This window comes from Cynocephalus volans, chromosome 10, assembly GCF_027409185.1.
Source record: "Cynocephalus volans isolate mCynVol1 chromosome 10, mCynVol1.pri, whole genome shotgun sequence".
In the NCBI taxonomy this organism is placed as follows: domain Eukaryota; kingdom Metazoa; phylum Chordata; class Mammalia; order Dermoptera; family Cynocephalidae; genus Cynocephalus; species Cynocephalus volans.
Genome location: NC_084469.1, coordinates 6334683 through 6404506, shown reverse-complemented (window position 1 = coordinate 6404506; position 69824 = coordinate 6334683). Strand labels below are relative to the sequence as shown.

At 49.3% G+C, this 69824-nt stretch overlaps 2 protein-coding genes and 1 pseudogene across 7 annotated transcripts; 1 reads left to right on the top strand and 2 right to left on the bottom strand.

The window, feature by feature from the left end:
- Window positions 1-19180: 19180 nt before the first annotated feature.
- TBKBP1 (TBK1 binding protein 1) lies at window positions 19181-35699 on the bottom strand. 6 transcript variants are annotated; one of them, XR_010024621.1, is made up of 13 exons: window positions 35623-35643; window positions 35133-35169; window positions 34133-34357; window positions 33462-33721; window positions 33045-33167; window positions 32705-32809; window positions 31478-31658; window positions 30740-30915; window positions 30532-30593; window positions 21872-21990; window positions 20949-21667; window positions 19605-19930; window positions 19181-19380 (listed from the first exon to the last, which is right to left on the bottom strand). XR_010024621.1 is itself a non-coding variant. In XM_063111073.1 (12 exons), exons 4-12 carry the CDS (start codon window positions 33684-33686, stop codon window positions 19802-19804), a joined length of 1839 nt encoding a protein of 612 aa, XP_062967143.1. In that variant the 5' UTR covers window positions 33687-33721; window positions 34133-34357; window positions 35133-35169; window positions 35623-35643; the 3' UTR covers window positions 19181-19801. The 6 variants fall into 6 exon arrangements, 5 of the variants coding, with proteins under 5 accessions (XP_062967143.1, XP_062967147.1, XP_062967144.1 ...); XM_063111073.1 differs by having other exon boundaries at window positions 19181-19930; XM_063111077.1 differs by having other exon boundaries at window positions 19181-19930; window positions 30740-30912.
- Window positions 35700-42402: 6703 nt separating this feature from the next.
- KPNB1 (karyopherin subunit beta 1) lies at window positions 42403-68935 on the bottom strand. Its single transcript, XM_063111723.1, has 22 exons — window positions 68548-68935; window positions 68386-68444; window positions 66082-66264; window positions 62732-62932; window positions 61533-61685; window positions 60031-60090; window positions 59394-59483; window positions 58922-59032; window positions 57762-57863; window positions 56016-56240; window positions 54979-55170; window positions 54074-54204; window positions 52943-53090; window positions 52007-52078; window positions 50646-50790; window positions 49524-49606; window positions 48891-48998; window positions 48372-48515; window positions 48161-48266; window positions 47376-47490; window positions 46680-46841; window positions 42403-45458 (listed from the first exon to the last, which is right to left on the bottom strand). Coding segments are annotated over exons 1-22 (2631 nt in total). The 5' UTR covers window positions 68588-68935; the 3' UTR covers window positions 42403-45457.
- Window positions 45857-46174, top strand: LOC134389441 (large ribosomal subunit protein eL42-like; annotated as a pseudogene).
- Window positions 68936-69824: the final 889 nt, after the last annotated feature.

Sequence of the window (69824 nt, the reverse complement as noted above, 5' to 3'; positions counted from 1 at the left end):
AGTCCCAGGACTGGCTCTGTCACTCAGGTGTATGTGACCTGGGCAAGTCACTTCCCTTGCCTGAAAAGTCAGCCTCACGTGCCTCATCCGTAGACTGGGAGAAATAAACAGATCTGCTTTTCAGGGGCACTGCGATCCCTACATGAGACGGTGTGTGTGCGCAGCACTTTCCAATCTATTATTATACCTGGATGGAAAAGCTGCTTTAAACAGATTCGGAGCCGGCTGACAGGAAGGAAACCCAGCACATGCTCTGACGGGCTGCCTCGGGTGATGGGAGTACTGAGGCTTTTTTTCCTCTATTTTCCTTTTTTTGTTAACTAATGTAGTTACACTCCTTTTATGATAAAAAACTATCCTTTTTTCCCCCAATTGAAAATAGCATCATTGGGAGTTTTCCTGTGTATAAAGATGAACATACTTACATAGAAAATTTAAGCACAATAGAAAAGTGAAAACAAGACTGTATTAATCCCCCCAAATCCCACTCCCCAAAAGCAAACAGGATTAACATTTCAGTGAACACCCTCCCAAACATCACTCCTGTATACTCTCTCTCCGCTCTGTGTTTTGCACATGGGCACAAATATATAATTTTATATAAACACCCCACATGCTGCTTTGTAATGTGCTGGTTTTTCTTCACTCAACAAGGTGTCATGGAATTTTTTGCATGTCAATATATAGATAAAGATTTACATTTTCAAGAACGTTTTGAAAAATACTTTAACATTTTCATCGAATTAAAGGTTAACCTCTCCTCTCCCCTCAACCACAGCCCTCCCTAGGTCTCCCCTGGGGGCTGGCCCCATCTCTACATTTCTGTCCCAGCCCAACATGGCTTCACCCTTAGGGGCCCATGGGGACTCTCTGCTCCCAACTAGAGCTGAACCAAGAGGCGGGTTGTCAGGCGAAGGCAAAGCTGGGGACCCCAGGAGGCGGGCATGACCCAGGGAGGGTGGGGGAAGAGAGAATCCGTGCCTCCTTTGAGGATAGAGACCGCATATGTGACAGTACCAGAAACCTGGGACCGGCCTCCTCCCCAACTCTTTACCCACCATTTCCCCACACCCTGAGGAAGGAGGAAGTTTCTGCCTGCTGTTCGAAGTGGGGCAGCATTGCTTGAAGGAGAAGGTGACCTTGAGACCCTTGGCTACTTTTTGGCAAACATGAGAGATTTCACTAAGACTCTCTTGAATGACTGATTTCCCCAGGAGACATGAGATTACTGAATGCTGACACCACTTTGGGGGACATTTTCGCTAAGTGCTTAGCTGTGGAAGTCAAATGGAATCTGTTTCTCCCTCTCTTGCCCCCTCCTCTTTTCCACGCTAATTCTCAAGTCAAGTGATCCATCCCCCTGCCTCTGAACACAGGATGTCCTCTACTCCCACCCAGCTTTCCAGGGCAGGAGAGATTATGAATCTCAGAATTCATAAATTCATGAAGTTGGACCTGGGGACATATCTCTGAAGGAAGAGGGAGGCTGGGGTGGTCTTTCTATAACCTGATGGGCTGTTACAGGGTTTTACAGCCTGGCTCAACAACTCCAGATTCCTCACCCCCTCCCTCCAACTTTTTCTACCTAGAAAAGAAAGTGCTTGTGAAAAGCGGGGGCTGAGTGGCCCTGGTGTCACCATCGCCAGTCCCGCCCCTCTGCCAGCTTGGGTGAGAAGAAGAACCCTGGCAGTGACACCTCCTCCTACTGCTGCCACCTCACCCCTTTCCCAGGCCCCAGGGCTGGAAAGGTGGAAAGAGAGGAGCTGGAGATGAGGCCTCCTGGGGTCTCCTCACTTCCCTGTGGCTGCCCCTCCCAGCCCCTCTCTCATCCCATCAATATGCTGAACATCCACAAGGCTGGCCCTGGTGCAGCAGGAGTGAATAAACAGGGTGGGTGTCCAGGGAGACACGGTCTCCAACCAACATCAAATTTTATGAGACAGTCTGGATGTTCAATATGGGAAATGGAATAACTAATAATGGCAGAGCTAGGGCTGGTCTCTAGACTCTTGGACCAGTGCTCTTCCCACAGGAGCGAGGGAGAATCATAACAATGAATGAAAAGTCATATGATAGCATTAGAAAATGTTTGGGAAACAGAAAAGAAAATCACCCTAACCCACCAGCCTAGACCCTGGGTCTCTTCACCTATGTCCTCTGCAAGTATCCAAGGCTTCCTTTTAAGTCATCTCCCATCAAGACTCAAAGTGAGAGAGGCTTCCCTGAGGTCACACAGCACCTGCTACACCTGCAGGCACAGACTGTACCTGAAAACTATTACGATCTGGATTTCTGGGACTTGCCTCTAGAGATTCTGATTCCCAGGCCTGTGGTGGCCCTCCAGAATTGTAAGTTTAAGAACTCCAGGTGATGCTGGACTTCTGGGAGTCCATACATCCCTCTCGAAGGCTCCCTCCCACTTTGCTTTCCCACCTCCAAGTCGTGTCCCATCCTGAGAGTCAGTGGGCCCTGAGCTGGCTGGGCGTGCACTCCGGGGTGTGTGGGAGGAGCTTCCATGCCGAAGGAGGGCGGCTGCAAGTGCTGGGGTTGCCTTATCCGAGCTCTAGGACCAGATGATGCCTCACCCCTGACTCTGACAGCACCTGGATCCTCTCCTGAAAATGTGTGGAGTGCTAAGCCCCCCAGGGACTGTGACGGCTCTTGGGTGGGCTCATGCTGGATGGCTCAGGGAGGGCATGAATATGGGAGAGCAGGGAAGGGGGCAGCTATTGGTGGGAGCTCAGAGCACAGTGACACCAGGACCCAGATTCCTGCCCTCCACTCTGCTGGGCACAGCCTCAGAGGCTGTAAGAGGGTTGACTGAAAGAGAGAGGCCAGTGAAGCGGGGATAAGGCATGAAAGGGAAGACAGGGCAAAGTGAGAGGCTGGGGGTGCATTTCTGAAAAGGACATTTAGAGATGGAGAGGGCCAGGGACCACAAAGTCAGAGACCCAGCACATGACTCCGTCAGAAAGTCTCAGGCTGGGCAAGAGGAGATGGCAAGAGAGGAGAAGAGAGGGAGACAGGCCAGTGAGAGTGAAGTCTACAAAGGGGAGAGGCCTGTGGGGTGCTGGAGGCTGGGGCAGAGGGAAACAGGGTGGACTTAGTTGGGTGGTTGGGTTGGAACCCCAACTTCAACCTTCACTGGCTATGTGACCTTTTCTAGCATCTTAACCTCTCTGGTTTCTTTGTCAGTAAATAGAGCTAACTGACTTCTGCTAGGACTAACTTGGTCTGTAGCATAAAGGCTGAGGGGTTCTGTCCTAAGGTAGGAAGAGAACAGAGGCATAGGCTGAGCTAAACTGTCCCTCTTTCCTCTATTCTCAGCTACCTCCTTCTTCTTTTCCTCCCTCTGGTTTAGTGGCTCATCCACAAAGTGTCCTTCACACCCATCCCCAAGCCCCCACTAAGGGCCTTGAGCCAAAAAAGAACCCCTCTGTCTGTAAGACTCCATCTCAAAAAGGGCCAGTCTTTCCCTCCTGATGCCTGTACACCATTCTCTGGAGATTCAGGTAGTGAAGGCTGACATAAGCCAGACACTGGGGACTGTGGATTCACAAAGATAAATTAGGGTCAGACCCTGTCCGTAAAGATCTCCTAGCAAGGTGACACCAGGGACCAGAGTTCTTGGGCCCCTCAGCCCACTTGCCCCTCTGATGTGCTCGCAACCCAGCAGCCTGAGCACACACACTGTCACTCACACGTGTGCACACACACCACACACAGCTATGCTAGAGGAATCCTTGGGATCCAGTCCCTGCAGCCCCACCCCCTGCTCTAGTCTCATATCCAGCCTCCCAGAGCTCCTTGAGCATCTGACTCTGCCCATCCCCACCCACCCCATACCCCCTCCCCCTCCCAGCCCAGACTGCCAGTCCTTCAGAGAGCATGGCCGGAACCATCGGATTAACAGCCAGGGACGGGGGCAAGGGCAGTGACAAGCACCTGTAGAATCCACCCCCCACCCCCCGCTGCATGACAGCTGCAGGAGTTCCGAGGCCCCAGCACCCAGCACCAGGTGGTCAGTATGAACACCGAATGGAAGGCTTATCCCAAGGTCAAGGGCTCCAGACTGGGTCACCTTTCCCCACTCTGCACACCCTCAAGGCTGGGCGGCCCTTACCCTCTGGCTCTAGGCCACGCCTGGGTCCTGCATTTCTGTCCTCCTTCTCCGTGGGCATCCTGCCTCTCATCATCTATGCTCTCTAGATCTCTAACGTCTCACCCCTGCCCCAGCTCTTCACACAGGACCCACCCACACATACACACCCAGCACCCCAGCCCCACTGTGCTCCCAAGCTAGGGTTCCTGCACCCTTCCAAAGGGACATTAAAACGTTGGGCACTTGAGCAACTCTGTAATCATGGGGCTAGGCCAGGTATGGATGGGCAAGCCCTAGATCCAGGGAGGCCCTGGGGAGAGGTTGTGCTCACCCCGCTTCCTGGGGAATCTCAGCAGACCGGCCCTTAATCTCAGGCAGGAAGCAGGGTCTGGTTACCAGGAGTGGGGGTGGAAGGGAATACCCAGGGCTTTGGGTAAAGGGAGCTGGGGGAGGAGGGAAGAAAAAGAGCCAAGAGAAAGGGAACTGGAGGGAGGATACAGGCTGAGGGGTTAACCCCTGTGCAGCCAGGCTCCTCTCTGCTCCCCATCCTGCGATTGACTGCCTGCGATCTCAGGCGCGACTTCCTGGCACGTCAGGCGCTGCCAGGCCAGGCCTCCCATACAAGACACCCCCCAGACCTCTGTCCACATGACAGCAAAACCACCCCACTCAGCACCCTTCTCTCTCTCCTAAGCCCTCTCTGGCTTCCTGTGAGCTGTACGTAGCCCTGTTTGCCCCGTGTCTCTCTTCATCTCTTGGGAATCCTCAGTTTCTGTGTCAGTTTCTGTGCTGTGTTTGTGTAATTCTGTGTCTCTCTGCGCTGCTGTGCTTTTGCCTGTGTCTTGGTGTGTCTTCTTTACAGCCATGTGTGTCTCTGGGATCTGTAAAAGCTCTGTTTGTTTGTCCTGAGTGTAGGTTCTGTGCTTATCTCTCTGTCTCTGTGTGTGTCTGTTATCTCTGGGTCTCTGAATCTGCTTAGGTCTCTGTTGTGTGCTTGTGTCTGTCTGGACCTCCATGTCTCTATCAGTGTCTCGAAGTCAGTCTAGCTCTCAGTGTGTCTATTGCATGTCTGTCTGTCTGTCTGGGACTGGGCCTTCATCTGTGAGTCTGCTCTGGCCTGCCTGTCTCTGGCCTAGAGCACTGTGGCTTGTCTGTCTGGTTAACAGTGCAAGGTGGAGCGAGATGGAGCAGACTTACGGACTTGACCGCGGATGGATGAAGAGGGAGGGACAAAGGGAGAAGGGCGGTAGTGGGGGAAAGAGATGAAGGCACTAAATCCCATGCCCAAATGGTGCTTAAAGCAAGCTGGCCAGCCGTGAAACACCAGGATGAAGCTCTGCCAGCCCAGTAGGAGGAAAAGGGGGGCACAGCAGGGAACTTGCCTGGTCAGGGGTGGGAGCAGAATTACACAGAAACTGAAACAGACACAGAATAGGGAAGACCCAGAAGCAGGTGGAAAGACGGATAGGGAGCTCTGGGTTCTGGTCCTGCCTCTACCACTAGCCCCAGATGCCCCTGGACTAGGCCCCTGCCCTCTCTGTGCCTTGGTTTTCTGCTCTGTAAAATGAGACTGTTGGCAGAGACCAATCCCGAGGGCCAGGGTGACAGAAAACACCCCTAAACCCAGGGCAGGACACTGGTTGCCCCTTTCTGTCCCTCAAGGAGGTGTCCCACAGTCCCTCCTAGTACCAACAGCCTCTGTGTCTGCAATTCAGCACCACTAGGGGCAGGACAGAGGGAAGAACGGAGGTTAGGTAGCAGGAAGGACTTCCTGCCAAGCAGTAGGAGGGTGAGGAGGCCGCAGCTTCTCCTCCCAGCAGTCCTCCAGGGCCCCTCCATTGGGGCTGGGGGTGGAGGGGCACGGGTGGGGGGCGCGCAGCAGCTGGGTAATTAGCTGTCGCTCTCAGGCCCTGCGGGGAGGGGCTGGCTGGACTGAGAAACCAACGCAAAGTGACAGGGGTGGTTTTGACACACGGTGGAGCTGACGGGCCCAGGGGGCTGGGGCTTTGGTTTAGGGGGGAAAAATCCCATCAAATGATTAAAAAATAGGTCAGAGGGAAGAAGCCACAGCCGGCACTGGGTCCGTGGTGAGAACGCCATGTAGCTTCCCCAGGGCTGTGGGCCAAAATGGGGTGGGGGAGCTGAGGAGTGTTTGCAGGAGGCGGGTGAGCTTGCAGTGGGGACAAGAAGGCTGCAGGCCCAGCAGCTGGCCCTCTGCCTGGCTCAGCCCTGTCTCATGGGGACATTTGGGAATTCCACCTGCAGTCCACCTTTGGCCTTCTTGTGGTACCACGTTCCTCTTCAAAGGTAGGCTGCTACAGCTCTTCCTCTGGCCATCCTACTCCACCCACCACATTTTTACAAATTTTGTTCTATAAACACTGAGATTATTGCCCCATCTGGAAGCCCTTCTCACCTTCCAGCCTTGGGTTCTCCTACTGCAAAGGCAGTTTGCTGACTTCTACATTTCTCACCCATCCGGACAAATTCACCTGCCTCTTCATCTCCTTTGTCATTTTGCAAACTCTGCATCCTGCTTGGGGTCCACTTTGGCCCTCCAGCTTATTCTCAGAGCTTCCGTTTTGCTCCTTCCTTCCTTTCCTGCTTTCTTACCTCCTACCATGAATCATAACAACAGCGGCCCAAGAAAGGCAGAGAGGAGGAGGAGGGAGGTAGGAGACCTAAGAGCCTGGGAAAGGTTGATGATCTCCAAGAACTTAGTAGATGGAGAAATCTGAGGTGCCTGGTAGTGTCCCCCAGTTCAGGCAGTTTAGAGGCACCTCCCTTCTCATCTATTTCCTTTTCCGAGAACACCGAAAATCACGGAGAGATTAGGACCTAAAATTTGGGAGTGGAACAGCCTGCTACCTACAAGCCACACCTCCATTCCTCATAAATCCCAGGCACAGGCAGAAATCAGTCAGGCAACAGTGTCCAGAGCAGAGGGACAGACCAAGCATTAAGCTCCCAGCAGCATCGTCTCCCATTGAGTGGGCACCTGGGTCCCAGCCCCTGCAATGGAGGCACCTAAGGCCATGTTGGTGGGGAAATGGATTGGCTAGGTCTGACCTTGAGTTTAACCCCACTTACCACCCCAGACACAGATCCACTGTGACATGCAAGTCTGAGATTTCCCCGGGAGCCTGTTGTCTGCTGCTCGCCCCCCCCTCCTCTGTCACCCAGGAAGTGTCACAAGGAGTCGTGCCAACCAGGGCCATGGGCAGCTGGCGCTCTGTGCAGGGCCCTGAGAAGGCCCTGAACCCACGTCTCTGGCTACAGGGGGCATAAAGCTGGTGTGGATGCCCATCACTGCCCCCTCCCCATGCCTGCCTCCATTTCTTTCCAATTGCTGGCACCAGAACCTGACATCCTGTGAGTTGGGGAGGGATGACTGTGTCCTTAGCAACTGGTCCAATAGGTGGGAATTGAGATACTGGCTCTCACCTTGCATTTCACACACACACACATGCACCACCCGGGGTCACCACCCAAGGCTCAGGACCCCACAAATGGGCTGTGTCCTAGGCTTCGAGGTTCCAACTACCCAGGACATGTTGCCAAATCTAGCTTGTACTATGCCTCAACCCTTGACTACCAGTGAGTCTGAAAACTGGAAAAACCCACGTTTTTCCTGACTGCCCCACTCCTCCCACAGCTGCTGCTCGGGGTGGGGAGTGAGAATGAGACAATAGAACATCCCCAGGCAATTTATACTCTTGATGTCATTAGACTTCACAATGGTGTGAAGTTGACTGTGCAGAGATCATTGTCCCCATTTTACAGACAAGGAAACTTAAGTACAGAGAAGTTAATACTTTGTCAAGTTCACACAGCTGGTGACCCTGTGATAAGCCCTTGTGCTTGAACTATGCACCCTCTTCATTCAAGCCCCCTTCATCTGTGTGCAGAGGATACTATTGTTATTCCCATTTTACAGATGAGAAACTGCTCAGAAGGGTGACACGGTTTCCCCAGCTCTCAGTTATTTGTATTCCCTACCCCTCTCTTCTTATAAGGTATCTTATCCAACCCAACCCAGAGTCCTTCCCTTCCCTCCCTTCAGAGAAAGGCAAGACCCCAAGGCCTACCCCTGTCACCTAGGGAGCATTCCCCTATGCTTTAGGAAGTCGTTCCTGGTGTTCAAACTTAACTCGGGCCTCCTCTTCTTACTTTTCCTGGTGTCCTTTTCTGTCTAATGACCCTGCAGAATTGGACCCCATTTACTCAGCAAATCCATCCCACTTATGGGGCAGGAGGGGTGGAAAGCAGGGCTGAGAGACTGAAAGGGGCAGGGACTGGCTCAGTCACACAGCCAAAGCCAACCTAGACATGGCAGCAGTGGAGGAAGATGGGTCCAGAAAGGAGTGACACAGGAGTCCTAGTTTCCAGGTACAGGGGTGGGAGGCACGGGCATTCCTCACTTCTCCAAACTCCTGGCCCCTGGCAACTGAGCCCACTGCCTGACATCTAAGCTGGAAGGTGTTTCTGCCTGAGTAGGGAGGGGTCTTGAGCAGCTCTTAGAAAGCTCTTAGAAAAGAGCTCCTGTTCTGGGCTGGAAGTGAGGAGGGGGCTTTCCTTGACAACATACAGGGAGATCAAGGGGTCACCTTCTGGCCCCAGACTCTTCTCAAGATCTAAAACCCCTTGAACATGCCCATTCTCCTTGAACAAACCCTTCCAAAAAGATCATCTGAGGCAGAGTCCCCTCCTTGCCCCGGGCTGTAAGTTCTTCCTCGAGTCTAACCTTGATCCCTTGCAGAGGGGTGGAAGAGGGCAGAGATGAAAGGCAGTTTCTTATAAACCTGGTGGCTTCTTGTTCCCCGACGACAATACAGCGGACGAGCCCTGTGGTTCTGGCTCTGAGTCAGGCCCCATCGCCCAGGCGTCCCCAGTGCCATCTCCCTCCGCCCCGCCGCGGACTGGAAAATCAGGCTCATGCCTCTGCCCGAGAGTCAGTGCTTCCCCTGCTTCCCCCATCATCTCGCTTTCCCCTAAAGGGAGGTGTTTCCTCGAAGCAGGGAAAAGTCAAGGGGGCAGAGACCTCACCAGCCACGGGGAGGCGGTACTAGGTGGCACAGGCACGGAGTGGGGGCGGGGCTACCCGGCCTTCCTGTCCCTTCCCCCTCCCTCTCTGCAGCCTGGCTCCCCAGTCCTGCTCTTCTAGCCCGTCGGATGTGTGCCCCTGTGTGAGCCTAACACACGTGGGTACGTGGGAGTGGGCCCTCAGCTCCCCAAGATTTAGGGTGGGGTGGAGGACGGGAGGTGTCATGCCTCTGGTGTGCCTATGAGTGACACAAACTTTTTCCACACTTACGTTCTTCACACTACTGTGTCCATACATGCTCTCCATCCGTTTCAGAGTCACAAGTGTGGCCAGTATCCACCCCACCACCGCCATCACCTCCCGCATCCCCAGTGCGACTTTTCACCTGTTCATAGGGCTCAAGGAGACACGAACCCCTGTCATCAGAACCCCACCCCCGACCCTGGATGACGGCAGGAGAGTTTGAGGAGAGTGTCACACTTGGGGACATTGGGTGGGGGAAGGATGGTTGGAAAGGCCTGAGTCAGCAGTCTATAAGAACTCAGTTGTGCCCCCTTCACCCAGCCTGGGGGAGGGGTGGGGAGCATAAGAGAGCTGAAACAGAGAGATGGAGAGAGAGAGAAAGGGAGGGAGAGAGATAAACTGATACAATGGACCAGTCAGATAAAGAGCAAGAGGCAGCACTGGGGCGGGTGAGCCTTGGGGACCAGAGGGAAACACAGTGGTGGGGGGGGTGCAGAGAGGCAGGGGCCAGGGAATGGTTGCCTTTTCCCTTCTTCGCTAGCACCACCAATGCACAAAAGATCAGCGCTGAAAGAATCCTACTCTTTGATCTCAAGAAGGGGAAACTGAGGCTTAGTGAGAGCAAGACCTGCTCAGAGTCACCAAAAGGGAACACTGAGCTGGGGCAGAGCCCACCCTCCTGTTTCTCAGACGGAGCATTTTCTAACCCCAGGGAAAATAAGGACGACCCAGCAGCTGGGGATGCTCCGCACAGCATGGCTCGGCAGGGGCAGTTCCAGCATTCTCTGTGGGCTCAAGCACCAGCTGCACTGCCTGGCTGGTACCCAGGCCCTGCCATTGGGACCCACAGTGCCCAGATCCACTCTTGGCAGCAGTTTGGCTCTCTTGAGAACTGGAGCTAGAAATGGTAGATTGAAAGATCTTTTGCAGACCCAGGTGTCCTCTTCCCCAGCCCCTCCCTGCTCCAAGCTGTTGGGTGAGGAAGTCCAGGGACGATGCTACCTCCACTTAGGTGACCTCAATCTCTGAGCCTGCAGACATACCAGGACAGGGTGCCTGCAGGCCCTGACGTCTGAGAGCTCAGAAACTAGCAAGAGCCTCCAAAGAAAACCACTTCCCATCTTGGCCTCTGATTCCTCCGAAAATTTGGGGGGCTAATGGGAGGAGCTTCCAACCCCCTTAGTCATCCTAGGAAGCCAAGCTGAATAGCAGTGACTGATAATCACCCAACCACAAGCCAATTTTGTGGTTTCAGTTGTTTTCAGGAGCAGCCCAGCAGCGGCAGGAGAACCTGGGCAGAGGAGTGGGCTATCTCCTGCCTCGGCACTGATGGGGCAGGGTAGGGGGCTCCAACCCTGCCCTGGCATGACTCAGCCCAAGGCTCAGGAAGACCCGGAATTGCCCCCATCTCACAGATGCACATGGACAGGGTTTGTAACAACTAGAAACACTTCTCTCCCCCAGCCCCTCCATGTACCACTGGCAACTTCACTGATCAGGCTGGCCACTTTCTGGATCCAGGATGAGCCCTTTTTTGTTTCTTTTCTCTTTTTTTCTTTTCTTTTCCTTTCTTTCATGTCATTTCATTTTTCCCTTGCTTTCTCTTTCTGTCCGTCACTTTCTTTTTCATTCCCTTCCCTCCTTCCTTCTCCCCTCCCTCCTCTCTCTCTCTCTCTCTCTCTTCCTTACCTTTTCTCTCTTTCCTATTATATGTGTGTGTGGTGGGAATAATCTAGAAGCCACAGCGAAGAGAACAGAGACTGCTGGAGGTCCCCCAAGTGTACTCCCCAAAACATATCTGTTCACTTCCCTCATGAGCTACAGGGAAAAAGACCATGATTAGCTCTAAGGGAAGCTTCCCACTGAGTAGAGCTTAGAAGAATCTCAGAAATATAGAATACCAAAATGTCAGAGCTGACCTAGTCCAGTCCTATCATTTTTTCACACTGAGGAGCAGCAGCTCTGAGAAGTGACACAGTGCTCCAGAGCACAGCTAGAACCAGAGGCGTGCACTCTCAGACAGCCTCTGCCCACTTCCCCTCGTCGCCCACAAGTCACAACTCCCCCCCACCCTTCCCACAGTGTTCAGTGTGGACCAGATCCTTGCCTCATGACCAGGGAGAAGAAGAAAGTAACCAGGGGTGAGCTAGGCTCGAGGAGGCAGACACAGGTAGCAGCAGCCCAGCAAGAGAAGTTCAGCGTTTTTCTAACACCTGGCATCTCCTTGTCCTCTTCCTCCTGGAAGCCTGCCTGAATTAGGTATGGGCCTGTCACCCTCCACACCCGGTGACCTTGGCCAGGGAAGAGATAGAAAGCAGGGAGCAAGGGTGAAAGAGACATGCCTGAGAACCAGCCACAGCTCACAGCCCTGAGCGACAGAGGAGGAAAAACGAGAGGGGCAGGAAGTGGGGTCTGGCAGGAGTGGGGGGTGAGTGGGGCTAGGGAAGGGGAAGCTCCCCCATGGGAAAAAAAAGCTGCCCTGATGAGTCAATGCTGCCCAGGTGCAGCCCTCCTAGGGGCTGCCCAGCACATTTAAGGTTTATCACGTGATTTCTACAAAGGATAACGGAGTGGCGGAGTGACGGGCTGGAGCTGGCTCGTACCAGCTCGCAGGAGCTGATTGTATGTGTCTATTCCCCGTGCTCACTGCCATGGTAGCTTAAATTGAAGAGCCAGTTGTTAAACGTTTGCCAGCACACCACTGGATAATGGGGTCAGTTTCAAAGCCAGGAGCACATGCCTGTGTGTGCATGTGGCGCTCCATGCTTGTGTCAGCACACACTATTCCTAGGGCCCCTGTGGAAACTGGGACACACCCGTGTGGCACTCTGTTCCTGGTTGTGTGAGACTGTGTGTGTGTACCTCACATATGTTGTGAGGAATGTGTCTCTGCAAGTGGGTGTCCCTGGGGAAGGGTGTGTGTGTGTGTGTGTGTGTGTTTAACTGGGTCTGTCCATGTGCTTGGTGCATCAAAGCGAAGTGTTACAGGGTGAGTTTGGAGGACAGTGTGGTGACAGTACATCCATTTGACCATCTGTGGGGAGGAGACCCACCTGGGCCCACTGTGCCTGAGACCAGAGGTCTCAGAGCTCAGAGGATTCCAGGAGTGCTGAGACCCCCTGTGCCAAGTCCCACCTCGGTTCTTCCTCTGTCCTCAGGCACAACCATCTGCCCATCTGGGAGGAGTGGGATTCCAAGGCAGGTGAGGGGCTCTCTGATCCTGTATGTGGGTTCTCAGCGTGTGCTGGAAACACTGCAAAGGCCAGCACCACGGGGCACTGTCCTCTTCCTTGCCCCTCACCCGTGCTCTGGGTGAACTATCTCCTTCACACCATCTCCTGATCCTCCCCCTCACCTCCCATCCACAGCTCACTTTTGCTCTCTGGCGGGGGTGGGGGGCAGAGTTCAGCTCCTGAAATATCCACAAGGCCAAGGGCCCCAGGGGGAGGGGCACAATCATCGTTCAATTGGCCCATCCACCTCTTCACCTCTGGACCGAGAGCCTGGACTGGGCATCCCTCCAGAGCAGAGCACTGGCCACAAGGACACAGCTGCCCCCCAGCTCCTCTGCACTAGGGAATTTGACTCCACTGCCCCTTTCCCTGTTAAGGGCCCTGAGTTAAGTCTAATCTCAGTCTCCCTGCCAAGCCTCTTGCTCCAGGCAGGGACAGAAGGAGAAAAGGCCAGGAAAAGAAAAGAATGAAGACAGGATAGAGAGAGGGACTGTGATGAAAGACAGTCTTTCTCACCTGTGGCCTTCTAACTCCAACCGCTTACCCCCATGGTCTGGCTTGGGGACATATGCGTTCTGACCCACCCTCATCCCTCCTGCCTAGGGCCTTCAGATCCCCACTGCCTGCAGTGGGTCACTCTGTTCATCTCCCTGCCTCTTTCCTACACTGCCCCAATGCCAGCCAAACTCCCCAACCTCAGAGGGAAGGAGAGACCAACTGTGGAAAACATCCGGGGGGCCAGGTCCCTTGGCTCATCTTTGGAAATACGCCACCGTGTCTTCACAGGAAGTCCTTCCTAAAGTCTAACCTGGGCTCCTTCTACTGCAGCTGTGGCCAGCACCTCACGGGCTCGGAGTCGGGACTTCTCCTGCTCCAGCCAACCTTTTCCTTCAGGCAAAGCTGGACTCTCAGGCAGAGAAGCAGCCACCTCCAAAAACAAAAACAAAACTCTCCACTCATGCCCTGCCTGCCCCTTGCCCCCAGCCACAGAAACCCACACGGCATTGGAGCCTTCATCCCAAAATGAGTCAGGGCCCTTCAGAGGGTTGAGCTGGGGTGCAAGGACTTCCCCTTCACGCCAAGCACAGGCTCTACTTGAAGGCTGTTTCCCTACAGCTTCCTTGGGCCCAGGGAGCAAGGTCAGCCTCCCCATCCAGGAGGAGGAGGGGACCAACTAGGAAGTGCCATCCACCCTGGCCTCCTTTAACACCTGCACTTGATGCTGATGGCGGAACCCAGGCAGAGGGCCTAAGTATGGAGTTGGGGGCAAGAGGTTCCCGGACCCCACACTAGCCCTCCAGTTTCATTTGAATAAAAGGATGGAAAAGAAACTTCTCCATGGGTCTGAGGCCCCAGGGACCCTCAAGGGGGTATCCAGAGGTCAGCTCCAAATCTCCTAGCTCCTTCTTTCTACAAGACTTTCCCGGTGGGGAGAAAAGTGCTGGGGGTCCCAGAGCCAATAAAGATGGCAAGCAGAGAGAGGCAGCCCATGGCCCGGTTGACCCCTGTGGAAGCTGGCATGCTCCCCCCACCCTGCCCCCGCACTGCATATTTTCTCTCCCCCCAAAATAGCATCTCTGAAGGGGGGGATGGGGGAAGTTCTCAGTTCATCGTTCACTCCTTCCCACGGTGTGTTCACAGCTCTCTCGGCTGTCTCTCGCGACCTGATTTCCCTGCCAGGCCCTTCTGCTCTGCCTCCACCCTCGCCACCTCACCCTGCCAGATCCAGGACCCTTCGGCCTGTCATGTCCGCAATCTCCTGCCTCCAAGCTGTGACTCTCACGATAGTCCCTACCCTCTTTGGGACAGAAGGAAATTCATTGCTCATAAATTAAGCATCATGATCCCCATACTGGCCAGCCACTAAAAAAATAAATAAATAAAAGAGAGAGAGAGAAAGAAAAAGAAAAGTAATAAACTGAGCATCAGATGTGTTTGTGAGGGTCTGTGCAGTAGTCCCTGGAGCAGGGGACAAAAATGTCAAACTGGAACAGTCCCGGTCTTTTTCTCCAAGGATCTCATGGGAGGAGGCCTGACACTTGGAAACTTCCTCCAAGTAAAAGACCAGAGGCCTCCCACATAGCTGAGTGTCCCTAGGGTGGGTGGGAGGAAGGTCCCTCTTTGCCCCTACCACATAGCCCTAGGAACAGGGTCCTACACTAGAACCTGATTTACCTCATGCTATTTCCTGCTATTTTTTGGACTATTTCCTATGTAGAATGGTTCCTTCAGCTGCTCCTAGATTGGTAGGAAAGGTTCAGGCCCTGGCCCTGGGAAATGCCCAATCTGACAGGGGAGGCAAAGCAGACCAGAGAACATTGGTAGAGACAGCTCCCCACTAAGCAGAGCTGGGGTCATCACACCTACAAGAGAGGCCCCAGGGAGAGGGTTCTCAGAGGAGGGAAGGGTGGAACAGGCTCCGAAGGAGGAAAAGGGCAGGGCTGGGTGTTTGGGGCTGAGGGAAATGAGAGGCTAGGATGGGTGTCTGCCCAATCTGAGGAAGCATGGGCAATGGGGTGCATTTCTCCTGCCCAGGGCCAGCTGGGGGTCTGACCTCCTGTCCCCAGCAGCATGGGAGTGTTGGAGGCAAGGAAAGAGAGCCTCAAGTCCCCCACAAAGGGAATGACCTCCCCCCCTTGTTATTTCTGGCTCCATTTTCTTGGTCAAGAAGGGTGTCAGTGGTGATGCAAATTAGGAGGTGTTGGCCGACACCCATCCTGTACCCCCAGCCCCTCCTCTCCCTCCCCCATACCCACACACACAGCCGACTGGAACATCTGTGAGATGCGCCTGGTGACCCTGCCCTTGGGTGAATCAGCATGCAGCACGAGTGAATCGGCATGCAGCGCGGGTGAAGCTATGGGTTGGGGCTGGGTTCTCAGGGGCATCTGCCTCTGCCACAAGGACAGGGCAGGCACCGAGAGGGTTTCCAGCCAACACCCACATCGTCCCTTGCCCCAGTCCCTTCATACCCTCAGCCCCACCAGGTATCCCTGGGTCATTAACACAGGGCTGCTTGGCATCTGTATAGACAGTGAATGCCACAAACCAGTAAGTGCCCGAAACCAGAGCCCTCTTTCTCTCACAGGCTGCTGATGGGAAGGGCACGGACCAGAGTCTTCCAGCCCTCTGCAGATGTAGGTTCAATCTCAAAAGGTACTTAGGCAACCAGCAGAAGAAGCCCCAAGCACCAAGAATTTCTCTGGAGTCAAAACAGAGTACTTGGAGGAAGGGCAGGGATAGGGCAAGGTGCTAGAGGGCTTCACTCTCTTCTCCACGTTATCTCACCTCTGCCCCAGATGACTTGTTCCCCCCTCTCCAGTTAGGAACCCCCTTGCCATTGAGGTTTCATCCTTGTGTCTGACCTCAGTTCCTTCTGTTGTTGCCAAATTTGCTCTGTTCTTGTCCCTGCTGAGGGAGAGATGGGACTGGGGAAACTGTCCTGCTCCCCCTACCCTGTAAAGATGTCAAGGAGTGAATCCCCCACCTCTGTTCTTCATTAGTACTGATCAGCTGGGTGAGGTGTCTCTCATTAACAAGGCTGACTCACCCACACACCCCTCCCCTTTGTTAGCGATCTGCTTCTCCCCCGACATACACTCTCTCGTGCACACACACCATGCACACACGCCACAGCTTCTGAAAGGAGCTGTCACTCTCCTCAGCTGATAGCCTGACAGCCTGCACAGGGCCCCAGGACAGGGGCAGGGGTCTCTGTGGCCTGGGAGCTCTGGCTGGGGAAACCCTAGGGGAGAGGGACCAGAACTGGAGAGAATGTTGGATATTGGCCTTTAAATCTGCATGTGCAGATATGCTCATGGATGGCGTGGTCTCTGCCATGTCTGGCTTTGGGTCTGCACTGGGGAGAGGGATGGGTCTCCCAGGTGTGTTTTTTCCAGCCTTGACAGAGGTCTTCCCTCCACCTTGTTCTTGTGAAAGTTGTCCCACCCTCGTCCCCTTTCCAGGAGCCTAGAGATGTGGACCCTTGTGTCCCCTCATTCTCTCAGCCCCTACCATCCCTCACCTTCTCCATACAGTAACAAGGAGCAAATGTCCTTACGTCTAATCATGATCCTGCTTCAGAGGGGAGGAGAGAGATGAGCACCGCAGGGCTCCCTAGCCCCTCCCTAGCTCCCCCACCCCCATGTCCTCTCCTTTCATGGGGGGCATTAGATGAAAGGCTGCGGCTCTGGGGGACCTGGGCTGGGGGCACGCTAGCTTTTTCTCCCTTCCCTACCTTCCCTCCCAGCCCCCAGCAACTTTCTGCCCTGCACCTGAGCCCTTTCCCAGGTCCCTAGAAATCAAGGAGACAAGCTGCCAGAATCTGCACCCTATGTCCCCATGCTCCCCTCACCCTGGTGACAGGGTGAATGTCCAGGTTGCAGGATACCTGGATGCCCTCCCACTTTCAGACATGCTGAAGGACCAGAACTGGTTACCTGGGTCATCCCCCTGTCTCTGTACTAGCTCATTCCCAAGTCAGCCCTTTTCTCAAGCACCAGGATTTCTCCTTACCTTGTGTGTTCCTATACCACCCTTATTCATTCACACCCACCTAGCAAGTGCTTCCCGAGATCCAAACAGGACCCAGATCCAGGAACTTGGGTGCTGCCTTCCTCCATGGGAGTTGACTGAGGTGGAGGAACAGCATGGGGCACTGAGCGCTTATGCGCCAGATGTTCCAGAACCTTCTTTCCCAGGGCTTGTGAAGCTATGTTACATAGGAACATGTCACAGCTGGTCCCACCTTTCCTAGCACTCACAACTTGGCTGCAGATGTAATCAAGCTTGGATGAACTTTTAGAGGGAAGCAGTTAACTACAACAGAGGAGCTGGGGAGGTTGGGCAGCTTCCCCACAGGGGGGACGACCTTGGCACTTAATGGGGAGGGACATTTGTCCTGTGTCTAGAGCTGAACCTCAGGCTTTCAATGAACAATTGCCCCTGTCCCCTTTTTTGTTTTTAAGTAAACCCTTGACCAAAAAGGGACATGTGGAAATGAAAGGCACCCAGAGCCAGTGAATAAGTTAGCTCAGGCCCTTTTTGCAGACAGAGGGCACAGCCTCGGCTAGAGCAGAAGTCATAGGTTCATGACCCAGCTCTGACCTCCCAGGCCATAGGACTTTTAAGGCAGTTGCTAACGCAGCCCTCCCCTGCTCTTAGACCCATGAAGACATGGAACACAGATGTTCTTCCTCTTTGAGGCCCCAGCCTGGTTCCTGGCATGCAGAAATCATTTGATGAAGAAATAGATGCTACTGATAAATGAATCCCCAGGGCTTTTTTTTTTTTTTTTTTTTTTTTTGTCTTTTTCGTGACCAGCACTCAGCCAGTGAGTGCACCGGCCATTCCTATATAGGATCCGAACCCACAGCGGGAGCGTCGCCGCGCTGCCAGCGCCGCACTCTCCCGAGTGCGCCACGGGCTCGGCCCTCCCCAGGGCTTTAGAACCTCTACTGGCCAGACCTGCTGGGAGGGAAAACACAAGAGCCCCTGCCTGACACCTGCTTGGGGCTAGGGTGGCTACTTTATATCTGTTCTAAATAAGGTCCACGTCACAAGACATCTGCGACCACTTGAGTGCCCATGTCTCCAGAACCACTTTGAATGTGGGTACCCCACGCATCCCCTATGTGCCCAGTGCTCACCCTCCCGTGGCTGTGGTTCCTTGAGACACAGTTTCAAAGACCTCCTGCTACTGAGGGTTCTGCCCCTCCCCACCACCCCCAACCATGATGGGCACAGACCTAGCACAGATGGAACAGGTTAGTTTTATTTGGACTTTCAACTTGTTCAGAGAGCACAGGGGCCCCCGCCTCCCCTCTCCAGGCCCCCTTCCCCATTTCCCCTCCCTGGGGGAACACTCAGGGTACAATGACATGTGTCTCTGGAGTCCTTGGCCCCTTCCCCGCCCAACACACCCCTTCACTCCTCTGCACTGAGGAGGGGAGGGGTGTGAGGAGGTGGAGGGCCTGGAAGAGTTGGATCAGAATGGTGCATGCGCTGACAGTGGCGACCACTGCCACCCACCCGGGGCTGAGGCCTGGGGAGGCTCGCAGTGGAGGGAAGTGGATTCATCGTGGGGTGGCAGGTTCTCACCATGGGAGGCTCCTCATCTCAGCCCTGGGGACCTCCTGGCCTCCTGCTTACCCATCCTTCTTAGGGTACAACTCTGAGGTAGATTTCACATAGGGAATGTGGGTTGGTGGGTGTGGGAAGGGGGTTAGCTCTTTTGATGTTGGTCTCCATGAGCACCCTGGGCCCATTCTCATTTTCTGGCCGGGGAGGTAGGGGCAGATGACACCCACTCAGCTAAGAGAGGCTGAGTCACACATGGGCTCCAGGGCACCTGTGGTGTCAGGGGCTCAAGTGGGGTATGGGTGGAGGGGAACATCTGCCTTGACAATCTATACCTCAGTGCCAGGGACTCCAGTAGGGCATGGGCCTGGGAGGCTGGCAGACAGTTCCCTGGCCTGAGGGTCATGGCGCAGGGCTCCTAGCCCTCAGAACAGCCTCTTTAGGCTGAGTTCTCCCTTTCCTCTCCCACCCTCTCCTCTCCCACCCTCCCTAATCCCCAGAGTGGGCAGAGGGGGAGAATAGGGCTGGCCTGCAGGGTGGCAAGAAACAAGATGCCTCCTTCCCCCAATGGAGGCCCATGCCACGAGCCCCAAGCTGGTTGTGGGATGGAGAAACTGGCATCAGTGTCCAGGGCAGGCTCTGGGACCCCACACTGGAGGTGCTCCCCAGACGAGCAGAGCCTAGGAAAGAAGGTCATTTGGGGAGGGGCTCAGGGAGCTCCTGGAGTTCTCTGACACCCTCCCCCTCCCCCAGGACCAAGCACTAGACATCTCTTGGATCCAACCCTGTTTAAGAACAGAAAGGCAGAGGGAGAGGTCTGGAGGGGGGGTGATGCCCCTCCCCATCCCAACCCAGATCCCCACCTCCCCAGCAAAAGCCAGGAATGGGTGGAGCCTCGGCTGACCTCCTGGGAAGAGCCAGAGCTGAGTGGTGCCGGGAACAGGGAAGACGGCACGCACATTGACTCGGTAGCTAGTGGAGGTATCTGGGGGGTCGCAAGGGGCAGGGGCCCCCCACGAGATTCATGCAGCATTCAAATTGAGTGAGTGTTTGGGGGTGATGGGAGAGGGCAGAGAAACAGCCAGCAGTGGGGGAGGCGCCCTAGATCTTGCTGTTCTCCAGATGGGAGTCAATGTGTTTGATGAGGGCATCATCGGGGTACCCGACCGGGAAACCCAGCTGGCAGAGGGGGCAGCTGCGGATGTCAGAGCCCACCGTCTCCATCAGCAGCTGTGGGGAGAGAAAGGAGTCACTTACAGTCTCCAGCTTGCATCCATTGTCTCCACATCTCAGCCTGCCCTTTACAGGACCCAGGGCAGAGACGGCTGCGGCATGCCAGAAGGTGTCTGTGTGCCTTTTCTCTAGCACTATCTTCCCCCCACCAGCTCAGTGGCCACTCCGTATGCCCCAAGGCATGCAGTCCCCAACAGGTGTATATGAGAGAGTCACTGCTCAGCTTGCTAGGGCATCTACAGTAATTAGGGAAGTCAAGACCCAGACATGCCCCTAGAGAGACTAAGTCACACAGCTCCTGGCTAACTAAAAGCAATAGATAATCCCAAAAAATGTACATCTCAAAAATAATTTGTCTGGCTTTGGAATGTATTTTGGTCCTTCCAGATAGGTAGGAGTGGCTCCAACATTCAGGAAACTCATCATTTCAGTGAAACAATAGAGCCCTGAGATAGGGCTGTCTTCTAGAACAGACAGAAAAGAGCAGGGGCTCTGAGGCCTGAAGGAGGGAATGGGATAGGCAGGCGTCCCTGTGTCAGCCCATGATCTGTGGCAGTCAGTATCGCCACCATCACCGACATAATAGAGGACGCTTGAGCCAGACACTGCAGATTGGTTTCGGCCCACTACCTCCCTCCTAAGAACCCTCTAAGGTAATTAGATAATATAATCATTGTCCCCATTTTGCAGATGAGAAAACTGACAATCAGAGAGGATAAGTAACTTGCATGAGGTCCCACAGCTGCTAAGTGGTGGAGTCTGAAATCAAAGCCAGGACTGTCCCTCTGAAAATCAATCACACCCTTAACTGCGGCATTAAACCCAAGTCTTAACGGCGCAGGCCCCAATTCCCACCCACAAAAGACCAGGGGAGAGAGGTGAAGGGACCTCTACTATGGCCCACTGTCCAAGGAGGCAGCGCCCTGCCTGTCGGGTGTGAACAGCATGCTGACACCCGAGGGGCGGGTCCCTAAGCAAAGTGGGGGTGCTGCGGAAGGCGCGGGCGCCCACTCACGTTGATGGACGGCCAGGACTGCGCGTGCTCGGCGTGGGCGTAGGCGGTGGCGGCGGGCGACTCGGGGATGGGGAAGCCGGCGCAGAAGGAGGCGCAGCGTATGGTGCCCGCCTCCGGGCTGGGCGGGCTGGCGGGCACGGCCCACTCGTCCTCCTCCGACGGCTGCTTCTCGAAGCGCAGCCGGATGCCCTCGAAGGCGCGCCGCGGGCTGAGGGGCCTGCCGGGGCCGTAGAGCTCGCCGCCGTAGGCCCGGGGCTTGGGGAGCGTGGCGGCCTCGGCCTGCAGCCAGGGCGGGGAGGCCCCCGCGTAGGCCGCGCCCTCGGCCAGCTCGGAGTAGCTGCGGCGGCCCTGGAAGCCGGCCTTCACGTGGTGGCTGGGCGGCTTGGCGTAGGCGCGCTCAGCCAGCGGCCTCTCCCCCGGCGGCGGGGGCGGCGGCGGCCGGGGCTGTGGGGCCGGGCAGCCGGGGGGCACCGGGGAGCGGCGCTGCGGGCTGGGGGACTGGCACGGCGGCGGCACCGGCGAGCGGCGCTGCGGGACGGGCGACGGGCAGGAGGGCGAGGCGGGCGAGCGGCGCTGCTGCGGCGAGGGGCACGGGGGCACTGGAGAGCGGCGCTGGGGGACGGGGGACTGGCACGGGGGCGCCGCTCGGGCAGGCGGGGAGGGGGAGGGGCACTGGGGGGCCGGGGAGTGGCGCTGAGACAGCGGCGAGTGCCTCTGGCCTGGAAGAGAAAGCAGGACGGGTGGTGTGGAGAGAATACGTCAGAACTGGGGAGCCAGGGGCTTGCTGAGAACAACGACCCCCCTCTCCTCCAGGCCAGGGGGAAGGAAGTCGAGGGTGGTACCCGGGACGCAGGCTGGTTGCCATAGCTCCCCTCCCTCCCGGTCCAGCGCAGGCCTCCCCTGCCCTTCCCGCCCCAGCTCACCGCCACTCCGGGCCTGCTCCTGCAACAAAGTCCTCAAGATCCTCCCCTGCAGAGAACTCAACTCCCGAAGCCGGCCCAGCTCCTCTGTCAGCTCCGTGTAGGCCAGCGCCAAATTCACCCTGAGGTTAGAGGGCAGGGAGTGGAGGAGAAGAGAAGGGACTGGAGGAAAAAGTGGCTCTGCCCTGCATCTGGCCCACTCCAGCCTCCTCTCCAGGGCCCTCCTATCCCAACTGCAGAAATCCTCTCTGCCTTTAAGGTCCACTTCAAATAAGACCTCTTCCAGAGAGCCTCCCACTGCTCCCAGAGAACCATTCCTGCAGGCTGGGGCAGTGGTTCCCAGTCTATGGGCTGGGATGGGGAATAGAGGGATTCCAAGGGGTCCCTGAACCTCTGTGTGCACCAAGCATTGTCTGTGGCCCAAACACAGCTCATCCAGGTATGAGCAAATGTTTTTCTAATCTGTGCAGAAGATGTGATGAGGAATAAAATACAGATTCATCAAAAAGCTGTACTGAATTTATAGTAACTTTTGTCACCAAGAATTTTCTCAGAGCACATATTAAAACTATAAACACAAGCCATGTGCTAGGGGGAGGGGTCCATGAAGAGTTCTCACTGCTGTACAGCCCCTGAAGATCCCATTCCACAAGTGCAGACAGGCCTCCTGGCTTGCAGAGGTGCCAAGTGATAAACTTTACCCCAAGTCACCTGATTCCAGGTCAACTGCTCCTGCCACAACCTCAAAGCTGCCTCTAGGCTCTTTTTAGCCTTGCACCTCCCAAGACATCCCTGCTGTGCAACACCATTGGGTCCTTTACACTGAGATTTGTGAGCAGCTGCTGTGCACTACACACCTGCTGGGGGCAGCTCCCACACTGAGCATTTCTCACAGGCTGCCTTCTCCTGGAACTTTACTGGGACTTCCTTGATGGTAAGGATTACATCATAACATTTATATTCCCAGAACCTTGTCCAGGGCCTGGTACCCAGTAGATGATCAGTTAAGTGAATAATGAACTGTGCCTCTCTATCCATTTTCCTTTCTTCTTCCTTTCCTTCCTCCCTGCTTCCTGCTCAGGCTTCTTGGGCATCCACCCTCATAGAGCTGGAACAGACTCAGTTTTGCTAAGGACCTCAGCCACTTCCTTGTCTCTTCCTTTCTCTCTGGGGCACTTTGAACCCAGAGCCATGGAAGATTGTCCCTCCAGCACTGCACCCCACTTTCTCCCACTGTGGCCTCCATACCCCCAGAGAGCCCTTCCTGACCTCACGGGAAGCTCTGCCACAGCCCTAGGTCCTGCCTTCATCCCTGTTCTAAGCTTAGACAGAAACTGGGATCTCCCTGAAAGCAGGGATTTTGGTTTCTTTGGCTTTCTCCACCTCCCCAAATCCAGAAGGGAGTCCAGAACATTGTGGAAGTCTGAGCTGGAGGAAAGTGGCAGAGGCTGAGCCACTCCAGATGGGTCTCCTCCCAGGGGAGGCCCTTTTGCCCCAGGACAGAGAGGTCAGGGAGGGGGTTGAAGTGCTCTCTGGAAGAAGAGAGGGAGTGGGAGGGAGGATGGGGAAGGGGGCCATGTAAGACTGTCCCTCCAGCACTGCCCCTCCACTTTCTCCTACTGTGGCCTGCACACTCATCCCGTGGCGATGGACATATGACAGAGGATGTGTGTGGATGGGAGGGGTGAAGGCAGGTGTGAGGCCAGGCTGATGAGTCTGAGAAAAGGTGTGAGAGCACGCGTGTGTGAGAGCACGCGTGTGTGTGCGTGCGTGTGTGCGCGTGCGTCTGACACCTGAACGAGTGGAGGGGAAGTCATGAGGTTAGGGGTTCATAGGGCAGGCAAAGCTGAGGTGGAGAAGGCAGATGGCGATGAACTCCCTTGCTCTTGCTCACTGGCTGGCTCTCTCACTAATCCTGGGGTAGAGCTGGGGGGTCAGGGGAGAAATGGCCCTCCCACCAGAAAAACTATTTTTAACACATTTGGGCCAAAGCCAAACTATTGCAAATGGGCCAGGACTCTGGGGGACAAGCCCTCTTCTTAGTGAGGAAGAAGGTCCTCACTCCCTGTCTGATGGTGGACAGGACTGGGCAAGCCAAGAGGAAGGAGTCCTTCTAGGAAACCGTGCCCAGGTCCTGTGGCCCTCAATCCCACTACATCTTGGCCCTCACATTTGCTAAGTGTGTCCTGTGCTCCCCCACCCTCATCTCATGGGTCTGTGGGAAGAAATGGCATCTCTCCCACCAGACTGGGAGGCCCAGGTGTGTCCCACGTCAAATTAGGGACTCCCCAAGGGAAGGATCCCACTTCAAACCGAGGGCAATCTGAGGTCAGGAGCTAGGTGTCCCCATCAAACTGGGAGCTTCCTGAGGGCACGATCATGCTATCCCCTCAGCAATGGGGTCTGGAGGGGGCTCTGGGCCGGGCACTGATGGAATGTTGTTCTCTGTACATGAAGCTGCAGTCTCTCTCCCCATCCACCTTCACTGCTGTATCTCAGGTGACAGATACAGGCCGTCGCCTTCACACTCCGCCTCAGAGATCTCACCTGCCACATTCGGTTCCCAGGCCCCTCTCTCTTCCCTGCTTGCCTCCCACGGTCAGGAGCTACCCCCATTTCCATCGCGCAGCGCCTGCACCCTCCTCACAGTAAAACAGACAGGGCAGCAGGAAATGGATGAAAGAAGCCCCTAGCGCAGAATGCCCAGCCCCTCTCCCAGCTCTGATACCGGGTGCCAGGGGCAGGCAGCTACTGTCCTCCTAGAGCCCCAGGCAATTCTCACAGAGACCTCTGAGACCCTGGGCAAGAGGATGGCACCTGACCTCCTCCTGATGCCCACAGTTCTTTAGGACCTCCCCCCTCCATCGGGCACCCCCCATCTCAAGAGGCACAGGCCCTGGCTGCTGAATACAACCTGAATGACTCACTGAAAACACTGCCAATTCAGTGGAAAAAAAAATCTCAACTTCACAACACAACCAAGAGTCATACACGTGCACCTAAATACACACTCCATTTCCTGGGTTCCCAGCCCACACCTGATCGATTGTCCTGCCCGCATGACTGTTTGGGAAAGATGGGTCAGGTGAACTGCAGCAGACGGCTGCATCTGGGTGCTTCTTTATTGCTTAAATTACAGGGGAAAGTCTGAGTCTTTAGGAACCTGGGAGAGACTCGGGGAGAAAAGAATCATAGATAATCTGCATGAACACTTATCATGCGCCAGGCACTGTGCAAAGAACTTTATTAATAATCTTCACAACAACCCTACGACATTGCCAATATTATTATCTCCATTTTACAGATTAGGAAACTGAGGCTTATGGAAGTCAAGTCACTTGACCAAAGTCATGAAGTCTAGTAGTAGTGGAGTTGCTGGGATGGGAGCCCCAGCCCGCTGGATGCTACTGACCACTATGCGTACCACCTGCCAAAGAATCAAGAAACGGGAGAGAGGAAAAACAAGGCAGCAGCAGAAGGGAAAGAGTAGGAGAGGGTGGTGGAGGAGGAGAGGGAAGAGGAGGATTCCACTGGGGAAATTGGAAGTAGCCTGGGAGTCCTGAGAATCACTGCCCCTGCCCTGGGAGGGGAGAGGAAGGAGCTAGACAGATGTGGAAGTGCAAGATCAGAGTGATTAAGAGGCTAGCTCAAGGTCACTAAGTGATGTGGCACAGAGCAGAGATTCAAAAACGCTCTTGGCACTTCAGCCTGCTGAGCTGGCACCTTCTGAGGAGCAAAGGGCAGGGCTGGCTGGAAGGAGGACACCCTCGACTACAAATCATTCTACCCTTCATTGACTTATCCTTTCATTCATTCTTTCCACGAATAGTCCAGGGATCTCAAAAATTCTTCTGGAAACAATCATCTTCACCGTTATTGATAAAGCAAATGACATCAGGAAGGTGAGAGACCTAAGCGTTCTCCTCTGTAAAAGGCCTCTTTCTGCCCCAAGTCAGCTGTAAGATGCATGGGCTTCCATGTGCCCCATGCTGCACCGGAGCCACCATGAAACCAGAGTTCAGGATAGCGCTGGGCTATGGGATTAGAACTAGGGATGGGCTTGAGGTCAGGATTATAGTTGGGGTCAGTGTCAGACTAAAGATGGAGTTGACAGGTGTATGTGGCCTTGACTGTGGTCAAAGTCGGGGTCAGAATTAGTGATAGGGTTAGAGTCAGGGATGGGATCAGGATTAGGATTAGGATTGGGGTCAGGATTAGAGCAGGTCATATGGTCAGAATCATTGGCTGTCTGATTCAGAACTGGAAGAAAAATAGAAATCCAACATTTCCAGCCCTTCCATCTCTGCCTATAGCTACCCTCAGCTCCCAACCACATCCACCCTGTGGGGGAATTTAGGGACCAAACTTTCCACCACCCACAGGCACGCCCAGCATAAGTCTTCCCGCCTGACCCCTGGGGAGGGGACCACAGGCACTGGGCCGTGGAGCGGACTTGAGGTTGCGGGCCAGTGGGGAGGAGGAAGTCACTTTGCAAAAACCACCACTTCCTTTCAGGCGCCTTGAGCCCCTTCACTCTCCTCAACCAGCTATGACTTGCGGTCCCAGAGCCCGCTCTTCATGGCAGTCCTGCCACACTCCCAGCTCTGAGAGCCAGATGTCTGCTGTGTCTAGAAAGCTTCCCCAGATGCTTCTGAACCAAGCTGCTCACAGCAAGGCTAGAAACCAGGGGCCCCACTTAGCACGGGTGCCCCTACATCCCAGTTGCCCAGGACTGTCCCAGTTCACACTAGTTACCCCAGCATAACTATTAATAGTGCCCCCTTTCACTTTCAACAATGATCCAGTTTGGTCAATAAATCACATAGTTGCCTCTCGTATAAGGGCCTCCTACCCAAAGCAGAAACCCCCCCAGAGGTACCAGCACCCCGTTTACTCAGGACCTGTTTGGTATTTGCACTGAACTCCTTGGGTTACTTAACTCCTCTGCACCTCAGTTTGCTCATATGTAAAAGAGGGACAATAGCCACATCACGTTGTTTGTGAAAATGAAATAAGATTTTGTAGGTAAATCACCTCACATAGTATCTGCCATGGACAAAGAATCAGGAGTGCCTGGAGACAGGTGAAGAAAGGGGGAAACCCGGGTTGAGACTCTTTTGGGAGACACTAGCTTAATGGCTTTAGTTTAAGAAGCAGGAGAGGACATGGAGTTTCCCATTGAGGGAGGGAGCAGGGACACCAGCTGCTCTCTGCCTGGCTGGCAGGCGTAGGGTCAAAGCCCACCAGTCACTCAGACTGACTTCAGAGCCCCTCCCCAGCCTCAAGGAGCCCCCAAGGCTGCAAGTGCTCAGGGGTTAACTCCTGTGAGCTCTGGGTGCCCTGGCTGAAGGAGACTTGAGAGAGAGGAAGTAGGGAGGGTGAGAAGCGTGAAGCAGGAGGCCCTGGGCCCGCTGGTTCTGGGGCATGAGGCTAAGCTCAGGGTACACGGGGGTCTCCGACTTCCGTCCTGACCCACCCCACACTGCCCTTGACCTCCGTGCAGAGTTTCCATCCTCTCTCTCCGAGTTCACACTTCTCCCCCACCACTAACCACAGCCCACGCAGAGGCTTGTGGGCGGAGAAGGGGGGGAGGAAAGGGCCCCGGGCAACAACGCTGAGCCCCCCACGAAGGGAAAAAAGAAAGGCCTAGTGTTTTCCTCTCATCACCCATACTGAGTCCCCATCTTCTCACTGGGTCCCCTCCTGGATGGACCCCTCATGGATGAGCTCCCTTCTTCACTGGGCCCTTATCCCCCTCAAGGAGGGCCCCCCATTTCCCCTCCCCCTTAGCATTGGCCACACCCTCCAAAAGGCCCCACTCAGGAACCCTATGTCTCTGAGCTGGACCCAGAGGGGAGGGGACTGTTGGTTCTGCACCTCCCACCTTGGCTGGGACCCTCCTGGGGTCCTTACCTCCCTGTGCATCCTCACTTACTCCCCCTCCCTCATCATTGCCTCTGATCCCTGAGTGACCCCCAGGAGCTCTTCCTCTGGGCAATTTGTCCCCCTGGGCTCCAGCCACCAGGAGCTGGGCTAATGAAATGGCAGGGAACTCTTGTCTTGAGTTCAGACCTGGAGGGTGGAAGTCTGGTCTGGTTTGGTCTGGGTGCCCATTTTCAGACGAACATGGAAGGCCAGAGCTTGTGGGCCAGAAGCTGGGAGCAGAGGGGCTGGGAAACCTTGGAGCCAGGCTGCCTCCCAGGCCTGCCACCTTAGCTCGGATAGGACAGATAGGATGCAGGAAGGGGAATTAGTAGATGCAGGAACAGTATGAGTGAGGGCGTTTTAACAGTGAGGACTCCTGCTATAAAACTGGCTGCCCTGGAGTGTCCAAACTGAGACAGGTGGGCACCCTTAGGGATACGGAAGATTCCCACAGTGGAGTAGGCTGGACTCAGGAATTGTGTGTCCCCCTCCCCAGCTTTCACATCCCCAGGTCCTCATCACCCCGATCACACCTCCCACCTGGATAACCCAGCCCCAGCATTCCACTCATAGAAAGCTCACGTGTAAAATCCCTACTAGCCTGGAGGGTCAGAGGAAGTAGAAGGAAGAGGGGGGACTGGTGGAAGAAAGGGGACAGAGAGCAGGTGACTGGGGCCTCCTCAGGTGGGAGGACAGGGGAAGGAGCACCCGGGAAGAGGCCTATTACCAAAAGGAGCTGAGTTTATAAGAAAATAAAACTACCGGGGGAGTGAGGACTTCCTCTGAGAATTAACTCTTGCCAAGCTGGGGCTGTCCAGAGATGCTCGGCCTAAAAAGGAGCTGAGCTGGGCAGGCAGAGCCCGGCTGACTCCAGATGCAGAGATCTGGAAGCTTGAAGTGCTGCAGAGTCTGCAGCACAGGAAAGCAGAGGAGGAGCCCAGGGGGACCTCAGGTAAGACTGGCTCAGGCCACCCCTGGGCAGGGACCAGCTCCATCTGGCCAAAGGGCCTGGATGGGGCATGTGCCTTAGGGTGAGGAAGGAAGAGGCTGCTCCAGGCAGAATGAGCAGTGTGAATGGTACAACCCCCAAAGCACCTTACAGGATGGGCTCTCTTTCACTCTCACACATGCACAGCCTTGGCCCCTGAGGATCTGCCACCCCTTCTCTGTGTACCCGCCTTCCTCATCTTCCTCTCACATCTCTCAGCAATGACTGACCCCTGAGCCCCTGAGGAAAACCTGCAGTCCAGAGAGGTGAAGTCAAAGTCAGTAAAGCAAAGCCACTAGTGTCCCAGGAAAGGCCCCTAGGACTCAAAGCCTGGATGGTCAAACTCCAGCCCTGCCAAAAAGCCCTCCCTCCAATTGGGGAAGCCTTCACTGCTGGTCTTACAACAGGGCATAAGAAGCCCTTCAGCATGATTTCTGGGGCAAGCTTGGATCTGAGAGAGAGAGAGAGAGAGAGAGAGAGAGAGAGAGAGGGAGGGAGAGAGAGGGAGAGAGAGGGAGAGAGAGAGAGAGAGAGAGAGAGGGAGAGAGAGGGAGAGAGAGGGAGAGAGAGAGAGAGAGAGAGAGAGAGAGAGAGAGAGAGTGTGTGTGTGTGTGTGTGTGTGTGTGTGTGTGTGTGTGTGTGTGTGTGTTCTTTCCAGGTCTGGGCACGTGGGCTAAGATGGGCCCTGAGCCAGCCACAGCTAGGGTGGACCCTCTCTGCAAAGGCCTCCCACACCCCCTCAGCAGCCTAGCTGAGGGGTCCCACCCATCAGTCCCACAAACTGAGTTCTCACCCCCCAGCTATCACAGCTCCACCCAAGCCTTCACCTCAGGGTGGGGAGGGAGGCGAGGGTACCCCCATTTGGCCAGAGGCCAGGAGGAGATGAGGGGGAAGCCTGCTGGGAGGGAGGACCCCTGGGGCCTAGAGCTGGGCAGGCTGTGTGAAGGAGAGTTAGTTCCTGCCCCTCTCTGAGCCTCAGTCTTCCCCTCCAATGAAAGAAGGGAGTCTGTGTCACACACCTCGTCTCAGGAGAGAGGACTTAGGCGGAAGGAGGTTTGAGCTCTATTTCTCAGAAAGCGGGAGAGGGTGGTTCAAGTGCGGATATGAGAGGCACCAGGCTCGGCTGCCGCCGGTGGCCACCCGCCCCTCCCTTGCTGCCCAGTGCTCCCCACCTATATAGCTCCCTTCCTCCTTCCTGCTGCCCCTCTTTCCTGACAGGATTCCAAGGGGACACCAGCAGAGTAGTCCTAATTCCCCACACCACTGCTGTGTGAACCAAGGAAGCCCCTCCTGCCATCAGCCTTGGGCTTCCCTCTCCAGAGATAAGCAGACAAGGTACCACAAATCCTGAAACAGACCATCTCCTTCTTCCTCGCTAGGGAGGGTAGTGAACCCAACCACTTGGCCTTGTCACTGGTATAGAAAATGGGGCCCCAGAGAGGCCCAAAACTCATCAGGGGACACACAACACAGTAGCAAAGCAGCTGAGCTAATCTTTCCCAGCCCCTGACACCTTGAGAAGAGATGGACCCCAAGGGAAAGCAAAGGGAACATCCCAGAATCTGAACACTCCAGAAACCCACGTCCTTCCTGTGAAGGATGCAGGGCAACAAGCAACCCAGAGCCCACACTCTTGCCAACCGGGAAGAGAGGTCGCTCAAACACCACAGAGGAATGAAAAGTGAACCTGTGGGGACCTGTGATACGCTCCCCCCAGGTTAAGAGGGCGAGGGTTACAGCCGTGACTTACTGATCGTCCCCAACTCTTTTCACCCACGCCATGTCCCGCTCCGACTGGTTGGAGGCCAAGTCCTAAGGGGGAAGATGGAGAGGTCAGAGCCCAACCTCACCGTGGCTGGAACCCCTTCTCTACCGTTCCCAGGGCCAGTCTGTACTCAGTGAGGAAGGCCCAGTCTTGGACCTCTCAAGGCTGCTCCAGTACCCCCCCTGCCATTTACCTGGGCCCGGGTCTCCTGCAGCTGCTTGAGCTCGCCCTGTAGCCGCTCACACTCTGCCTGGAGCTGCTCCTCCCGGAGCTGAGCCCCCCGAGCTTCCCCCTGGGCAGCCTCCAGGGCTTCCTCCAGCTGCCGCCGCTCCAGCTCACTCACGCTGGGCGTGGGGCCTGGCCAGCCTGCTGTCAGGGGAGGGGACAACATCAGGCTGGGTTCAGCTGCCTTCACTGACTCCCAGATCCACACAAAGTGAAACAGGTGAGGACTACAGCATGAGGGACACAAGAGAAGCCAGAACGATAGACACCAAAGGGGGAAACTTAGCTCTACAGGGCAGTGAGGAAGGATGGGCTGAGCTGCTTTTTCTAATCTTCCTGGAGGCCAGGGGTAAAATAAGATGGCCTCTTGAAGGCTTCCCTGGCCTAGCCTAGAGCATCCTCAGGGGCTCTCCTAATCACAACCTAAGACAGGTGGGGACCCTGGGTGGGCGCGCCCTCTGCTGGCACACACAAGAATTGCAATGGGGTAGCTGGCGACTGATCAGGAATGCCCGAGTTAGAAGCAGAAAAATTGGGATAATAGTGGAAGAGGCGAGAAAACAGTTGGTAAGCAGGGATGGGGTGGTTATGGGAGAAATTTAAGATATTATAATGGGGTGTTAAGCTGGAGGTGTCCAGTGGTTTTGAAATGGGGGTCAGTCTTGGGGACTTGGGGGTAAAGAAGCAGGGGTGGCTGAGATCTCACCGTGACTTAAGCCAGACCCCCCTCTCAGTGCCAGGTAGTGCAGGTCCAGATCAGCACAGGGTGGGGCAGGGGCAGGTGGGGGACTCAGGCTGGGGAAGGCTGCGTCCCGGAGGCCTTGTTGCTGCTGCAGCTGCTGCTCCAAACCACAGATCTGCCGCAGGTGGGTTTCTACCAGGGCCCGCTGGAGGGGGAGACAGAGGGATGAGGGTCTATACAGGGTCAAGGAGCCCCTGTGGCCTCCCAGGGCTTCCCCATGTCTGGACAGTCATCACCCTCCAAACTAGAGCAGAGGCCCCAGATCACACATCCCAAGCCCACTCTCCAAATGGCCATGAGTGTGAGGTCTCCTCTCCCAGCAGCTGCAGTGCAGATGTTTCTGGCTGCTGCCCCTGGCAAGGCCAGAGCCTCTTCTCTATAATTAGTACACAGGGACACTTATAAGAATACTCAACCCCTGTCCCTACACCACCTTCCCCTCAGGAGCCTAGCTTCCATCTGCATACATGATCTAACCACTCCTGGGCTTCATCTACTTCATTCATGACACGGGGATAACAGTACCACACCTACCTCTTAGGGCTGTTATGAGAATTACAATGAGTAAAAATAAGTACAGAGATAAGAACAGTGCCTGACACACAAGTGCCATGTAAGTGTTTTTACATGAATGTCCCATCACACTCACAATAACTCAGCGAGGTTAGTATCTGCCCCACTTTGCAGAGGAGGAAGGGAGGCTAAGTGACTTGACCAAGGTCACAGCTAGGAGTCGACAGAGACCATGTGTCCTGATTCTGACACCTGCCCACCTGCTCACACTCATGGCCACACCCTGACTCCGAATCACACACAGGCCAAGACCCAGCCCAGCAGTCCCAGACAGTCCTGGTCACCTCTGCCCTCACCCACACAGCCTACCAGGCACAGTGCTACAGGCACGGGGTCAACCCAGCAAGAGAGCCACACACTGAGACACAGTGTCCCACAGGGTCACTGCATGGCCATGATGTACACAGTCATTCACAACCTGGATGACACACTGTCTCACTTACAAGGCCAAAGGGGTACTACTCACAGATACACATGGACACAAGCAGGGTGCACACCACAGGCACACACACATGGGGTCGCACACAATCACAGGGTTGGAATGCACATACACACAACTATACACACACACAATACCAGGTCCACACCCTCCAGCACCCCCAGCTCCCTGGGCCTCACCATCTCCCCCAGCTCTGTCTCCAAGTCGCTCTTCTCCACACAGAGCTTCTCATAAGCCTGGATCATCTCCCCAAGCTGTTCTTCCTGCTCCTTATTCTTCTGCAACTGGATGAGCAGGACCATCTTTGACTTGGGGCTGAGGAGCTTCCCGCACCTCTCTCCCACCCCACACACTACAAGCACCCTGTAGAGGAGCAGGAGGACTTGCAGCTGGTATTAGGGAAGAGCATGATCAAAGGGGCAGAAAGTCGGAGGCTGGGATGGGGGTGGGGGTATCAGAAATAGATTGGAGCAAGAAGCTCAGGGAGCTGAGCCCAGGCTGAGAGGCCAGAGAGCTCACCTCATGCTGGAACTGGTTGAGCCGTTGCTGCAGACTGACCTTCTCCACCTCCAGCAGGGAGCCATCCTTGATCTCATACAGAGAGAAGCCGTGCTCCTCTCCAAAGTCATTGATCAGTGGGTACTGCAGGGAGGGTAGGGCCTCAGCCTCGCTGTGCCCCAACTACACAGCCTGTCTCAGAGTCCTTGCCTCTCCCTCTCCAGTGGGGTCCCAATTCCCACCAACCTGTAAGCATCTCCCACCAGAAGGATCTTTTTTAGATCCCAGAGCCAGCAGCTACAAAGCCCATCCCAAGAGTCTTCACCCTGACCCCTCTTTTGGGTCCCTAGAGTCCCTGCCTGATCCCCAGTCCCACCACTCCACCCCACACCCCCTCAACACACACACCACTAGACCCCTTCATCTCCAGGTTCTGACCTTGATCTCATAGACTTTGAGGCGGCGGCGGAGGGTAGCATTCTCCCTCTCCAGGCCCCCCAGCCGCTCCTTGATGTCTCCGTAGGCCGTGATGAGGGCAAAGTGAGAGGCAGAGCACATGTCTCCACCCAGCGAGGGGTCTCCAGGACCATCCAGCCACACCTCACTGGGTGCCAGGGCCTCCTGGGTCAGAATGCTGATGTCGTCCTCAAACATGGACTCCATTGTAAGGGCCTGGGCCACGGCCCACACTGGGCCTCCTGGGGGAGCAAGGGCAACAGTGGGGTGGGGAGGGCCACCTGGGGCTCATCCCTGATACCCCTCATCCTGGCCCCAAGCACCCTGAGGCCAGCTGAGATACAGCCTGCAAGCTTCCCACCTGGAGCTCAGTGGGGGACTCCCACAGCCCCTTCCCAGACTACTAAGCCCCACTCTCTCTGCTACCTTTGGAGGAAGGGGCTGGAACCAGGTGAAAACTTGGTGGGGAAGAGAGTGGTGTTGACAAGTAGGGACAAGTAAGCCAGGCTAGCAACAGCGGAGGGCTCCTTCCAGAACCCAGGGAGACCTGTGGATGGGAAAGGGCTGCCTTCCCAGCATGGGGCACAGACCAGAGCCTGCCTGGGCTCAGTCCACCGCCCCGTCTTCTCCCCAAGCCAAACTTCCCCAAATACCTGGCTGCCCAGCTCCTCATCCCAGGCCTCTGGCAGCCCAGCTTCTCCCGGAGGCAGGCCCAGTGCTTCTGGAGGGTCAGCCCCACCACAGTCAGCACGTCCTCGGCCGCGCCCGGCCCAACTTCCCCGCTTCCTCCCGCAGGATCCCAGAGTTCAGGAAAAGGAAGTGCCTCCCCCGCTCGCACCGGGGCAACCGTCCAGGCTCTCCTGGCCCGGGCCTGGGACCTACAGGAAGTCCCTGACTGAGTGTCCGAAGGAGCACACTGGGGAAGGGGGCTCAGGTGGAGAGGGACAATAGCGAATTCCCAAGCCCGTCCCAGCGTGCCCGCACACAGGGAAATGGGGAACCCTGAGAGGGGGCAGGAATGACTCAGGGCTCCCGAAAGGAAGAGTAGGCAGCGAGGGGGTGCGTGTGTACTTCTCCCGGCCGTGTTTATGAATGTGTCTGTGGTTGGCGTGTGGGGGGAGTGTGTCTGTGAATGAGTGTAGGTGTGCCACAGTCAATGAGCGCCTCTGCGGGGCGGAGAGGGTCGGGGCTAGAGTTGGGAAGTGGCCGGGAGGCTGTGTGTGTGTGCGCGCGCGGTGTGCACGCGTGCGTGAGCGTGTGGGAAGGTGGGCACGTTCGGGCCGTGTGTCACGTGAGGCACTATGGGAATGTCCGAGGTGTGTGCGCGCGCTGGAGCGTGTGTGCGCCTAGGAGAGGGGGCTCGGCGGGGAGGGGTGAGTTCCACAGCGGGGTCCCCCATCTCCCGAGGCTGGGCTGCAGGAGTTCGGGGTGCCCAGGGCCCAGGCGCAGCACACCGCCCCGCATCTAAGTGCCAGGGCAACGCGTGTGACTGGGTCTGAGTAAGGAGTGTGTGCGCGTGTTTGTAGGGCTGGCCCCACCTTTAACCCTCTCCTTCCCATTGCACCCCTCCCCCCGACTCCGCTCGCCACGCTCACCACACCCCCCACCCCCTGCCCGCTGCCCCGGGCCCACCCCACTGGCGGGGCTCTGTACCCTGGGCCGCGCCACCGATGCTTCCTCCCTCCGCATTCTTCTCGCGGCCCAGTGGCCCCGGGTGAGCGCGACCGAAGAGGGACGAGGAGAGGGTGCTTTAGTCGGCCCCTGGCCCCTCCTGCGGCCCCTTTAAGAGCCGCCCTTTAAACCCCTTTAGCTCGGCCGACAGAAATTGTCGCCCCTCCCCTCTCGGGGGCTGAGACCACGCAGCCCCCTCCCCACAGCTGGCCGAGCCCGGCCTCCCCCCCGCCCGGTCGTCCTCCCAGGGCCAGGGAAGGGGCTCCGGAGGCGGCGCGGCCTGAGGAGCGCGGCGCGGCTGAGGGGGACCAGGGAACGCTGGCGGCCCCAGCCGGCCCCTTCCCTTCCCAGTCATCCAGTGCAAACTGCCTGCCAACCTTCCGCCCCCTCCTCCTGCCCACCTGGCGACCCCCGGGCCGGGCCCGAGCGCCGCTCCCCTCCCCCCCGGTCCTAGTCCCAGCCGGGGACTCACAGCTGCTGCCGGTTCCTGCTTGTAATCGCAGCTTACCCCCTCCGCCTGCTCCCTCCCCAGACGGGCACCGGTGCCCCCACCCCCCTGGCACCGCGCTCTGCTCCTCGCCCTGTCGCCGCCGCCGGGTCTCTCCCCACCCCCCACCCCTCCCCCCACCCCCTCCCTCCCGCCCCGCTCCTCCTCCGCCGCCGCCGCCGCCTCTCCGCCTCCTCCTCCCCGGCTGCTCTCGGTTTCTCCAGCTGGGAAGGCGCCCCGGACCCCACCGCTGCCACCACCACGTGGCGAGGGGCGGCGGCCCCCGCGGTGCGGCCCGGCCTGGCAGCGCGCCCGGCGCCCACCCGCTCCCTGCAGCGCGCCCGGCCCGCCCTCGGTGCCCCCTCCCCGACGCCTCCCCAGCGCAGTGTGGCGTGGTGGCGTGTGTTGGGGGCGTCTGCGGACAGTGCAGGGGCTCTGGTGGTGCTTTGGTTGTTTGGTTTGGGGCCATATAATTTGGGAGGGAGTGGAGTTGTTTATTTGGATTTTTTTGGTCTTTGCTCTTTTGATAAGGAAATTATTCGACCTACTCTTCATTGCTGTTGGGCGAGGGGGCATTGCTCTGGTAATCACACCGAACGTAGGGTGCATCGGAGAGATTAGAATTAAATCTGCAAGTTCTTAGGAAGAGTGAACCAAGGAGGTCAAAGATTCATATAGGAAGGCGGACAACTTTCCTCCCCCACACGTACCCCTCCCCATCACACAGAAGCACCCACAGGCCAGAGAAATGACGAATCAACAGATTTCACCATTTCCACAAAGATGATTTGAGCACCTGCCAAACTGGACAAGAGACACAAGATTTTTGCCACTTTCCCACTGTGTGACCTTGGGCAACTTACTTAACCTCTGCATTAAGTTGGAGATCATTCCCACCAGGGCACTCTCATAGAGGAAGAATGGGAATCAGATGTAAAAAAAAAAAAAATGGTGACAGGCATGATCAGCCTAGCCGCAGGTAGGGAATGATCATGGGAAACTGGAGGACTCTGGCTAAAAAAGCATCCTCAGAGACAGCAAAGCAAACCCTGGAAGCAGGGTATAGGGTGGGGAGGGGGCTTTCTGTAGGTTCAGCACATAGCTGTGAAGGCTGCTGGACACCTGAGACAACCTTTCTGGCTCCTGGGGGTGGCGGCAGCGGTGAGCTTGAGAGGGGGGAATGAAAGAAAAGGTCTCTTGCTCTCTGCGAGCTTTGAGTAGCAGCGGCAGCTTCCATCCTCCCCCACTGTAGGTAGAAGATTGGACTGAGAGGTAAGCTTCTCCCCAGGAGAGCCAGCAGGAGCTCTGGACTCTTTCTCTTCAAAGAAGGGGATTCTCACTGGCTTCCTTCCTCCTCTTCCTCCTGCTGGGTTCCCTTTCAATCTTTTCTGCTAGCGCCTGCTCCCTTTTATAGTCCAGAACAGGAAGGCAGGTCAGCCACTGGCGCTCCAAACACTTGCTTTCTCTGAGCCATGTGGGATGAGCCACCTGCCCTTCAGATATAAAGGCAAGCTGCTGGGACATCCATCACCCCACTCATCCCAAAGGCTAGGCAGGTGCCCCCTTCCTTAATGCTCCACAAGTTCTCTTATGTAGCAGAAGACCAGGCAAAAGATTGGAGGCTAGGCAAGAAGGTGTGGGGTTGTCTCGGGGACCCTTGATGCGTGTGGACTTGGCCACTGCCTGGACCTGTGAAACTGGCAAGCCCTCCCCACTGGAAGAGGCAAGGGGTCCAGGTATCCTCTGAGCGTGCACTTAATGGCATGAGTTGTCAGCCCTGATGCTGCTTGGATGCGCAGGGTACAGGCCTAATTGAGTCACCTGGCAGGGTGGAGCCAAATGGAAATTGGTGGCAGAAGCCCAACAGAGATTAGGCCTGGCTTAGGTGCCCTAAAATGCCCCAGCCCCCCCAAAATCTGAGCTTTATTTCACTTCATTCTTTCTGTTTCTAGTTCTGTTGCTCATACCAGACAGACAGTTCTGAGAGTAGGGACTGTATCCCACCTGTGTTAGTCTGTTTTTGTGTTGCTATAACAGAAATACCTGAGACTGGGTAATTGATAAGAACAGAGGTTTATTTGGCTTACGATTCTGGGACAGCTGCATCTGGCATGGGCCTCAGGCTGCTTCTCCTCGTGGCGGAAAGTGGCAGGCAGCCAGCAGGCACAAGCAGATCACATGGCAAGAGGAAGCGAGAGAGAGGGGAGGTGCCAGGGTCTTTTTAAACAACCAGCTCATGTGGGAACTAATAAAGTGAGAACTCGGGCCGAGCCCGTGGCGCACCTGGTAGAGTGCTGCGCTGGGAGCGCGGCGACCCTCCCGCCGTGGGTTCGGATCCTATATAGGACTGACCGGTGCACTCACTGGCTGAGTGCCGGTCACGAAAAAAAGACAAAAATAAATAAATAAATAAATAAAGTGAGAACTCAATCACTACCCCCACCCCCAGGGAGAGCATTAATCCATTCATGTGGGATCCACCCCCATGACTCAAACAGCTCCAAACACTGCCACACCACCCATCTTTGTATTCCCAGGTGCCTTGATGGTCTGCTCACTGTACATTTATTCAGTGAAGATTTCTTAAACACCAACTATGTGTGGGATGCTGAGAGTACTGTGATGAGTACGTCTCTGAAGTGCACAAGGGCCCCTTGCCCTCATGGAGCTTACATTCTGGTAGAGGAGTCAGAAAAATAAAAAGATGAATAAGTAAAACAAGGATTTTAAAAGGGTAAAAAGGGTAAAAGGATAAAGGATAAAAAGAAACAACAAAGGACAGCAATAGAGAAGAATGAGATCTACTTCGGAGTAATCAGAGAGGGATGAAATGATTACTCTTGGATGAAATGGCATTTAAGCTAAATCTTAAGGGGTAAGAAGGTATGTTCATTGTTAAAATGAATAAAGGAATGAAGCAAGGTGACTTTGGAGTAGTTACTTCAGCTCTCCAGGGTTGTTTTCTCATTTGAGAAAGCGGGACCTTGGCCTGAACTCCTGTGAACCTCTGTTATCAGGGTTTGTCATGGTGGAGACAGAAAAAGGTAGATACCGGGGCATGGTGAAGAGGAACTGAGGTAGGAGAAGGAGAAAGGGGACAGTGGGGGACAGCTGGTCAGGCAGAAGTTAGAAAACATGGCTAAACAGCTTTCACAGGTGCAGGAAGAGGACCCGCATCCAGGAGTAACCGGTAGGAGAGACAGCCCCAAAGCAGGGCCCAAGCCTCCCCTGTGAGTGTTTCCTCCTTGAAAACCATCAGTGAGAGACTGTCTCCCACTCCCGTGACTCTTGCTCTGGAGAAAGACTTTCTCTTTCCTGTCCCATTCTTGCCTGAAAAGAGTAGGAGGAGGTGGCATTAGCAGCTGGTAAAGAGATTGAATCAAAATAAAACCCAGATGACTCAAGTAGAATCCTGCGGGCAGGAAAATTGATTAGGTACATGTGACAATGCAAGATCTGGGTGCCACCTTCGCCCTCCAGTTCCAGACCTTAGAAAATTAGGCTTCACTGTGAAAGCATCCTGGGACTCCAAGTGCAGCTGCAGGTCTTCCCATCAGAACAGAGGTTAGGGCAGTAGTGGACTCATTCCTTCACCAAGTCCCCGAATTCCTGTGGCAATAATGCACAGCCTGTAATTTAATTAACATGGTTTGGGAGGAAATAGTGTTTTGTTTTTTATAACGCTGTGCATGCTTCATTTTCCTCCACAACCATGTTCATTTCTCTATCTCCCAAACAGAATATTTAAAAAAGTATTACATTGGGTTATTGAATATTATGTATTATCCATTACAATGTGAGTTCCATAGAAAAGAATTTTTGTTTGCTTAGTTCACTGCTATATCCTCAGTTTCTTGCACTTATTATAATAGTTGATTAATTAATTAATTACTATGAGTTCAAGGCCCTGTGATAAGAACCTATATACATTATCTTTCATTGGGATTCCTGTTTTACAGATGAGGAAACTGAGGATCAGAAAAGCTGAAAAATTTGCCCAAGGTCATACTCAAAGGACTGTAATATGTTTTGAAGGGCAGTGCTCAGAAAATAGGCGTTGCTCATTGCTATGGAGAGCTTATTCATACACAGCCATTTCTTAATTCTCTTTCCCTCAGGATGGTGACAGGCTGCCCCTCTGCATCCAGAGCTCAGGCCAGCTGCCAAAGCTGAGATGTACTTTCCTCTCAGACAAGAAGGTACATTTCACACTGATGACAGCTCAGCTCAAGAACCTGTAGCCAAGGAGCACCTGGGAGAAGAAACAGCTCCAGCTTCACAGACCTCCTGCCTGTGCTGGGCTGCACAGGATCAGCTGACAAGAGCTGGGGCAATTCAGATGTGAAGCTTACTCAGCAACCCTGTGGTCTTTCTGGCCACCAGTGACCAACAACCCCCTACCCCACCCCCCAGCCCTAGTTCCCAAAAGCTTCTAGCTCAGAGGGAAAACGGAGCAGAAGTGCAGGGTGATGGTTTGGTTCAAAATCCAATTAGGAGGAAAGTTGACTTTAGGGAAAAATGTCACACACACGCACACACTGAATTAAGAATTTAGCAGCTGCCCAAGATTAGCAATGGAACTTATTATAGAATTAAGACAAAATGGCTTTGCTACTGAATTCCAAAAATCCTTTGTCCAGGGTTCTCTCTGATGGTAACTGTAAGTTTAAGACAACACTGCTACCAAACTAGCCTAGAGGTACGAGCACAGCCTGTGAACTCAGCATTTCTTGCTTGGCCACATGACTTTGGGCGAGGTGTTCGGCCCCTCGGTGCTTCCGTTTCCTCATCTGTAAAATGGGACTGAGATGGTCCGTTCATTATGGTGCTGGTGAATATTAAGTTTATTCCTCTACATAAGATACTTATTACAGACCTAGCATCTGGTAAGTGCATAAAATGGACACCATATAAATAATAACTATTGACTAATGCTATTCTCATTCCTCCAGTTGACCCAAGGGTAGGAGGCTAGCCTGAAGTCATTTGCAAGTGAGGAAAAAGGAAGAACTAGCAGCCCTAGTCTTCTGAGGCCTTGCCATTCCCAGGTTTCTGGATGCTCTGCCCTTCAAAGCCTAAGTGATGCCATCACAGAAATTTTCTGGGGGCTAGTTGGTTAGAGTGAGGTGTTATAACACCAAGGTCAAGGGTTTGGATCCCTGTACCAGCCAACCACCAAAAATAAGTAAATTAATAAATAAAATTTTTAAAAATTCCCTGAACCATACCGGCATGCCATTAGTTCAACAAATATGTATCTACTAAATGTCAGGCACTGCTCTAAGCTGGGTAAGACCATCAAGGTCACTGCATTAGGGAGCTTATGTTATAGTGGGGAAAACCGACAGCAAATAAGTGAACAACAAATGTAAAATAAAATTTTTAGATAGGTGTGGTATAGAAATGGACAGTGTATTACAAGTAAGTACAGAATGGACCTTTGTTTTGTATCGCTAAAGTGCTCACAGCATCTGTTCAGGGCGTGTGTGAAAAGCTCAGGTTTTGGTCTGACAGGCCTGTGTTTGAATTCTGACTCCAGGTGATCTTGGTGTGATGAGTCAATCTTTCTGCCCCTTTCCTCATCAGTAAAATGGGAATAGTGACCATCAACGTTGTTGTGAGAATTAAGATAAAATGTAACATACAAAACCTGTGTTTACTATTTTTCACTTAAGGTAGATTAAACCTGGTACCCCTGGGGAGACCAGGTGTGCACCATGACCTTGCACTGTTTCTGAGTGTTTGTTGGGGAGTGGGTATATGGTAATGGGAGTTTTTCTTGGGAGCTGTCCCTCCCTCCCTGCCATTTATAATGAATTGACAGCATTCTTTCAGGCACAACTTCAGTGGAGAAATTATCTTGGTCAGTCATTGCTGCTCATGATTTAATGCAGTCTTGTAAGAATTACAAGTTACTCTCTATAACCCAGTAATCTCCAAAGGAGGGCACAGAAATAGTGTTAGAACTTCTATTTATATTTATTTCATAATTGCTTTTTGTTTTTGTCTTTTGATTGCAATATATGGGTACAGTAGTACAGGTATATAATTCATAAACACATTGCGGTGTGTGTACTCAGAAAAGGTGAAAGGCTTAAATTTAGCAGAGTTTTTTTTAAAAAGGTGAAAGTCCACGTGGAGGCTAAGATAGAACTGAAGTCATTTTAGTTGCCCAAAATAAACTAAGAGAGTGCATATTTCCATAAACTAGCCTGTAGGTACCACTATGCTAATGAGCAGCAGGGCAAAGGAAAGGTCCTAGTTTCTTAAGTCCCAAACTAGTGTTCTTTTCATTTCTGGGAGGGAAAAACTGAAAGACATGAAATACACAATTAGAGGGCTGGCCATTTAGCTCAGTTGTTTAGTGTAGTGCTATAACACCAAGGTCAAGGGTTTGGATCCCCATACCGGCCAGCTGCCAAAAAAAAAAAAAAAAAATGATGCAAACTAAGTTTGTGGATGAGCCAACTAACCAGATCATTAGTCTGAAAAATAGGCACGAGAGGACAATCTCTAGTACTTCTTCAGAATCACTCTCTCCAAACAGGAAACCTATTCAATGGGGTACCTTTTCCCTACCTCCTTCACGGGGAATTGTTTTTCATTCACTTCACGTGACACCGTGTGGAGTCCGTCTTTAAGACACGTGTTCTTCATTCACCAACACACACACACACATCTGTCACCACACACTTGCTCCTTTCACACCACTCATTCCACCTCCACGGAGGTGACACCATCTGAACAAAAAATGAAGCAGCAAAATGTTGAAAATAAAAATAAAGCGGACTTTATTTAGAAGATAAAGGTGGTGGTATCAGTTTTGGTTAATAAAGTTGGGCTCAAGTGTTTTAACAGGTCTTTACTGCCATCACACAGACTGGCATGCCAAGGGCATTTTGAATGCCAATTACAGATTGAAGTTGTTTCAAAAACCAAGATGCTATCAAAAGCTGATGGAGTTTGGATTTCTCTTAAAGTCGGACTAACACACTTCTTAAATAGTAAGAGTAAATAGATTGCCTGGTTCTGAAAGTTAAAACACTACACTGAGCAACTCCCCTCCCTTCCTCCACAAGTCCCTAAGGCAATATTACAGTTGCCTCTGACAGCTAAAATTTCAACATTTCAACAGAGGGGGGGCTGAGGGGAACTGGAAAAAATGAAAAGCAAAATTAACAAATGTAATTGATATAGGCAGCTGCCACTTGTGGCAAACCAAAGCCTAGTCCGATGCCCACTTTCTTCACATTTGCACTGACATCTTCCCAAGCAGACGGTAACTACATTCTTGAAGGAATGTGCCAAGACTAGGGTGGGGAAGGCCCAGATAGTGAGTGGACAGAATGCATTTTGCATTCAGTTGCCTTAGGTGGTACAATTGATTTAAGAACAAATACCTAGACTATGGAAAATCCACTAGCCAAAGGTAACTAGAAAAGAGGGAGGATTAAATGCATAACCAGTGCAGAACAACTGCAAGGCACCAAGACCACAGTCCAACCAGGCCATTTTCCTCCGTTCCATTACTGAATGGATCTGGGAGAAAGCATTAATAACAGCACTTGTCAACTGCTTCCCTGGAACAAAACACACGGAAGGTTTTTTTCATTATGGTTCTCGGTGTACTTTATTCTCCTGCTGTCTAGCTAAGCAGCCCACACAGGACAGAAATGGGTAGCACTGAGGAATGATCAGATTTTTTCTCTCCCCAATATTTCTGCCCCCTCCCTAAGCCCTGACCCAACCCTATCTACTATCAGGAATGGTTAGTATATCATCCTGTCCCTCAATGAACAACTAAATGGAAACAAGGCATTAGAGGACCAGGCCTCTTCTTAATAGGGCTTAGGAGCTGTTGTAAACTCTATTCACAATGGAGCGTCTCTCCTTCAAACACCTGGGTTTTTTTTTTTTTTTTTTGTACACTGGTTCATAGATCGGCACTTGACTTTGAACCTGGCACCAAAAGGCACAATATCTGATACCCTGTACAAGAGCTAATTAGAGATGCTGCCATACGGATGGGCAAAACCGAGCCAATCCCACTTATGAATGGAAGGCTTGCACAGGGAGGGGAAAATGCAAAGAGATGGAAAAAAACATAAGCCCATACTTTTTGCTAGAATGAAAATGAAAGTGGGAATGAGGGTCTTTGTTTTTTAGTCCTCCAAATACCAAGAAGCATTTAAACAACTTCCTTGGTTTTTCTGACAGCAGCGTATTCAAAAACGCCAGCAAAAATTCCTATTAACTGCAAAACCATAAGGGGATCAAAGTTCACCGACATCTCTTCTTATTGCTGAAAGATTCTAAAATTCAGGGTGCCCTGTTCCCTTGTAAAAGGGAAAATAATTGTCTGATTTCTGGTAATTACAGCACATCACTCTTAAAAAAAAATATTAAAGCGTGTGACCAGGGGAATGTTTGACACCGTTTTACTAATCTTCAACTTCAGTGGAAAAATAAAACCTTTTTCAAGTGCCATTTTCATCACAAGGCTTCTAATTAGCGTGTATGTGTATATATACACACACACTTACATATATTCGTTTTGTTGGTTAGTTGGTTTTGAAGTGCAGCAAGAGACCAACACCGCATTGTAGTCAATCAAATAAGAGAACAGAAGGCCAAGCAGTTTCCAAATGGTTATTTTATCAGATAGTTTGAACATTAAGTTTATCCTCATTTGCAATCCAAAATAGTTACCTGAAGTTTGCTGTTGTGTGTGTGTGTGTATTTACTTTTATTTTTCTGTTTTCTAAACTCTTTGGCACAATTTTCTGGGGGCGTTCAGACGGCCACAATACAAGTCAGGAGAGAGCTTTTCTTTTGTGCTGCCAATTCTGAGCATTTAAATTTTGGTTTGTTGGGCTGTGGCTTTTTTGTTTTTGAAGTCTGCATTCTTTATTTGTAACAATTGTACTTTTTATTTTTCTATATCCTCTAACTCCAGAGTTTTCTGTCTCCCCCCTCCCCCCCAACTTCTACATTCACAGTTGAACCATATTATTAGGAAAGGCGCCTTGATGAAAAGATCACGATAGGAGCTCTGACCATTCGTCAGTGTTTTCCCTAGGATAATTACAAAAACAAAAAACAAAACCTAAAAAGCGTCTTTCCTTTTTTTTTAAACACATCTCTTGTGCTGCATCAGTAGACAGAACTTCGGTTAGTTTTATGAAATGCAACATCTAACCCCTTGTTTTCCGGGAAAAAGAAACTGCAATGACTCGAAGTTGAGAATGTGGATACCGCCTCACTCACACGCACTCATTCTCAGACTGTAAGAATCCCTCACCCTCCTTCTAGCCGGCACATATACAGTGCCGTGTGGCAAAGGTACAGCGAAGGTGGGCTTGAGACCCAGGCTGCATCTTTCTCCTCAGTAGCAAAGGCCAGGCTGCCTTTTACAACAAAGCACCACAGCTGAACCCAGTCCCTACTTCTCTCCCAAACCAGTCATTCCACTCTGCACCGGCCAAAAGACAGAAAAGCTAGTCTAGCCTCTCCTGGGAAGAGACAGCTTTTTTTTTTTTTTTAAAAAGCAAGTAAATCCATCGTTTCTCTCTTTTCCAAGATGGCCGATGTTATGGTTTCCTACGAAGTCAGTGCTTACTTAGCTCACTAACAGCGCTGCTGTTGGCGGCTGCGGCTGCTGCTGTGGCAGGATTTTCAATGTGGTGTGTTTTCAAGCCTCACTCACTCATCCTCTCATTCCCAAACATTCAGCATCCGTGCACACTCCTCACTTCCAGGTTTTTCAAAAGATTGGAGATTTCCAGTGGGGGTCTCAGGTTATCATCCCAATGGTAACAGATCTAAAAACAGATGGAAAAAAGGGTCAATCTTTGAGATCACATAAACCCAGTAGAGCCAAATAACTCTCCGACTCCAACTATGTGCTCCTAGGCCTGAACTGAATTTGTCAGTTTTTCAAAGACTGATATTTCTTCTCTTCCTGTGTGCCAACAGCCTGCTCTCATTAGCACCCACACCAGAGGGTGGGAGGGAAATTCAACGGATAAAACTCAAAAGAGCCAATTTTATTGAGATCTGTGGAGTGAGATAACTGACTAGTTGAAAGGAAAAAAAAACATTTCAAAGGAGTCAGACAAATTTGACTTCAGATATCTTCTGTAGGACTATGCAATGTCTAAAAGCACAGCAGCAAAGAATGAGGGTGCTCTCTTTTCGTGCTGATAGGGTTCCCGTAAACATGGTGAACATTCCTAACACTTGCCGGACTTTCTGGAAAAAGTGTGGCCAGCACTGACCCCAAAAAGTGACAGAGTACAAGAAGGGCAAGGGTTCTCTATATGCCCAGGGAAAGCGGCATTATGACAGGAAGCAGAGTGGCTATGGTGGGCAAACTAAGCTGATTTTCCAGAAAAAGTCTAAAACTACAAAGAAGATTATGCTGAGGCTTGAGTATGTCGAGCCTAACTGCAGATCTACGAGAATGCTGGCTATTAAGAAATGTAAGCATTTTGAACTATGAAAAGACAGAGTGAAAGGCCAGGTGATCCAGTTCTAAGCTTCATCTTGTTTTACTATGAAGACAATAAAATCTTGAGTTTATGTTCACTTCATTTGATCTTTTGGGAGGAAATAAACTAGAGCCATCAATAAAGTTTCCCTTGTGGGGCCAAAAAAAAAAAAAAAAAAAGAAAAGAAACAAAGAAACAAAGAAAGAAGCAGGCATCAGGAAGGGAATAAAAAGTAGAAGAAAATTATGGAAAAATGCCATTACTGATGGTCTTATTAGGGTCCAAAATGTTTTGGGAATTTCAGTGAATTCCAGTTATGTAAGTTCTCTTCTCCATCACCAGGAGGAATCAAATATTTGGCTCAAGGAGAGATTGAGGCTGCCTGACTCTTCCACTAGTACAAGGCTGAGGAACAAAGGCCTGGCTCAGACATACTTACACCAGAATACAAACAAAATACCAACAGCCAGCCCTTGTCAGAACAGCCTAAAGAAAATGTACCTCTCCTCCCAAGAAAGCAGAAGAGAGAGGATAGCGGAGAAAGGCTCTTACCAAGCTTGGTTCTTCAGTTTCCTCAGTTCTTTTGTTGCCCACGTAGCAAGGGTTTTTGCTTTGTTAGTCTTCGATCTCCGTCCTTCAGTTAACAGTTCATGGATCATTGGCCTAGCTTCTACTAATTTCAGTACATCCTTCCCAAATGCTGTACATAAATCCCTGTGCAAAACAAACACACGTGAGAATGAGCTCCTGGCCTCGCACCAGTATGTTTTGAGCCTTCCAGATCATCACTAAGCTAGCTATGGGTTTCTCAGCATTCACCTACTTTTTCAAGTTGGAAGAGATTTCAGAGACAAAGCTAACATTTGCCCTCAACAAATGAGAACAAAATAGGTCTAAAGTGGGTAGAATGACTACCCAATATTAGTTAATTCATGGTAAAAATCAGCACCAGAATCTAGGTCTTTGAGCTCAAGACCAATGTTCTTTTTTCTAGTGATGCCTCAGAAAACCAGACACTAAACAGAGGCAATTTGCTGAACAAAACCAGAGTCTGATAGGGAGAAATCACAGACACCTGGAGATGAATTATCATTTGTTAGCACTCAAGACAGGACACTATGGGCTCTACAAAGAAATCTCCTCTGTGCCAAAGTAGTGGGTTATTAACATCCATGTTACTCTCAAAATTCTTTACTACATGTGTTCTCATTTTCCATATTCAGCTATTGGAATCAGGGTATAGCTTACCCTATCAGTCCAGCAGCACAAGCTACTACTCCATCTGTATGATCTTCATCTCCAGCAATGTGGTCAATGAAAGACAGAATAAATTCTACTCTGGGCTGTACCAGCATCACATCCGCTATAAAAGAAAGAGAAAGTCTGATGAGGTCATCCCACATTTGGCAGGACTACACCCTTTTTCAAAATTTACAACTATTCTACTCCTATAAACAAGGTTCAAGCTAGATAACCAGTTGCATATAGTATATTAAAGTATTCTTCCTCAGATTAAGATTTCATCCTTCAAGTCAACAGAAGAGATAAATATTCCTCTTCCTATAAGCAGATATAATATAGAAGAAACAAATGGAACTCTTCCCTCTGAGCCACTGATGTCAAAGGGGGCAGAGTACAGATATTTTCCCAGTCAGTAATAGAAATATCAGGTGATAGAACTCTGATTCCCCAATACTCCAATCTCAGGGGATATGGGGTGGAGGAATTCGCCTCAACAACTGTCACTCATGGTTGGCACAGAAAGCACCAGCATTTCTGCTGTAGTTTTTCCAAAAGCCTTGCTGAATCGCATCCCTTGCAATGCTCAAGAAATGTGAGCCAAAGAAGCAAAGGAAGGGCGAGCAGAAATAATGAAGCCTACAGCCTACCCCTGAAGCCACCCTCTTCATTAGGGCACTGCTCCCCCTGCTCTCCTCAGATGCTAGTTCACAAGTGAGCTACAAAATGACACAGTCCATTCAGCTAAGTGCACACGGGTCAGTGGACTAAAGGAACTGGGTTGAATACTCAACGGTGTACGTTCTCCTGATCTCCCTTCAATCCTTGGACGATTCCAGTATAGGCTTCCAAGCAGCCTTCCCTTAGCTCATTCAGATAATCCACCATGTCATAGTCTGACTGTAAGAGACAAAGAGTAGAATCTCCATCATATTGATCACCTTTAGTTGTATGTTTGTCAACAACCCCTCTCCTCTGATCAGAGCAAGTCAGCTTTAAGCTTACCTTGTCCACTTGGGCTTGGGAGGCCTGCTGAAGAGTATTCAATACAACTTCTAGGTATTTTTTAAACTCTCCACCAATAGCAAGGGCAATATCACCAAACACTGACAGAATCTGTGGCTTCACAGACCTGTGGACATTCTCGTTCTGACAAGGAAAAAAAAAGCAAATTAATAAAAAGTCAAAATTTGTTTGGACCAAAGACTCAAGAAACTTTCATTTGTGATAAGCAACTACTAATTTTAAATATCTGGATGTCTCTTTATAGCTTATAAAACCTTTCCCATTTGTGCCACATCAATTCTAACTAAGCTAGCACAGGTACTGTTGTTCCCTCTTTACATACAAGGAGACTGAAGCTTCAGAGTCAACTGACTTGTTAGAATCATCTGTGAAAATAAACAATTTCCTTCTTCATAAGCCCACATCCAACATTCTGGGAACTTACAGATCCCTGTCACATATCTTGATGTTTAACTCTGTCTTTACAACTGGTTAACTGGATTGTGTGTAGACACTCACCCCCAAGTTCTCGAGTAGCAGCTGCATCACCTCATCACAGAAAGGTATGATGTTGGATTGCAGGGCACGGCATAAGTCTCCCACTAAGCCCACAGCTGCCAAACAAACCTGCAAAGAATCAAGGAAATAATCTCCCTAACCGAAAAGACTGTCTGCAGGGATAAGGCATTATTTTAACTTAGCTGCTGGTCCTTTACCACTTGAACCTAGAGTTCAAGAAGAAAACATTCTCCTCCTTCTGCTGAGATTAATTTTAAAAACTAATATGGCAGGAAGAGAACTAGGACTATCCGAAGTATCATTAGGAAAGGACAGAAAAGATGAAATTCACCAGGGATGGTGGTGGCAGAAGCCTTGCTTTTCAGGGTGCTGACAGCATAACTTTATAGCTGCCCTTGCATCAGTACAGTCTAGGCAAACAGTCATCTTGTGCTCCCTTATCTGGTACACCCAATATCCTGTGTTTCACTAACTACTTCCAGTTCAGATGCTCAGGCAATAAATAAAGTAGCTCAACTTTTAGGACAATGCACAGGAAAAAAATATCTAGGTTATAGGAACCTGATTTTGTCTATACTAATGTGACTATCAGGTACAAATGAGAAATATATCATTTTGAAAAGCATATCCTACCTGGTACTCAGCATAATTTTTCAATCCAATACCCAGGAAGGGTTTAAAGGCCTCCATGTACTTGAGGAATTCACCACCCAAAACTGTAATGAAATAAACTATCAGCTAATGGAACCACTGTATATCAGAGATGAGCAAAAATAACCATCCTAGCTCTCCCAAAATGTATTCATTCCACTCAGTAGGTTGGGTGGAGTGTGCAGTAAACTACTGAATTCACCATGAAGACATTGATGTGGCTGTTGTACATAAGCCAAATTTATAACTGCTGCAAGAGCCTCATTCTTATGACTTAGAGACAATGCCAACCCTCCACAGAATGGGATTTTACTCTGGCTGAAACAACAAAGTGGTATGGCCCTCAATGTTAAGGTTGTGAATTAGCTGAGCCAGCAATACTGCCTCTTGTTCACCCCTTCATCTGATTGTAACATGTGCTCTCTGGAGGCCAGCTTCGAAACAGGGTCCTTAGGCAATCCCATCAACAGCTTAACAAGCCACAGCCAAGAAAAGCAGCACTGGGCTTCAGATCCAACCTAGCCACTCCAGGAGCCAAAATTAACTTCCCTGCCATTTCAGGGTGGTCACATGTTGCCTGACCAGTTGGATACAGGCTCTTTATGCCAGAAATAGGTCTGGTCTGCAGGAGAGTGGTCCTCAGGTAACAAGTCTCAGGTCACCCCTGAAGAAACATTTCAGGTTTCTAAAGTGCTCTTTAATGTGCTCTTAATGGTCCTTCAAAGAGTCTTAAGTCAGGTATGGTTTCCCCAAAGCAATCCTGCATAGTCAGATAAGTAACAATCAGAAAACCAATTAATTCCTAGAACTCACTCAGTGTTTCATTCCATCCCATACCAGGCACCACAATGTGTCAACCTGAGTCCAAAGCATTACAACCTGAACCAGCAGGTACCAATTGCCAGGAAAGGAAACAAACTTTTGTTTCCTCCATCCTTGACAGAAGCCAAACCTCAATAAAGCAAGTTAAGTTTCAGGAGAAGGAACGTGATGAACACAAGATCCCCAGTAAAAAGACTATGCTTTCTGCAGTCAAATATTCTTCAAGGCCACTGAAACTCCTGCATTCTAAAGACATTCCCAGCCTGATTACCAATCACTGACCTTCCACCAGTGTGCTAACTGCCATCAGGGCATCCTCCTGCACGCCCCCAGACCCAGCTGTGCTTTGGAACATCCTTAACAGGGAAGCCATGACCACATCAGAAATCTGCAAAGCATCTTGATGTTGCACTTTCCGGAGAACATTCTGTGAAATGAACAAGAGTTCAGGACCTGTTGATTCCAAACCCTCCACAGAACCCTATACCTTTTCTTTTTAAAATCAATTAAGTCCCTTGATTCCCCTGCCCCCAATTCCCCCACTTTGGAAAGGCCAAATACACTTTTTATGCTCAAGAACTTTGACATCATCAGCAATAAAACACTGATTTTAACATCTTCTGTTTTAAATTCAGAACAGGAGATAATCCTCCATGATGTAGAAAGTCATCTCCTCTGCATTTCATTTATGTCTAACTGTCCAACAAATCCCTGTCAGTAGCTTTCCTACTCCAGTCTTACTGAAATTAGTTAAATTATTTCACCTTTAAAGAAAGTCATGTCATATTAGAGTTCTTCCTCATAAAGGAAACAAAAAAAAGCAACCATTGCTGTATCCTAACACATCTGCAGATAATGGTTGATAAACAGTCTTGATGAAGACAACCTAACTTCTCCCAACTTAATACACACCTCCCACCTTACTCTTGTTTGCTTCAACTAATATCACCAAATCATCTCTGTATTTTGTCTGATGAGAAAGACCTCATAAAATACTTTAAAAAATAAGTTTGTGGTAAAAAGAGAAGTGAGTTCATGGGTAAGATAACCTAGTGTCACTGAATTATAAAACCCAGTACCAATTTAAACTTCAGACAAGAAGTTCCAGGGTTTTCCTGTTCTCTGGTAGGAAAGCTACTCATTCACTGCATGAGTGAAGAATGACATTTTAGTTTTCCCAGTTTCTCCTCAGAAAAGGAGTTTACTGTGAACAAATGATGTAAATGATAAAGCTTCCAACAACAAATGTTTCAAAAGATGATGGTAGAAATTCAAGGCTGTATTTTAAGCCAAGTGAACCACAGCTGGGGAACTGAATCTGACTGAACTGGGCTTGGACAACTTAATGAAAACCCCTACACGAAAAGCTACCAACACAAACTAGCTGTACAGCTAGGGGGGACCGTCACACACTGAGTAGTTTCCCTCCCTACACTGTGCATAAAACTATTTGGATCTTTCTGGACAGACAGGAAAGGCAGGAAATTTCTCTCCCAATTAGTCACAGACCAAGGCCTTCTGAAAACAGATTCTGATCACCATCATCTACACCATTTCAGAGTTCCTTGTGTTCATGAACTTGTCATACTGAGATACTGGTTTCCATCCCTGGAGCTATAAAAAGTGATAAGGAACCATCATACCTGAAGAGTTGCACAAAGTAAAGACTGAAGGTCATTGAACTGAATCCTATCGGATGTGCTCTGGATATGTGACTACAAGGAAAAGAAGAAAACATCATGTTCTAAAGAAAAAACTTGGACTTGTACTGGGGGCTGCCAGGACCATTAAATAATCTTTACAGGCTGGCCAGTTAGCTCAGTTGGTTACAGCACAGCCTTGTAACACCAAGGTCACAGGTTTGGATCCCTATATCAGCTAGCTGCCCAAGATAAATAAATAAACAAATAATCTTTACTAATGTTAATGTAGGAAAGTAAATAAAAAACACACATAATGTATATAGCATAACACATGTACGAGTAAATTGTGACAAGCAATGCGAGTGTTAAGTTGCAATGTTTTCTGTATAGGCCTTCTATCTTTCTGAGAAAACATATTCTTAAACACCAAAAAGAGAGAACAGTCTTGTAGTGGATTGAATTATGTCCCCCCAAAACTATTGAAGCTTGAACTGTCTACCAAGTTTTATGTTTTAGAAACTTGGCCCCCACTGTGACTGTTAAGAGGGTGGGAAATCCTATTATGCTAATTGAAAGGTGGAGCCTTAAAGAGGTGATTGGATTGTAGGACCCTGCAGTAGTGAGTGGATTAAAAATGGTGGTCAGGGGCATGGTTCTGAGGGCTTTAAAAGAGGAGAGTCTGTCTCTCTCTCTCTCTCTGCTTCCACCATCTTGCAATGTGAGACCCCTGGGTCATTGTCACCACCACCATCACGTGGACTTTGGACTTCCTAGCCTCAGAAACTGTAAGCAATAAATGTTTTTCTTTATAAATCACCCAGTTTCAGGTATTCTGTTATAGCAACACAAAATGGACTAATACAACTCTTGAACATAGTTCTATGTCAGAAGTACTACCCCACTGACACCAACAGCCAGGGGCATTCTAAGTCTCACCTCCATCTGAAGCACCTGTTGAAGTCGTTCCATGATGACCAAAGTAGTTTTCTGAACTGCAGGGTAACAATCCTTGGCACTGTTTTTCACAATTTCCATTAGAGACTCATATGCAGAACTCCTCAGGTTGTTCTGGTGTCCATCAGGTCTGAAAGAACACACAGTAAAATCTTAAAGCCTCAACTGAGGAGAAAGGACAGGTAAGTTGTTATAATGTAGACACTGTCTCACCAAAAATAAGAGACCAGAAACTGATATGGTTGCAGACCTGGTTTGACAGCACTATATCCAGGAACCATATTTTCAAAAGCCCTTTGAGGCAATGGCTAATTCCATTAGTCTTCATACTTGGTTAACATTTAGAATGGCCCTTTTGGAAATGGGCTACAATTTTAGGGGGAAAAATTGGTTTGAAGTGGTAAAGAACCCATGTGGACAACTCAAGAGGTTGCCTGAATAGCTATGAACATACCCCAATTTTCTTAAATCATCTGCAAGAGATATCTTTATATACAATCTCAAACAAAGGAGTGGAGATGACCTAGTTAAGCATGGAAGATATTATGCCCAACCCCCTAACAGTCTACTCTGCTCATGGCTTTAGGTACAGCTCACACAAAACACAAACAATTAAAGGTTGTCCCCCACTTATAATTCTTTAAACTACACCTCAAAAGCTCATTCATAAACCAACTGTATTTAATGCCAAGTTCTTCATCCAGTATCATAAATGGCAGCTAATGATTTGATGTGGTAGTTAAATTCATAATGAGCGTTACCATTTCTCTTATACCGTAATCAAATTCTCCTGTTAACTGTCAACATTGCAAAAGGAAGGAACCTCTCTAGATCAATTACTCTGTAAAAGGAAGTAGAGAATTGAGACTGTTTTCCAACTTTAATTGTAAACTGAACAATTCTACGGTAGGCACAGTCTATATTTCTTTGTTTCTTCCTCTCTTCTATTTAAACAAACAATCATCTACTACAAAACTCTTAATTCCTCCAGATTGCACAGACAAAGTCTTATCCTGTCTCACTGTGTTTCTATGATTAGACTAGATATCCTCCATACAGAAGGCAACAGCTTGGATGCAAAGACATCCCCCATTTCTGTGGAATGTCAGCTACCTGTCTGTAGTCTCCAAAAGTTTCTGAACAATGAGTTCGAATGAAGAAGATAGGCAATAGGTAGCTGGTTCTTCTTGATCATCAGCTACATCCGCAGCTTCGTAAGCAGCTTCAGCCAGACTGGAGAAAGCCTGAAACACACACATTTAATATTAGTACTGAAAAGAATTCCAACCCAGGATTATGTCATTTTTCCTTAAAATACCTTGGGCAATATTTCCTCTCCAATTGACCTAAGAGTAAGTCAATGCTAAGTGAACCTCCAACTTTTTCTGTCAAGGTCATCGCAAGACAACTTAACATTTTACAGGTATCTTTAAAATTAAATATGTATTTATTTATATTTTCTGTCTTGTCTGATAATCTGCCCACAACTCTCTAAGGAGCAGAGTACTTTCATGTACTACGAATGCTTACCATTTCACTACTTCTCTTCCCATTCACAGAAAGACTATTTTAGCCCCACTTCTTCCTTATTTGAATTTCCTCCCTCACATGCCCCAAAGGTCCCTAATAAACATAGCCTGTACTGACTCAGATCTTAGACTGCCTAACTTCCTTTCCTCTTGTCCCATTCTCAGCAATGGTACTTCTTATAACCAACAACTCTCTTATTCACAACTTCTTGTCCCCAAGCAACCCAAGAAAGAAAACTGAGTCCAGATAGTTTCTCTGCTGGTTACCATGACTGTTCTAACTGGTCTGGGAATCATTACCATGAGTCAACAGCTCCCACTGGCTCCTGCAGTTGGCATCTCCCCCACATTTTTATCGAAGAAATTAGAAAGGAGATACTATTCAGAAAAACCTTCCAGTGAGGCAGATCCATTTCTCTCCCACACCTCCTACTCTCCTGCCAATGGCTCAGGCAAGCTCCTTTTCTCACCAGGAAGAAAATACCTTACCCAGCACACATTTGAAGCCACTCTGGGTTCAGCACTGAGGCCCTCAATCAGACACTGCAGCAAGGGAGCCAAGTAGACATCATTGATGGCAGCTTCAGGCAGCAGTTCACAAATTCTGCCCACAGTCCATGCAGTTGTATCTCGAACAACTACACTGGGGTCCTTCATCAATTCTATTAGGGTGGGCATAGCCTGAAAATACAACAGTTATTAGCAAAGCAAAACAAAGATTAAAACCCACACTGACTGTTGCCTCGGAATAGAAAATAATGACAGATGGGTTTTAACTCAAAACATCACAAGATGCTTTTGTAATTATAAAAGACATGCTTGTGAAATATTTATCAAAACAATAAAAGTAAGTAAACTGAAATGTGAAAAAGTCCTACTGTCTTCACCAAATCCCAATATAGAGTTCTATAGAGTTTGGTGTGAATGCTTTTAGCAATTTGTGCTGAATAACTCAGGTAGAGATCCCAGGTTATGATGGCAGTTATGATGGCATCTGGCTATGTCCTGAAAGAGTTTTATATGCAGTAAACTCAATTACAGTGGACTCTTGTGTTATTATAATAGCAAATAAACACATTTCCATAGGGTTTTCGTTATATAAATGTCACTGTATCCAAAGGATGAAATAATCCCAACATTAAAAATTATTGGGCAATGTTTATGATATAGCATTACATGGAAAAACAAATTATAAGACAATTTCATAGTGAGAACTCCATCCTGCTGCACACACTTGCAAACAGAAAAAAGCTGCAAGGATAAATACCAAGTTGAGGGTGTTATCCCTGGGCAAAGGGATTAAAGGTGACTTTTTCTTTTTGGCCTTTTCTGGATTTTTCAAGTTTCTGGGTCATATGACTTATGTGTAATTTTTTTAAAAAGTTAAGAAACATATTTTACCCTCATTGACAGCAAATTATCTAGAAATAAGTTTGTGGATGGCTATTTACAGTTTTGTTTTTAAAAATAAAGTCATACTTTCAATAAATATCCCACTTTCCACTCCAAAACTCCCTCAGCTTTACCTGTATAACCAGTGGTTTGAGCTGATTGGGCTCTGGTCCTTCCAAGATACAGCCAAAAGCCATTACCGCAGCATCCCGGTACCGCCAATCCGGGTTCTTGATGTGTTCTTTAATGAAGGGGAGGACATGTGGGACAATGTCATCTTCACAGCAGGTGGCCAGAAGCATGAGGCACACCCCTGCTGCTTTGCAGGGGTTCCAGTCATCATCATCATCATTTTCATCCTGGTGAAGGAACATGGCACTAGTTTGTTCAAAGAATCAATTTAACTCATACGGGGTCCTCTGACTACTCTCAAATGCTTTAGGACTTAAGCTTCAGGGAAGTAAATAAAATATAAAACCTTTACATTTTATCTCTTCCACAAAAGATTCATTTCACCATAGTCTTTGTTAAACAAGATGCAGACGGAGAAGATTCTACCTAGTAACAATGAGAATGAACAAACTCCAACTACATGCAACAAGGATGAATCTCAAACATGTTGAGGTAACGGCACAACAAGAGTCTGTTACATGATTCTAGTTATATACACTTCAAAAATCAACTGACGTTAATCAATGGATTTAAAGGTCAGGAAAGTAAGGTAGTTGATGACTGGGAAGAAGACATGAAAGAGGCTTTTGGGGTGCTAGTAATTGTCATATTTCAATAAAAAGTGCACAAAAGAAAAGATTCCACTGAGATCTCCTCTTAAATTGGAATCCAAGGTATGTCTTCCTTATTGCGGCCATTCACACCACAGTAATTTAAGGCAGGTTGCCCACACAGTTTCAGGAAATTATACACATAAAGAACAATTCATTCCCAAATGAGAAAAGCACAACAAAAATACACAAAAGCAAAACACGAAGTCTAAAGACAAAAGTCAGCAACTGTAAAACAAAGACATGATGAAAATTTATGGGAACACCTAGTCCATTTCAAACCAAACATAACTCTTTTGAGACTGCTATATTGAAAGTCATGTACATCCCTAAAAACAATTATATTCCTGTGTACAAAGAAATTTTGCACTGCTGAAAGCTACCAGCAGTTTCCTCAGAGCACTGCCAGCTCTTTGCTAATATTTCACATGCACCAGATAAGATGAGGTGACAGAAAGAAACTTCCCAAACATCATACCAAGAAAAACTGTGATAAATAAAGTCAAAAGAGAACAATGGCAACCAAAACACATTTGTTATAGAACTTCTCTATTTCCTCATCAGACCCACATCTTCATGAAGTCTTGTCACTTTATTTTGTCCTGAATAGTAATAATTAATGTTAATGATCTTGAAAGATCAGAAGAGTTTCTTTCATGCGTTGGAGTCCTTTAGGATCTGAATAACCCATATGCAACCTCATCAGCATTTCACAAAGATGTATATCCTGTGAACCCACAAAAATATCCCAAATATCAGAACAGACATTTGAATGGCCTAAAACTAGCAATCTCCCCTCTCGAACTTCCTTTACTGCAACTTCTAACTCTTCTGTTGGTTTAAACAATGCAGCACTCAGGAAATCACAGCATGTGGCTTGTTCTGATCAAGACCCATCTGAGATGTTCAGACCCAATTCTCTTTCACAAACAACTCAGAGCCTAGGGTAGATTACAGATCCAGCTCAGCTGTTCCTGAGTCATCTACAACAGAACATCAAACAGTTGATGGGCTGCCAAATTCCTCCACAGAAGCTGTTCCACAGCAAACCAACCCACCCTTTAAGAAGGTTTCACAACTTACCTAGCTGTAACTCACCTGCTTAGTTAGTGTCTGTGTGAGGATTGGAACCAGGTACTGTAGTGCTCCCTTGGCATAAAACTTGCTGGTGTGCTCAGGGGGCCGTCCTTGTTCAGCTGCCTAAGAAGGAACATAAAGCAAATGCTAGATAAAAACAAACCAGCTGTGACACTACAGGCATAAATGAGAGCTGCCCAGGCATCTAATTTACAGAAATATATGGGGGTAAATGGCAACATTCATAGTGATCTTTGGAGGTGCTCATTATTGGGTCCACTTCAATGAAATTCCTTTAGGCCATAGATACAACCTACCTTAAAGGAACAAAGAAACCTTAAAAATTACATTCTTTGTTTTCTTTTCTTTTCTTTTTGCTGGCCAGTACAGGGATCAAACCCCAAACTTATCTGTACTATCCTCTAACCAACTAAGCTAACTGGCCAGCTTACATTCTTTTTTCACAAGCTCGATTCATATGAACAACCTGACATCTAAGTGTTCTGTGGATCAAAGGACACCAAGTTTACATAAGGATGCCAAAAATAAGATTTACGTTTTCTGAAGTGCATAAAGGCCAAAAAGTTTGGAAAGAAAACTTGAACTCAAAGATTCTAAATACTGGGGCTGGCTGGTTAGCTCAGCTGGTTAGAGCATGGTACTGTAACATCAAGGTCAGGGGTTTGGATCCCCTTACCAGCCAGCCACCAAAATAAAAAGAGAAAAAGAAAAAGAAAACCCACAAAAACAAAGATTCTGAGTACAGAATTACCCTTTTCCCATATCCCCATATCTGATTCCTTCACCAGAGTTAGCAGACTATCAACTATACAACCCGGGCTTGCAGTACGACTTCAAAATAAAATAATTCAGCATCAGGTGTCACCTTAGTAAACTGTAACAGCCTGCTGCCCCCTTGTGTTCACAGCACTAATATCAGTATTTACAATAAATCATGCCAGACTGATAATGGGCAAAAACATGAGATGCCTCATTACAGATCTGTCTCCACGAGGGGCTTGGGCTAAAGGAAAAATCAAAATCTCTACAAATGGAGATACCCTCTAAGCTCAGTGAGAATAAAGCTTTCCCAGAATAATAATATCCACAAATGAGATATGCCCCAAGGCCCAGTCAGAAAAACAGCTCTCCCCCTACACCAACGCTCCTCCCAGGCTCACCTCCGAAGCCTCAATGGCCAAATCCATTTCTTCATCACAGACATTGGACCAGAATTCTATCCCTTGTAGGGCCACCTCATCAATGTCACTTTTCATTGCTTCAATTGTGATCTTAAGAAAAAAAAGGATGACATCCCAGAATCCAAACAAGTACTGACTCAAGTGAGACCACACCCCCACCCCCAACCACAGACATTTAAATTTCAAAAATATAATTTATAAAAGCTAGGTCTGAAATGAAAGGTAGGAACAGGGAACAGATTTTCAAAATACACTCTTTTTACCAGCACAAAGATAGCACAAGTTTTCTTGGCATATCATCTATGAGCTTAAATATGACATTCAGACTCAAGGAATTTCCTTGATTTCATAATATTAAGTAAAAAATTACAGAACTGATGAAACAGCAACTAAGAATGATGGGCTCTGCAATTAGCTACAAGTTCAAATCACATAAAATAGAAATACTTACTGCAAAAAGAGCGGGACCCATATATGTCTCCATGTACTGATAATACAAGGACATTATCTTCACTAGATTCTGTAAAGCAGCCACTCGTACCTTTTATGAAAAGCAGATTTGTTTACCAAAAATAATAATGCAATCTGACAAAGGTACATTCACGGAAATGGGTCAGTAATTAATCTAAAGGATTAACTGAGGTATACATGGGTAATGTTATCATTTCCCCCAAATTCAATTTCTCCTGTCAATTTTTCATTATCCCTATTTATTTTTCCATTCCTTCTCTTTTTTGCTCAAAGGGTCAGGTTTAGGTTACAGCACTAGTAAACCTGTTTCAATGGCTACAGATGAAAACAATCACTTGAATAATATACGGCAATAAAGTAGCAAAGCTAATCAAAAAATCATTTCTCCCTTAAACCTTTCTTAAGAGATGGCAACCTTCATTAAGTTAACTTTCCAAGTATGATTTTTCTCTCTTATCTAACATGTTGGAGAAAACTTCATATTTTCTTATTAGCAAATCAGCCAAGCCTTATTTCTGAAGTCAACTGATTCCCAATATTTAAAACTCTATGTTAGAGTTGGCATTTCCTAGGAAAGACGTAAGACAGACAGATTTTTCACATGACCTGATACTCACCCTCGTATCTGGACACTGTGTGGCTTCACAGACCACCTGCATAATAAAGTGCCTTTCGGACTGCAGGAAGAATAAAGATAAAAAGAATTAAGAGAGCATAAACCATACATATGAAGATTTCTAGACTCTCTCTACAAGAAAAACCTCTCATTCACCCTCAGGACCCCACACAATGCTGGCACAACCACGCAACTTTTCCTTTAGACAGTAATGGCACTACAAAGGCTATCAAGAGTTTACCCCATGTCTGTTATATGACCAGCCCCCTCTAAGGAGGTCCCTAATCTTTTAATCTTCAAAATGGCCTTCACTAACAAGACTTCAGGGAAGAAGTAGACAGGAAAATGTAGGTCACAAGATTTAAATAAAAATGGTCAGGTTAAGAAAAAAAGCTACATACAGAAAAATCAGTTTCCTTGTATTTAAAATGTAAGGGAATTTAAAACATCGGCCTTATTTCAGAGAAAAAATGTTTTCTGGAAGGTAGCAAATCCACATGAAATGTGGTGAGAAAATGAGAAGAGTAATAAACTTTATTGCTACCTTCCTAAATCTTCTGAAATCTAGAAGTTTTGAAAACGCTGTGTTAGAATTGTGGTTTGCTACAGCTTCGCAGACCTCCCCACTTTTAAGGCCAAGAATTGGCAAAAAGCCTAGCTAAAGTGTCAATAAACATATACAAAATACTTTCAGACCATATAATCCAGGAATTCCACTTCTGGAATTCCACTATGGGTTCAGATTCCCATAATGGCCAGCCACCCCCCAAAATAGGAAATTTTGACACATGATACAACACAGAAACATGGATAAACCTTGAGGACATGCTAAGCGAAATAAGCCAGTCACAAAAAGACAAATATTGTACAATTCCATCTACATGAGCTATCTAGAGTAGTAGAACTCAGAAACAGAAAGTAACGTGGTTATTGCCAGCAGTTAGAGGAGGGAGAAATGGGGAACTGTTGTTCAATGAACAACAGTTCAGTGTTTCAGTTTTGAAAGATGAAAAAGTTCTGGAGATTGGTTCCACAGCAATGCGAATACAACTTAACTGTACACTTAAAAATGATCAAGACGGTAAATCTTATGTTATGTATATTTTATCACACAATCAATCAATAAATCAATAAATAATAAAAGGGGGAAACGTTCTCAGGCAAAACATTTCTAGTTTTTCAAAAGCACCTTCCTAAGACGGTATGAAACAGCTCAACTGCTATAATTTTTTTTTAAATCCCAAAATATTCCCAGATTTTGGAAAAACCTAAACTTAGAAACACTTTAGATCACATTATTTCTAAGAGCTTAATGAGAAATGGCAAACGTCTTATCTCATACAACATAAATCTCAACCAGAAAGGAAATGAATACTTCTAAACAAGGTGGTACTTTCTAAAACATAAACTTTTTAAAAAAGACAAAAAACAAAAACAAACTTTTAATTAACTCTTTCATTCCTCACCTTCTGATCCTATACCTTTTTGTCAAAAGAAACTTACCTCTTTATCAAAGTTTGCTTTGGTGAACTCTAATGAGTTCAGGAGTGCATTCGTAGCAGCTAGCTTCACATTATTACTAGGCTCTTCTTTCCTCATCCCCTGGATTATGGCAGTCAGAATCTCATTGGATTTATCCTGTAGCTGCTCTGGGTCCTGAAACAAGCAGAGAAATGCAATGAATATAACAACCAGCTCATGACTAATCAGCAGTCCTTTTAACTGTAAAATCCACTCAAGCAAGTATCATGACTTTTTACACAATTTCCATTTAGCGACTACACTGCAAACCACCTGCAAAATATCCCAAAACTGAACTGAAACAAGTTAAACTCATCAACTTTATCTCTGACTTCTTAGCATAATGACTTTGGGCATGAAGTAATATTGGCTTTTCCTCCCTTCTGTGCAAATGGAGATGTCAGACTGGTGGCTTTTTCCAGGCCATTTGTATCAAATGAAGTAAAGCTTCAGAATATTTGAGAGCCAAGGATCACCACCTGAGTATAACATCTAGCGAGTCTAACTCCAGGTCAAATGCTGTGGGTTTCTCTGATTCCTAAAGTCTACATATCAAAAAAGACACCAAGAAAAGAAAAAACAGACACCAAAAGTGGTAACCTTATCAACAACATTCGTCCTAGGAGGGCTGCATCCAAAATGCTGTCTTGTGGCTCCAACTACAAGTGGCTGACCGGTTAACTCAGTTGGTTAGAGCATGGTGTTGGTAACACCAAGGCCCAGGGTTCAGCCAGCCACCAAAAACAAAAACCAAAATAAATACCAAAAAAAAGTAATGAACCAACTACAGCAAAAATGGGCAAAGCTTTCTGTAATGTAGTAAATGAAAAAGCACCACAGCATTCATGGTACATTGAGGATCTTAAGAAAAGGGATCAGGTCAGGGATGCTCCAAAATGAGAATACCCTCATTTTAAAAGTCTGCAATCTAAGCTTCTCCAAACATATAGATTTCCATTTTGAGTTTGTGACCTTGTTTCTTTACTTTAGAGTATGATTAACAAAGTGCAGATAAATTAACTAAAATGGAGTTCTAAATTAAATAAAGCAGTCCTTTCAAAACACTCTGTAGTAGCTTGATTTTCTTCATGATTTGATGAGTAATACTAAAACCACACAAGTCACAGCTAGAGGGAATTAGAGGAATATAAATTAGATAACTACATTAGATAAGCACTTACTATATCTTGGCAAATGTAACCAATAGCTTCCAATGTTGATTCTTTCATATGTTCTGTACTGTTGGGGTTTGTGACATTGGCCACCAGCTGAGGAATGAGTTCTGGCCACTGGTTTACTGGGATCTCTGCACAAGCAATACCAGCCACACACTGCGAGGCAGAACTAGGCCGGTAAGTTTCTGTGCCCAAAGTCTGCAAAACCTGCCAAAAGAAAAAAGATATCAATTTCTAATATTTTTGACTACATTTTGCCTACCACATCTCTTATATTGGTGTCTCTGAATTCTATTCTATTACGAAGAAAAGGCTGTCAAAGGAAAAAAAAAACAAAAAACAAAACAGCCTCAGTACTAACACCAGCACAATCAACACTGCCCCCAGAACCTAGAAACAAAACCAAGTATCATTTTGCTTCCAAAACCACACACCCTACTTCAACACTCAACATACGGTAGGAAAGTAGCAGTTAGAAGGGAAGGTAGCATTAAAAGGCAAGAGGAAATTCATTTTCCAAGCTCCTTGCTGGTGGTAAAAGGAAAAGATGCTCACAGCTTGTTTTGTGGACAGAGTTTGAGACATTAGGATGAGGCTAACTCTGGGGCATTCAGGTGACACTGATTCACAGTAGATCACTGTCTAACCTGAGTAAAGGAAGAGATCTTCTCACTCATGAAATGTGAAACAAACCTTCCTCTTTCTGGTCACTGACAACCCAGCACTCTCACTAACATAGAAAGTCCTTGGTCAAGTAATAACATGACTAAATGCAGAAACAAAGTTACTGATGTTACCAACACCTAAGAATTAATCCTTACTTAACCTGCAATCTGAAAGGATTGGTTGTTTGCCCAAAAATCAACGAACTGCTCTCTCTACCATCAACAGGTACCAAGAACTACTTAAATATGCCAATTAAAACAAGATCCACTTGTCATTTAACACGTCTCATTTGAAATGGTAACCACACAAGCATTTATTTATGTAAAGGGTAAAAGCACAGGTTCAGATAAAGGATGAAGCCACAATTGACAAAGAGTTAATCATTACCATGATCAGCTAATTCAGTCAATGAACTCAGTAAGAATCACCAGTCCACTCAAAAGCAAACAGTTAACTGTTCCTGGCATGAACACAGGACAAAGAATAGCTGCCAGATATACAGGCCAGCTCTGCTGACTGGATCAGGTCACTTCATATCCTGCTTTGTATCTAGTAGCTAATAATGAACTCCTCATCTTTCCCCCTTATACAATGTACCATCATCCCCGCCCATGCCCCCACTCCTAACAGCTCTAGGACTAGAAAAACTAGAATGGACTTTACCAAAAACTGTATGGCAAAGACATGAGGTAGCGAGAGGGGAAAATAAGGTGAATTGTCCAGAAAATCAGGGGCTGAATGGGTACTAATCCAAGTCTGATTAAAGTTCCAGTCCAGGGTGTCTTTATCCTATACTACACCGTCTCCCAGTATACATGTGGAACATACTGAATCCAATTCTATCTTTACCTTTTTTCTCCTTTAAGTTGCTTTTAGAAGACCCTTCATTAATATTACTTGAGGTGATTTAGAGGCTACAAATGTCCAACTCCTGAGAGTACCGGAAGTTTTTTTTTAAACTAGGGGTGAGCCTAATAATAACACTCAATTATCAGAAATAAGAATAAGAAACTACCTCAATTTTGCCCCAGTATCCAGACTTCAAAAAAGAAATGACCACCAGCACTGACAGTATTATCAGATATACTATGAAAGGCGAAGAGGCCAAGGTAACTGCTTTTTTTTCATGCACAAAGGCTCAACCATACCTACACAAATTCTTACGCATATTTTTAAAAAATTTGGGGTTAAGAGTGATCTGCCAAAAAATAGGTCAATTACTGTTTCAATCACATCTTACCTCATTTACTTAAATTAATTTAATTTCAGGAAAACAAGAAACTGAACAGGCACTATAAGCATCACGATTTCCAGTGATGGGGGCCGAGCCGTGGTGCACTCGGGAGAGTGCGGCGCTGGGAGCGCTGCAACGCTCCCGCCGCGGGTTCGGATCCTATATGGGAATGGCCAGTGCGCTCACTGGCTGAGTGCCAGTCACGAAAAAGACAAAAAAAAAAAAAGATTTCCAGTGATGGAATACACTTAGGTAAAAGCTGAGAAGAGGATTAAAATGTTACTACACAAGCAGACCCAATGTGGATAGAAACAGCTTTACATATTTCAAAGAAGATTCAAAATCAGTCAGCTTCCATAACCTAGTTCCCTCTCATGGGTACCTCCATGCAAGACTGAAGATGGAAGGAAGTACACAACTAAAAAGAGAAGTTGTTGCTTTAAGAGACACTGATTTACCTAATGCTGATATTTAGAACCAGGAAATAGTGAATATGCTGTGCATTAACTATGACCTGCCCAAGTACACAAGTAGGAATCCCCCACTGGTTTCTCCTCAGACACCAAAGTGATGACTGCACCGATCTGTTTAACTTACTACCCTTTGTGCCCTATCCATATAAGGCAGACCACTAAAGAACTTCATTAACTTAAAAAAAAAAATCTGTCCATATATTCTGAATCTGTTGCTTCAGCTAGAATTATGGGTTTCTAATTCAACAAGAAAGTCACAAGAATTCCATAATGCAAAGCAGCAAAGGATATTCAATTTTCCTCAAAATTTATCATCCCGTTCTTTATATGCCTTGGAAAAAAAGCCAGGTGTTTCTGAAGGAAGTTTTTCATAACTTTCTAAGGAGATAAAAGCACCATTCACGTCATATTCCTATTTTTCATACTCCTATGAAAGGCCCAAGATATTTTAATTCTCCTTCTGACTCCACAGTGCCATGCCTAAACCATCGAAGAATGAGAATTATCTACAGCAGAAGTTCAACAAGACCTAGGAGCTGGCTGACTGGGGAAGAATCACTTGGGGAGACAGTTTAAAAAGTATCCCCCATCTTCACTCCAGATCTACCAAACCAGAATCTCTGCAGAGTTTGGAAATACACATTATCAACAAATTCCCTAAGTGATTCTGATTTACAGCACCAATTTGTACACCTCTCCAATTCAACAAAGAGATTTTAAAATTCTGGCATCTAATTAAAGTTTTCCAAACTGCTGCAGCCTACTTTTGGCATCTGAAAGGAATTACAATCCATCGATGGGAATGAATATGCTAAATTGAGAAAGAAGATTTAAATCAAATACAATTTTTATCTTCAAGTAAAATTTAGGTGCCAGAAACCTATCATATTGTCAGCTCTATCCCATGCAAATGACAAAAGAAATGATGATAATGTTTCTTGTTCCCTAGGCAATATGACCAAAAGGAGACAAAAGTTACTTACATAATTCTTGACTTCCCGTCGAGCATTAGCATCAATAGCAAGCCACCTCTGCTGATATTGTGCCTTGATATCTGGATCTTTAGATGTCAAAGAGTTCTTGATTTGTAGACCAGCTGCAACTCTGGCAACCTGACTGTTTCCTGGATTTGCCAGCACTCTGGACAGTTCCACAAGGAAAGTGGGCTGTTAAGACATTATTTGGGAATTTCAACAATTGAGGATAGCTTAGTGAGTACCAAACCACTGGGGGAAAATAACACTTAATTTTTTAGGAAGTATCACAAATGTCTCAGGAAAAAATATCTACTTTAAGACTCCTATAAAAACATTACTTAGTATGTGAGGCAGTCACCCATCTTCTCATGCAGCCTAGCTCTTACTGAGGAATTACAGATTTTCCTATCAAGATCATTCTTAGCACCCAAATCTTCACATTACATCCCTGGGATTAAAGCAATTGGGACACTTCATTGTCCCAAGCACCTAGAACAATGTCTGGTAATCAATAAATATTTGTTGAATGAATGAATGTTATGACAAGGTAAAAAGTAAAGTGTTTCTCTAAATTTAAAAAACCTTAGTAAAAAAAGAATGATATTCTGGGTGGCTTTTGATCTCATGGAAGCAAGTAATCTTTTATAAGAGAGGAAACACCTCCAGATAAGCCTAAAACAGACTTAAGGGCCTAGTCCTCTATATTTTAGTTGTGGGTGTTCAGAAAAAGAGAAAGTGAAAAAAGCAGACTTATAAGGAAAAATGATGACAAATATTTAGAAATAGAAAAAAATTGAAAAGACAAAAATATCAACGCAAGTAGTTCTAAGAAAAATTATTTTATATTTTATATTTTATATTTAATAGTCAATACATTTTGGACCAAACAGAGGATCCCTGAAGAGCATGCTCAATCTTTTGCAGCACACACGTTCCAAAAGCTACTCCCTTTGTTTAAAAATTTTAACATATACACCCCACTCCTCTCCCCCTACCAAAAATAGCCCGTCCAAACAGCAAAGTTAGCAAGAAAAGCCAAAAGCAGATATTTTCTTACCGCTAACAAGTTCTGCAATCACAGCAGAGGATAATTCTTAAAAAGTTTTATTAATTATGTACCACTAAAGAATGGAAGGAATGTTAGGAATAAGATAAAAGGCTTCTTGCAAATTAGGAAAAGCAGGAACTGGAATATACCCTAAATGGAAGTTATCAGTCCATACTAGTGAAAAAAATCTCTTCCAGGGAAAGTTAAGAACAAAAAAGGTTAGTAGTAAAACCTATCTCATATAAGAACAACAAAAAAAATCATTCAAAGGCAGTATGTATAAAATACACTGTCACTTTGGTGTTGACATTATTTTGCCTAGATAACACAAAGGAACCCATTCGGTTCCAGCGTTATTTAGACTTATTATCTATTACCTTTAAAGAAGACAAGTATCATCCACCCTTCTCTCTGCTCCCCATCCCCCCAAAAGAAGAGGGACACCAAAAAGAGACATAACTGCCACCCAGGCTGTTTTAACCAATTCATCCCACAATTTTATACATGGATCCAGTCTCTAGTGGACTTGTCTTCATTTTCTCTGTACCCATTCAATTTGGAAATATGAAAAACTTTCCTCTATGATTTTACCAGGAAACAGGCCCGATCTCAAGGATAAGCCTCAATCTGTTGTCTGTGTGCAGATCCCTAGTGATAAGGTCTCTAATCATCGAGGTAAAAAATAAAAAAATACCCCCAAAACAGGAATAATCGGGCAGGAGGGAAAAATATTAGTGGGAATGGGCTCAGAGGCAGTCGGGTGCGAGGCCTGGCCATGAGCGCAGATCAAGGGAGATAAGAAAGCGAAGAGTGGAAGTAGGTGGAGAGAGCCATAGGGGCAACGGGACAGGAAGGAGAGGCCGGCCGCGGTCAGAACAGGGCGGGCAGCCGGGCTCGGAGCGTCCACATGGCCCCTAGGCCCGGCTCCCCCACCCCCACCCTTGCTGAACACGCAGCGCCGCACAACCTAACTTCCTTTCCCTCCCTCTTTCTCCCTCCCGCTGCACCGCCGCCCTCAGGCAGCACGGCAATTGGGCGGCAGCCACCCCGGCGCGCCGCGCCATTGGCCAGCCACGGGCCCTGGGGCGGGACACACCCACCGGCTTCCCGATGGCGGGGTTAGGTTGGACCGGGTGTGGGGGGGGAGGGGGACGGGCTGGGGCGGGTGGGTTCCCAAGGCCTGGGCCTCCGGGAGGGCGGGAAGGCCCCGCACGCAGGGGATGGGGGCGCGGCGGGATGGGGCGCGGCGGAGCGGCACGCACCAGGTTCTCCACGGCTGCACGCTCCAGGAACTTCTGGGCCGCTTCCAGTTCCAGCCGATCTGGGCGGAGGGAAAGTGGGAAAGGGAGCAGGGTCAGAGGGGCCGGGGCTCCCCCTCCCCCATCTCCAATCGCCTCAGCCCAACCCCGGCCCCCGCGTCCTACCCGGAGACACGGTCTTCTCGAGGATGGTGATCAGCTCCATGGCGGAGGTGGCGACAGCGGTGACTCCTCCTAAGGCGGCGGTCCGGCCTCTCGGGCGGCGGCTCGAACTGGGGATGGGGGTTGGGGGTCGGGTGGGAAGGGAGGGTGGGGTGGGGGGCGGGGGTCACCACAGGCCCATTCACCGCTCCCTCTGGGTAGTCGCACGGGCTCCCCTCCTTCACTCTTCCTTTCCTTCCTCCCTCCTAATGTGTTGCTGGCGGCCGCGGCAGCTGCTCCTCTGACGGCAGGGGAGGGACCCCGGGGGCAGCTCAGAGCGCGGCTGGTGCTCGGGTGGCGGAGGGAGAAAGAAGGAAGGGAGGCAGTAAGTGAACGGCGGCTCGCGGGGAGAGAGAGAGGGCGGGAGGAAGGCGGAGGGATATCCGGGCCGGACCTCTCCGCGGCGGCACCGCGCTCCACGGTGATTGGCTGCCGCCGTGGCCACGCGGAACCTCCAATTGGCCAGGCGGTCAGCGTTGAAGGGCCGCCCTGTGCCAATTTGCCTGTTGGTTTCAAGGCCCGGGTTGGCTGGGCGGGCAGCGGGATGGGGCGCGCGGATTGGCCGAGGGAAGGGAGGTTGGGGTGGGGCAGGCGAGAGCCGGCTGCTGATTGGGCTGGGCCGGTAAAGGCCTTGAGCTCAGACCTGCTGAGCGCTGGGAGGAGGGCAGACTGAAGGCAAGGTTTAGAACCTGCGTGATTGGCTGGGCTCCTAGACTTTGATAGGATAGGGCGCCCGGGAGAACTGGGGAGAAGAGTTCGGGGTCGGGGCGCAGAAAGGCGGGAGGCGCCCGGCCGCTTTTGCAGCCCAGCGCAGGGCACCATGGGATGCCCCCGGAAAAGGGCGGAGCTGTGTTTGGCCGCTCGGCCTGCGGTTGGGAAAGCGCCATCCCTCCGAGGGGCGTGTAGGGTGAGGGTTTCGCGGGCCTGATCGGGGGAGGGGGGACGGTTAAAGTCCTGCACCGCGCCCACGGGAAGCTGCTTTAATGGCTGAGTCTACTCGGTACTAGGCTCTCGGCCGGGTAGAACCTTGAAGACCATGTGGTTCAACTTTCAGTGTGCAGCTGTGGAAACCGAAGCCTGGAGAGGGTATGGAACTTATCTCAGGTCACACAGCCGGATAGTGGCAGGGTCAGGACTGGGCTCAAGCGCCCCTGACTACCCTTGGCCCTACACGCAGCTTCCCCTCCAAGGACTCCCCGCAGGCTTATTTATAGGGTTTGATACCTGTGCTGTTATAAGGC

What these genes read in the sequence shown, in the direction of transcription:
- TBKBP1 (XM_063111075.1), bottom strand. Translation starts at nt 33,686, where the DNA reads ATGGAGTCCATGTTTGAGGACGACATCAGCATTCTGACCCAGGAGGCC. An exon ending in AGACAGAGCTGGGGGAGATG is followed by an intron (nt 31,659 to 32,704) that starts GTGAGGCCCAGG and finishes CTCCCCCTCCAG; the next exon opens with CGGGCCCTGGTAGAAACCCA. An exon ending in GGGGTCTGGCTTAAGTCACG is followed by an intron (nt 30,916 to 31,477) that starts GTGAGATCTCAG and finishes CTCCCCTGACAG; the next exon opens with CAGGCTGGCCAGGCCCCACG.
- KPNB1 (XM_063111723.1), bottom strand. Translation starts at nt 68,587, where the DNA reads ATGGAGCTGATCACCATCCTCGAGAAGACCGTGTCTCCGG. An exon ending in TGGCTTCAAATGTGTGCTGG is followed by an intron (nt 54,205 to 54,978) that starts GTAAGGTATTTT and finishes TGTGTGTTTCAG; the next exon opens with GCTTTCTCCAGTCTGGCTGA. An exon ending in TGCTACTCGAGAACTTGGGG is followed by an intron (nt 48,516 to 48,890) that starts GTGAGTGTCTAC and finishes TTTCCTTGTCAG; the next exon opens with AACGAGAATGTCCACAGGTC.